The sequence below is a fragment of the Mytilus edulis genome, chromosome 6, assembly GCF_963676685.1.
Source record: "Mytilus edulis chromosome 6, xbMytEdul2.2, whole genome shotgun sequence".
NCBI lineage: Eukaryota > Metazoa > Mollusca > Bivalvia > Mytilida > Mytilidae > Mytilus > Mytilus edulis.
Genome location: NC_092349.1, coordinates 91,074,757 through 91,138,566, shown reverse-complemented (window position 1 = coordinate 91,138,566; position 63,810 = coordinate 91,074,757). Strand labels below are relative to the sequence as shown.

The 63,810-nt window shown below is 32.9% G+C and overlaps 2 protein-coding genes across 2 annotated transcripts; one reads left to right on the top strand and one right to left on the bottom strand.

The window, feature by feature from the left end:
* Positions 1-3,781: 3,781 nt before the first annotated feature.
* LOC139528883 (uncharacterized) lies at positions 3,782-39,395 on the bottom strand. The gene is made up of 7 exons (XM_071325118.1): positions 38,838-39,395; positions 16,673-16,758; positions 15,758-16,075; positions 10,593-10,708; positions 10,117-10,291; positions 6,319-6,441; positions 3,782-3,879 (listed from the first exon to the last, which is right to left on the bottom strand). Exons 1-7 carry the CDS (start codon positions 39,392-39,394, stop codon positions 3,839-3,841), a joined length of 1,416 nt encoding a protein of 471 aa, XP_071181219.1. The 5' UTR covers position 39,395; the 3' UTR covers positions 3,782-3,838.
* LOC139528881 (uncharacterized) lies at positions 13,864-15,090 on the top strand. The gene is made up of 2 exons (XM_071325116.1): positions 13,864-14,000; positions 14,283-15,090. The coding sequence occupies exons 1-2, from the start codon at positions 13,874-13,876 to the stop codon at positions 14,975-14,977; spliced, it is 822 nt and encodes a 273-aa protein (XP_071181217.1). The 5' UTR covers positions 13,864-13,873; the 3' UTR covers positions 14,978-15,090.
* Positions 39,396-63,810: the final 24,415 nt, after the last annotated feature.

Genomic DNA, 63,810 nt, shown 5'->3' with positions numbered 1-63,810 from the left:
TTGATTTTGTGAGCATAAATACACATTTAAATTAAATTAGTGATAAAATAGAATGATCATCAGTTAAATCTTACATGTAAATAGCATACGAATAAACGAATACATCGAGTCCTAAAAGAGGGGCAACGCCATGGCTAACAAAGAAAAGGACAAATAATAGTACACAAGACACCTCATAGATAACTATAGACTAAGCAACACGAACCTCATCAAAAACTAGGGGTGATCATAGGTACTCCGGAAGGGTAGACATATCCTGCTCCACATTTGGCACCCGCCGTGTTGCTCATGTTATTACAACACGGTAAATAGTCTAATTCGGTAGGTCATATTCGTGAAAAGAGAAAAGGATTGTAGTAACGACATTAGAAACATATCCAAAACATATCCAAAAGCATCTATAACCGGTTATTCCATAACGTTTTTGTGTTAACTTAACATTTTTTTAATAAATGCAACACCAAAAAACTCAAGATGTCTTTCTTTAATTCAAAACTTAATAAAAATATAAACATATTAGCAATAAAAGAGGGACGAAAGATACCAAAGGGACAGTCAAACTCATAAATCTAAAACAAACTGACAACGCCATGGCTAAAAAACGACGTATCATCATGATGAAATTAGGCACACTATTGCCAAACGCAAGTTTAAAGTACTCAATCTTACCTTGATTGTTTAAAATCAATAATAAGATAGAAAACTTAAAAACACATTTGCAATGAAATCAAGATTAAAAAAACAAATATTCTAAATTTTCACAATATTTACGTTACAACTTTATGATCCCGGCCCGTTGCACATTTTGACATATATCTCTTCAGTGATGTTTGGAACCGAAATATTTAAAAAATCGAATCTAGAAACAATTACAAACGTTCAAGAAATAATCAAACTAAAAAAGCATAATGGTACTCATTTAATTGCATCAGATGCAGTTATCAGTTCTGATAGATATTTCAGAATCTAATTAGTTCTCGTTTATTTGGGTATTTTTCCGATTAGTTATTGATTTGTCATATTGACCACTTTTTTTTTAAAATTGTTATTGTTATGGATCATCTGTCTTTTTTTAATTATATCTGTTAACTATTCATTTTCTATTAGTTCTGTATTTCAATAGTGATAGTTCATTTAGTTCTTTTAGTCTTATTATCTAATTTGTCCATATATTTTCAGTTTTTAAATAAGTGAAGTACTTAAGGGACCTAATCAATATCTATATCAACTTTGTGTTGAAATATATTTGTGAGGGTCTATTAGATAAATTGCTATTTTCCTTAGATCTGAATCAAATCATCAGTGTTTCTTTCCTCATCAAGAAATGTACCAATTTCAGACGGTAAATGGTCTCTGAAAAAGAGAAATATAAGTTTGAAAGCTGAATATTACACTTAAGTTTTCTTATTTCATTATAATGGTGCAATTAAAAGTTGAGCTTATTAGCTTAACTAAGACTTTGCATGTCAATTCTTCATTCGATGTTTGAAGCAGATTGCAAGGAATGAAAAGTACGAAGAATATCGAACTCCGAGGAAAATTCTAAATGGGAAGTCCATGATTTAATGACAAATCAAAAAGCTCAAACACATCAGACATATAGAAAACAACTACCATATTTCTTACTTGGTACAGGCATTGTCTTATGTAGAAAATGGTGGATAAAACCTGGTGTTATAGCTAGCAAAACATCACACTTTTTTTTAAATCTGTGTCGTTTAGTCATTTTTAAACGTTCCGTCAAAACCATATCAATGTTCAGACATTACAATAAACAAATTCGTCATGAATGCATGATACGCCCGTCGTCTTGTGTGCAATAATCATAAATAGTTTCTGATATACAGGGTGACATGTCAAAACCCACCTTTTTTTTAACAAAAAACTCAATAACTCTAAAATAGAATTTTGATTCATCACCAAAAAGGATACAGATCTTTAGATTTATATAACTAAGAAGAGTTTTAAGTTTTAAGCAATAATCATCAATTGGTTTTGAGATACAGCGCGACATATGAAACCCCTTCCCCCCTTTTTTTTTTATACTAAAAACTCAATATTTCTAAAATCATTTTTTTAATTCAAACCAAAAAATATATAGATCTTTTAATTAATATAACTAAGAAGTGTGTAAAGTTAGAAGCAGTAATCATCAATCATTTTTGAGATACGGCGCGAGATGTTAAAACCCCATCCCTTTTTTTTTTTAAATACTCAAAAATAAAATGTTGAATCATTACCAAAAATCACACAGACCTTAAGATTAATATAAGTAAAAAGTGTGTAAAGTTTTAAGGAACTATCATAAATCGTTTTTGAGATACAGCGCAAAATGGGAAAAAAAAGAACACACTGTTCTAGTTACAAAGTCCTGTAAGTCAAAAAGTTTTAATCTTATTTTCACCAAAAAGTATACAGTTTCACAAAATTTGGATGCGTCTTTCTCAAGTTACGGTGCGACATGTTTACGCCAGACAGACAGACGGACGGTCATACGGACGCCGGGCATTTGTATACCATAATATGTCCCGTCGAAATTTTGACGGGCGTATAAAAACGACAGGTTTTTAGATAACAATGTAAGTTTAAGGATGACTTTTCTTTTTTAAGATGTTGCGACCGCAGTGGAAGTTAAACATGACTAATATTATATATTCTGATTTCGCGCCGTTTGTAAAGTACATTTTGATTGGATAATGTCATCAATGGTCAGGGAATCAATTCTCGATTGATGCTTTGCAACCGTACGCAAAAGCACAGACTACATATAACAGATTTAAAATGCATTTTTTAATGTTGATTTCTGCCAATTTTATTAGAATGGAAATATCAATATTGAATTTTAAGGTCCGACGGCGTCAATTGATGATTTGATATCCGATAATTGGGATTTTAGTGTAATTTCGTCTATCTGTGTCAATATTGAGGAAAAGATAAAGGTGTGAAGCAGTCCTTCTAGTTTCAGTTATATCCATAAGTTCAATGGGTAATATGAGTCATAAGTACTGACTGAAATGCAAGATACTTTTTCATTTTGTCTTTCAGAATGTTCTAAGTGCATTCTGCTTCATACGAGTGCAAAGCAAATTGTACCAGTAGGGGTGCAAAATTAGTACCCATTGAAATATCGACCGTCTGTTTTAATAGCAATTCTCCTAATTCAACACCTAATTGTCGATCAAAATGTTTTTTAATACATCATCTTTAGTATATTTTCAGTATGGTTCTTTACAAAATTAGAATCTTATAACCCAAAACAAGAAATTTGTATCAACGATTCCCATTTATATAGACAAAAACTCTTTTTAATAAGATGGTTAAGTCGATCCTTCAACTGAGCATGGGGAATAGTAGTGTATAGCGTAGAATTATAAAAAGTTTTAATGTTGCTGCAAAATTGCAGATTGTTAGTTGATCTTTAGAATGTTTAAGAGTCCACATCTGTTTTTTTACCACTGGTTATATATAACTCATAACAATATTTTTGAATGCCATCTTTTATTGTAGAAAGAATAGTTGTCGGCACTTAGAAAGATGTTTAGTTAAACGTCTTCATGATCCTGCTATGATAGTTGTATATTGACGATGCACATTAGCAATCCTGCAGTTTTGATTTCACATCTTTAGCACTATTTACAATTTTATAAAATTTGGTCCACATAATCTCCCTGCAAAATGAAACAAAATGTTGTTTTAAAAAATAGGGGTTTTAGGTTAGCAACGTCATTACCTCCCCAGTAACTGTATCGTATGCCCTTAAAATTGGAGCTCATCAACACGGATTTTTATAATAGACAATTCTTTATGCAATACATTTAAATAAACAATGTTTTAACATTTACCTATGATTTTCAGTTGTTCTTCCACCAGATGAGGGTACTGAAATAAAACCAAAAAAAAATGTTATGGTTATGAAATATTTCTACAAAGACTACAATTTTGCTTAATTCCACGTAACGAAAAAACATTATTTTTTTTTTTTGCAGCTTTGATATCATTGTATGTTTCAACCTTTAACTGGAGTTAGAAACTAGGAATACTTATTATTACAATTTATAATGTTATAAATCAATTTGTTTTATGTGTTTGACATGAGTATTTTTTCTCCGTGACCTGTTTTTTTGTTTGTAAAATACAACCATAAATATGATAAAACACCTTATTTTCTATATTAAATGAAAATTCTTACGCATCAAAATTCGCACATTTGAATAAAGATCTAGACCAATTGTTTTCTGGTGTTTCAAAATGCAAGATGGAGGAAGACACCCTACCTACCTGAAGATATTGTTTAAGTGACATTTGCTGTAATAAATGTTTGTATCTCCCCCATGGACTGGTATCTCTTTACTTGTCCTGGTTTGGTTTTATTCATGTACGCTCAAAGTTTATATTATGTCTTAGAATTATGGAGCAGTGAAATTGGTCTGATATTATTATAAACTATGTAAACAATACTGTGCAATTAAAGATTTCTAGCTATTGCTGATACTGTGCAATTAAAAATGTCTTGCTACTGCACAATACTTAATATAATAATTTTGGATCCTCATTTGGACCAACTTGAAAACTGGGCCCATAATAAAAAATCGAAGTACATGTTTAGATTCAGCATATCAAAGAAGCCCAAGAATTCAATTGTTGTTAAAATCAAACTTAGTTTAATTTTGGACCCTTTGGACTTTAAGGTAGACCAATTTAAAAATAAACTCATCATAGTTACCAGGACTTTAATTAAGTATATACGCCAAACGCGCGTTTCGTCTACAAAAGACCCATCAGTGACGCTCGAATCCAAAAAAGTAAAAAAGAAAAACGAAAGGCCAAATAAAGTACGAAGTTGAAGAGCATTGAGAACCAAAATTCCTAAAAGTTTTGCCAAATACAGCTAAGGTAATCTATGCCTGAGGTAGAAAAGCCTTAGTATTTCAAAAAAATCCAAAATTTGTAAACAGTAAATTTATATATAAAACCATATCAATGACAATTCATGTCAGCACAAATAGTGCTGACTACTGGGCTTGTGATACCCTCGGGGAAATCAATCTCCACCATCAGTGGCATCGACCCAGTGGTTGTAAATAAACTGGACCAACAATTAAGAATCTACATACACAGTAGAGAACCCCAATTATTCAATTTTTGATGAAATCAAACAAAGTTTAATTTTGGACCCTTTGGTCCCCTTATTCCTAAACTTTTGGGACCAAAACTTCCAAATTCAATCCCATCTTCCTTTAATGGTCATAAACCTTGTGTTTAAATTTCATAGAATTCTATTTACTTATACTAAAGTTATGGTGCGTAAACCAAGAAAAATGATTATTTGGGCTCCTTTTTTTGCCCCTAATTCCTAAACTGTTGTGACTTCAACTCTTAAAAACGATCCCAACCTTCCTTTTGTGGTCATAAACCTTGTGTTAACATTTCATAGATTTCCATTTACTTATAATTATACTAAAGTTATAGTGCGAAAACCAAATGTCTGCGGTCGTATAAAAACAGAATATTTTTGTTTGATTCAATTTTTTCCAACTTTGCCACATAAGTAAAGGCAACTCAAATGTAAGAGCAGATAACTCAGTTAAAACAAGTGAAACTGCGAGCTACTGCTCACTGATGATACCCCCGCCGCAAGTGGATAATATTAATTGTGTAAAAATATCCAAGTGTTCGGTAAACAGGAAGTTGTCGAGTGATGAATCTGAAAACGCATCACAAGGTATAGCTGACTTATATTAACCCTTAAACCAAATTTCAGAAATCCTTGTATTATAGTTCATGAGAAAAATGTGACGAAAAATATTCATGGGACGGACGGACTGACTGACAGACTGACGGACTGACGGACTGATGAACTGATGGACTGACGGACTGATGGAAGGACGTTCAAGTAAGTGGAAAACAATTGAAAAGGGGCACTATGTAGATCGTGATCCGATTTGTGTTTTTTCTTATCGGAAATTGTAATAATAGAGCTAACTATATTTCATCTCAAAACTCTTTTGGTGTAGTTTTCGTTATATGGCAGAACTTTAGGTTTTCAATGCATAATCTATACGAAATCTGTCAATTTTGCACAACCTGTAGCGTGGAAAAAAGCCCTGTGTCCCATTGTTATTTAAAAAATAAAAACATGAAATAAACTACATTTTGGTAAATTATTAACAAATTCTATGGATTATAATTTAGACACTCAATCTACCTTAATCCGAGTGCAGAGGTGTCGCCCTATGACTAAATGCAATTAACGCCACACGATGCACTAGATTTTCATTTCAACTATATAAAGGTCAACATTTAATAGTAACAACTTACAACATGACTCTAGGCTTCCTTTCAATTTCTTTTTCAACAAAAAAATGCCCACAACTGCGACCGTGACTACTAATAACGATCCAATGATAACTGCTACAATATTTGCCTTGGACTCAGATGAAACTTCAAATAAATAATTATCCGTTACAGTTTAAACTATAGGAATATTTTTAACAAATCATATTTTTTTATCGAATGTTTGAACATCGACTGAAGGATATCTATAAGTGAAAAGGTTTATACATAAAACATACTTAAAAAAGAAAGAAGAATGGTTAGTTTTGTTCGTCATAATTGTTGTTTTTTGTGTGAATTTTATTTGATTTTGCATTAACATCAAATAAAATTCACAACTCACAATCTTAACTTTGAAAATTTAAAATCCCTTTATTGAAGATAAGCAGTATGATATATATTTTCACAGAAGCTTTAAATGGGTTGTAACCTACAGAATAACTTGTCTGGCTGGTTATTGGTTTTTTTTTATGAAACTGTTCTAGAAATATGTATATCTGTAATGCCATTTTCCCGTTTTTTAAAGTCATTTTCCAATCAGAAAATAAAGTTCACAAAACAAATATTCATAGGATATGTTCAACAGGTTTCAACATGCAACACATCCTATTAACATCTACACCCCAACGTTCGAGTAATTTTATAGATCAAACACTAAAGACACTTTTTCGTTTGATACTAGTCTACGTTATATAAAAGATGATATGGAATTCCTAACCCACAAACAAAGACAGTTCCCTAAAATTTGTTTATTGTCGATTTATAAAACTTATAAAACTTGTATGTATGTGATTGTACCAAGTCAGGAGTCTGTTTTAAATTTAGTGATTGTCGTTTGTTTATGTCTTACATATTTGTAGTTCGTTTATGTATTTTTTGTACAAACATTAGGCCGTTAGTTTTCTCGTTTGAACTGTTTTGTCATTTTTGAAGGCCGAACGGTGACCTATAGTTGTTATTTTCTGTGTCAATTAGTATCGTGTGGATAGTTGTCTCCTTTATTGGCAATCATACCACATCTTTTTTATAATGACAAATGAATAATGTAAGACAGAAATAAGATGTTGGATTAAGGAGAAACGGAATGTATAAGAGAGCAGAAATGAGAAAAAAAGAACAACATTGAACCACTAAACTAGTTCTTGAAGATATAAAAAAAGAAGATGTGGTATGATCGCCAATGAGACAACTATCCACAAAAGACCAAAATTACACAAACATTAACAACTATGGGTCACCGTACGGCCTGCGACAACGAGCAAAGCCCATACCGCATAGTTAGCTATAAAAGGCCCCGATAAGACAATGTAAAACAATTCAAACGAGAAAACTAACGGCCTTATTTATGTTAAAAAATGAACGAAATACAAATATGTAACACATAAACAAACGACAATCACTGAATTACAGGCTCCTGACTTGGGACAGGCACAAACATAAATAATGTGGCGGGGTTAAACATGTTAGCGGCATCCCAACCCTCCCCTAACATGTGACAGTGGTTTAACAGTACAACATAAGAACGAACTATAAAAATCAGTTGAAAAAGGCTTAACTCATCAAATAGACAAAAAATACAAGTGAACGTGGCCGGGTACTTATACATTCCGACACAAAAAGACACAATGAACAGATCTGAGAGTACTCGCAATTATCTGACAGCTAGTTCAAAGCCACAAACAACTAATAAAAAATCATGCCTCTAAGACTAAACAATCAATCCGTACACATCCAACAATGGATTTAGTGTAAAGACGTCATAAACAGCCAGAGAAAAACATGACCTTGTGCAATGCCAAGTTACAGGTATTGACAGATTGTAGATCCATGAAAATGTATATGTATATAACATACTAGTAATATTTAGTTAGCTTTTAATCTACTGATAACAACATCAATATTTATACCAATAAAATAGGTAACCTTTTAGAATAAGTTTATTTAAAGGAGCAGCAAGTTTACATGGATCATTTCTAAATTTCAGGGCACGGTTAACAACATTTCCGTAAAAATGAGGATGTGCTATCCCGTTTGAAATACGTTTTCTACAGGTACAACCAAACTTCAAAACTTAATCTTTATATCTATGAAAAAATTTAGTAAAGTTTTTAAGTAATTTATGATAACGATATCCCTGGTTGAATAATTTACCAGTAATAGATAGGTTGCGTTCGTTAAAATCAAAAACTCATATTGACCCTCTTTTGGAATATTTGCCATAGATGTTAGAAGGTGTGGTATGAGCAATTTGTAAAAGTAAACTATGAAGGTCCCCGCAAGGCTTTCAATACAAAGCCCTTGAGTCACACCGAATGGCAAGCTATAAAGGACTCCAATAATGACAAGTGTATAACAATTCAAACAGGAAAACCAACGGTCTTATACAAAAACGAGAACCGAATAACGCGTATGAACCATATTAACACACGACAACCACTGATCATCAAGTTCAATGTTTACTTTCCACGTTCAAGTAAGTGGAAAACAATTGAAAAGGGGCACTATGTAGATGCTATATGCCTTTAGACCAACTAAACAATTGCTACTAGTTGGCGTCTGTCGTCGTTTGGCGTCACCTGTAGTAGTAAGTTGGCAAGGTAAACTCATTAAAAATGTATTTGTACTAACTAGTCCTTCAATGGCAATATTGTGTTTTCCCAATTTCTTGTATTTTATATATTTTACACATTATAAAGGAAACTGCAAACTGCAACAATGAGAATAATCGGCAGTAAAAGAACCACAAAAATGCAAGAAAGACTTTAACATTTGGGCCACTCTTTCAGAAGTAATTGCTTTTACATGTCATTTTTTAAATACATTTTTGGTATTTGTTTGGTCGTTATCTCCAAAAGTTAAAAAGATAGGTAAAAACTGTAAACAGAGATATTACCTTCAATATTAAAAAAAAATTACCAGAATCATTGTCATGATGTACATTATATATCAAATATTAAGTCAATATCTTCAACCTATCTTCAATGACATGGTACCAGTCTTGTATTACAACTCCAGTTTCCGATGGATGAAAACAAAAAAGTCAATTTGTTTCTGAATTTTTTTCTGTACTCAATTTTTTCTTTTCGATTATAGGTTTATGCTGAATTGAAACATATATATAGATTTTAAAAAATCTTGCATATTTTTAGGGATATCAATCCAGGAAACTGGAAGGATATCATGTTTACTGGAAGTGGTATGGCCTAGTAAAAACAGCAAACAGAAAGTAGAAAAAAGAAAAAAGATTTGAGGGTTACGTAACTTTTTATTCTTCGTACATGACCCACTTTTGTTTCGATTAAATCACAATTTCACATTAGTATGAACATGATTTTTTTTTCTATGTAACATTTTTTATTTTTTTTATTTTCAAAGATCAGCTGTTTAGCATGTAAGCCTATGGAACAATCAATCACAAGACTGCAACCGCATACTGCAAAAACATTCAACTCATTTTTTTCAGTCTTTTTATGGTTTTTGTCATCTTATCAACCGAGTGTTGTAACATGTTAACGAAATTAAGATTGTAAGTCTTAAACTTATCCCCGAAATTGAAAATAAAACGGGAATTAACAACTTTTTATCGGTATTTGCAGATCTTAATACTGATATAATTGGCCAAACTCGCCATACACCTTTCTAAACAGATTCGTGCGAATAATATGTGTGAATTATTTAAAACAATTAAAACAAAAAGAGCCAAAAACAAATAGCGTACTTCTTTTAATACAACAATTATATTACCAGGAGAACATTTGAAACTTATGTTATAAATCTAATCACCTGAGCAAACATCAACCAGTTGAATGATATGGAGCTCGTAGTCACCATAACGGCATGTCACATTTACAAATCCTCTGCAAATGTCTGTGCTGTATGTCACTTCAATATTTGTATTAAAGAATATGGAAGAGCCGTTCGTACTATTTATTCTCATGCCTTCAGAAAGATTATTTCCCTAAAAAAATCATTTCCAGACTTTATAAATATAGTGAGAATGAACATAAAAAGTAAATGACACACCAGTTAGACAATAAACAAGACAATTATCAATGCATAGCTGACTTGTATTTCACGCGTCAATAGGAAAAAGTGTTATTGATGAAACGACATCATATGCAAGATATTTGTAATAATGCTTTTAGTTTCATCCATTCAACCATTAGGCTACTTCGTGTTCAAATAAAATGTTAAAATTGATTAGATATTTTGCATTTGACAAAAGCTATTGTACAATAAATTTATGAAATATTAAATACCTCGAATATCCCAGAGCATAACGGTTCAGGATAACCATTTTCAATCTTGACTGTCCCAGATAATGTTCTTTCAATTAAGCTGAAATTATACTTCATATCTTTTTCCTTAGGTCTTGCTGTAATGCATATGTATATTTGTATATTTGTCTGTTAACAAAATTTAAATGCAAAACTGATCTTTACTAGTATAACTACTGTTACAAGACAAAAAGATGTTTAATTCGATTTAATTTAGAGTTTTTGTGTTTTAACATTTGTTTAACGCCACTTTTAAGCACTGTTTTGGGGCTATTTCGTGATGGCCAGATTTTATTGGTGGATAAAGCCGGAATGCCAGGAGAAAAACCAGCAACCTTCGATAGGAAATCTGACAATCGAGTCAATTAAGATTGTAGTCGAGTGCACCTGCACAAGCTGAGTTCGAACTTTAATGATTATGTACCCTTCTGTTGATTCAAGGCTAAACATGGAAATGTTATAGAAAATCCACAGCCTTTATCCTTGTACTATCATATTTGGCAATTTGATGACTGATAGATATAGGAAAATTGCATGCAGTGCTGGCATTGATTTCCTAAAAACAAGTTTATTGATGTAGTTATTGGTTAAAACAAATAAAAATATGGACCAAATCAAGTACACCTTTTAGGGTGCGCTCGACTGTAGTGACTCAGAGGTATTTTGGATAAATGATATCGGATATGTTCCTTACGTCGTAACTACAATCCCCTTCCCTTTCATGAATGTGACCTACCGAATTAGACTATTTACCGGATTTGATATCACACAAGCAACACGACGGGTGCCACATGTGGAGCAGGATCTGCCTACCCTTCCGGAGCACCTGAGATCACCCCTATATTTTGGTGGGGTTCGTGTTGTTTATTGTTTGGTTTTTCTATGTTGTGTCATGTGTATTATTGTTTGTCTGTTTGTCTTTTCATTTTTAGCCATGGCGTTGTCAGTTTGTTTTAGATTTATGAGTTTGACTGTCCCTTTTGGTATCTTTCGTCCCTCTTTTATTCATTATATCTGTAGTTTTGATACAATTGATGTTTGAAAAATTCGTACAAAAATGGCTATAAAAGGGCTCATAAGCCTTAAGCCTCAGTGTTTACTGGCTAGTAATCACCACAGTCACTACTTAGACTCACAAACAAAACTAACACCTCTACATTCGTAATGTGCCAGTCCCGTTGTCGTTTTTCGCGTTAGTCAATTTTATATATTGGTAAATTGTTTTAATATTAAATTAAATTTTCCCCAATTGAATTGTTTCTTAATTTTTCAAGTTGAGGCTTTTATAACTATACGATTTCATTGTTGAAAGCCTTTTGGTTGCCTTCAGTTAGTTACATTTACTACATTTTAATTCTATAAAATATCTTATCGAGATGAAAACGTATCGCTTTGATTATCTATTCCGTGTTCCAATGAGAACATCTAGCATAATTTGTCATGTTTTATGTGGGTTGAAGCAAATTAATCTGCATTAAAGTAAGAAAACTTCTGATATATATATATATATATATATATATATATATCAGTCTAAAGATTTGCACAACGGTACTGATATAAGATGTTATAATACGAAAATGTTGTTATTAAATCGTGTTGACAAATATTTCGGCTCAACAAATGGCATTCTTCAAGTGTCACAAGTTTTAACAATATTGTAAACGATTTAATAACAACATTTTTGTATTATAACATCTTTTATTAATTAACTGGAGCTTATTTGACTAAATACGAGTAAAACTGCCAAATCGATAATTTTGTCCTATAAGGCCAATACGGATTTTTCCGTATTGGCCCGGGTTTAGCAAGCCCAATATTAGCATATTCGATTAGCTCTAGACTAATCGGTTGAAATCCCGATAACTCTAGAGAACTACGGCTAGTGTCGTCTGACAGGAGAAAATGACAACAAAACGATGGAGCAATAGCTCTATAAAAAATATAGATGATGCGATGGATGCGTTAGTTGAAGACTATTTTCACTACGACGATTTATCTAATAGGGAGGCAGAGTACATCAAGAGAAATCTCGCGGATGTCAATGGGGAAGGAAATTTGATTCTGGAAGAAGTTGTTTCAGCGAATTTCAACTTCCCAAATGAAATTCTGCAGGACATTGAAAATGCACAGAATCATGAGATTGACGAATCAGACAAAGAAAATAGCTCGAGTAGCAAGAGGTTTCGCTCTGTCACTGATGAAGACACTGACTCTTTTCTAGCTTTAAGTGTTAACAAGAACACAAAAACTAAAACAAAGAGTGACTTGAAAGTGATGCTGGATTTTTTCATATCTGTTGGAGAAATGCGTGATTCAGTGGAAATACCTGCCAAAGACTTGGACAGTCTGTTATCAAGATTTTTTCTTGGAGTCCTGAAGAAAAATGGTGACGAATATGAGCCTGACTCTTTATCCTCTATGTTCAACAGCTTGGATAGACATTTGAAGGACTCAAAAAGTATTATAAGGTACGATTATTTTCATGTAGATTATTTGATATCTGTGAGACATGTAACTCCCTTGTCTTGATATAGCATGATAGCCTTTGCATTATTCTGTCAAGCATTATGACTCGAATATTCAGTGCCAATATTTTAATTTTAGCCTTGTGTCATTTTTTTTTGGTAAAAACTATATATATCATCTGGGTCAATGTGGTTTTGATGATCTTAAGCTTGTGTACAATGAATATTCCTTGGTTTCTCTTTGCTATAAGTATAAAACATGTACATACAAAAATTACATGTCAGATATTATGCATATCTTTTCTTTAATGTTTCAGTATTAAAAAGGATCCTGAGTTCAACCACACAAGACGGGTATTAGAAGCGAAGCGAAAGGCATTAAAGTCATTGGGCAAGGGCAGTAAGCCAAACAGAGCTGAACCTTTGACGACTGAGGAAATCCAAATCTTGAGGGAGAAAGGCGTTATTGGAACACGTAAGTTTAAAAAAAATGTTGTATTCCAGCGTGTCAGTCAGTAACTTTTAATTAAACATTTTTCTAATCTTGTGGCAAACAAATTATTTTATTTCCTTGTCGCCCTCTATCCATCCCTGATTATTAAATGGTTGTTCTAATAAAAAATGTTTAAAATACACATAAGGTCTTGAACAATGAGAGTGTCTCCAGAGGTCTTTTGCATTTTGATACAGTATTTGTCCTTTAAATACTATTTTAAGTTGGATATTTACATTAAGATACATGTATTTTAGTTAAGTTCTTTTTTTTTCTTTTTCCAGAAAACCCTGATGCATAACTGAATGCTGTGTTTTTTAAATAATGCAACATACTTTGGTCTACGAGGTCGACAAGACCATGTTAACATGACATGGGGAGATGTCAAGTTAAAAGCTACATCTGATGGAAAGGAGTATTTGGAATTTAATGGTGAGATTATGTTATGATTTCCATCATTTAAATAGTTGATATTTTAAATCTTTTAGAAATCACAGAATATATACTTCTGTGGATAATGGATGTACATGTACAACAGTCCTGACAAAAGTTGGTAATTTGTGCTTTTAAGGATATTAACCATTGTTTTATATTTATCAAAACAAATCTTATTTACTATGCAATACATGTTTTTTGTTATATAAAAGTGAAAGTTTTGTACAGACAGGAAGGATAATTCTTCTTTAAATATTGACATAAGCATACTTTTTTCAGAAAGAAGCACCAAAACCCGTAGTGGAGCAAAAAGCAGGGATTTCCGGGATATTACGCCAAAGATTTTCGGGGAAGGAGGAAGTAATTGCCCTATTCATGTTTACAAGGAATACAAACGGCATAGACCTCAAGACACATTAACTGATGAACATAGATTTTATTTGAGGCCTTTAGATAATAAACATGAGGAAATATGGTACACTCGCCAAACCATAGGCAAAGATAAATTAGGTAAAATGGTAAAAAATATGGCAGAAAAAGGAGATCTTCAAGGAAGAAAGGTTAATCATTCGGGACGTAAAACTTTTGCTACCACACTACTTCAAAATGGTAGACCTGCCAATGAAGTTGCTCAATTAGGAGGCTGGAAAGGCATTAGTACCTTAACTCATTATTCAGTACCGTCTATTGAACAACAGCAACAAGCTTCTCACACAATATCTAAGGTCATGTTGCCGAACTCAGATTTACAGACGACATCAGATTCAGAGGAACCTTGTGAACTTTCAAACTCAAATACATTAGTTCATAATAATTTAAATGCAAATGTATCAAATACAAATAATCAAACTGCTAACAAACATGACAACCCAATGGCCATGTTTGCAGGTGCAACTATAACAGGTGGTGTTTTCAATATTAACATATACTCAGGGGAAAGAAAGAATACTATAAACTGCAGCCAAGAGCTTTAATCTGAAAACTAGATAAAAACATGTTTTTTACTTGTTGTGTTTATTTACTGTTGATTATTTAATAAAATTGTTACTATTTTATTGTTTTGATTAAAATCCTCAATTTTCATTGATACATATTCAAATCACTACTATTGAAGTCCTGAATGTCAGATTTTCACACTATTTTCAATCTTCATATTGGCCCGGCTAGAGTTCATATTGGACTGGTTAATTAATAAAGGTATCATTGCGTAACAATTTTCATATTGGCTTAGTTATAGGTCCTCGGGCAGCCATATTGGCCTTCGGCTTCGCCTCAGGCCAATATGGTACCCTCGGACCTATAACTAAGCCAATATGAAAATTGTTACGCAATAATACCATAATATCAGTACCGTTGTGCAAATCTTTAGACTGATATAATTTTTTCCTTATCTGCATAGTATCGCCTATTCTAGACAATCCGGTACATAGTAAATTTGCTGGTTGGTCGTTTTTATAGACTTATATATATATATATATATATATATGAAATGTGTGTTAGTATAGTTTATAAGGTAGACAAATCCAACAGAATGGAACGGCCATCAAACACATGTTTTTCATCCAAATCCTGCAAAGAGTTTGTTGACATTTTAAGTACAGGAAGAGGCTTGTTACAATGCATTTGACCTCACCCCATACGTGCTCTTTTAAAATGGCTGTTAATATTTCCAACCAAACGTTCCGGTTTGTTGAATGCATAGAATCATCTGATGAAAAAAGGATGTGAAATCAAACTTTATCAAAGTTACTTACAAATGAAGTCTTTGTCGTTTAGCAGAAGGTTGTCTGCATACGAATGGAATCCAAAATCGCATCTGTAGACTCGATTTACATCAGCTGAATTTAACCGTTTTATTGTCAAATTGTATATCATTTCTGTTGCATCATATTTAACAGTTATTCCATATTTTTCATCATCTGTTGGTATTTGGTCGGAGGCTATTGTTTCTCCATTGGGTATTCTAATCCATGACATTGGCGCTGAAGTTTCCTCTGTCTTGATTGTGCATTCAAGGTCAATATTTCCACCAAAATATGCAGGCTTAGTCATTAATTTCCAATAAACCACTTCTGTGTAACATTAATTTATTATTGAACATTGCATATGATAACATGGACACCGACACATGTACAAATTATTCTCCAATGGTAATATTTTGACGAAGAGTTTTTTCAAGCGACTTTTTTTTTAATTAAAAGAAGATAATATAGTATACATGCCTTCATATAAGAACAACTGAGATGTGTAGAATAACAGTTAAACACTGAACAATGCTTCAAATGTAGTCAAAAAGTTGACACAAAATCGGTAAGGACGAAACTGTTTACACGAGAATGAACGTACATAGTCGTTTTATTACCAATTTTGTTAATGACAGAATCAAATCATTATAAAAAGAGCATCTGGAAAAAAAAGATCGAACAATCGAATGAGTTACACCAGAATTTACATTGTTGTTTTCAACGCGATGTTGAGCAAATAAAGCTTTTTGCCAGAAGTTTTGAACAAAAGCAAATCCAAGAATCGTGTAATATTGCGGGTATAAATATCGGCAAAATCTAACATATCTAACACAATTTGTCATGCAAATTGTATCAGGTTTTAAGAAAGAGATGCGCCGTGACAAAAATCTCTTTAATTATAGTCTGAATTTTTAAAATACTTACGATTTGTATCTGAGTTGTTTCCTTGTGCTGTTTGTGATAGAACGATGACAATGATCAAGATAACTGTGGTAGAATTAAATATTGACCTGCAAAAATTATTTTTGAGATATTGAGATCAGACGTGGCACGGTACTTGTCTATCCCAAATTCATGTATTTGGTTTTCATGTTATATTTGTTATTCTCGTGGTGTTTTGTCTGATGCTTGGTCCGTTTATGTGTGTGTTACGTTTCGGTGTTATGTCGTTGTTCTCCTCTTATATTTAATGCGTTTCCCTTCGTTTTAGTTTGTTACCCCGATTTTGTTTTTTTTTCCTGGATTTATGAGTTTTGAACAGCGGTATACTACTGTTGCCTTTATTTATACGAATAGAACAAAAAATGAATATAATTATTATAATTAATTGCATTTTTACAGAGTTTTAAAAGTATATTGTTAAGGAGACTCGAAGGTACAAAAATTTCAGAAAACAAATAAAAATATTTGTTATCATTACAAATTTTATTTCTTACTTTATTAGCTGTTATTTTATTATATGGTACAAAAAACATCCGAAAAAATAATTTCGTTTTGTCCCCAGATGACTTTAATAAACAGCTGCGCCATGAGCGCATGATACGCCCGACGTCTTATGTGGAAGTCTTATGCAATAATCATAAATAGTTTATGAGAAAGTTTTAAGCAATAACCATATATTGTTTTAGAGACACGGCGGGACATGTGAAAACCCCCACCCTGTTTTTTTTACAAAAACTAAATATTACCAAAATAAAATTTTTAATCAAAACCAAAAAGTATACAGATCTTTAGATTAATATATCAAAGAAGTGTGTAAAGTTTTAAGCAATAATCATAACTTATTTTTGAGATACGACGCGACATGTAAAAAACCCTCCCCTGTTTTACAAAATACTCAATAACTCAAAAATAAAATTTTGAATAATCACCAAAAAGTATACAGATCTTTAGATTAATAGAAAAAAGAAGTGTGTAAAGTTTTAAGCAATAATCATAAATTGTTTTTGAGATATGGCGCGACATGTAAAAAAAACCTCCCCCTTTTTTACAAAATACTCAATAACTCAAAAATGAAATTTTGAATCATCACCAAAAAGTATACAGATATTGAGATTAATATAACTAAGAAGTGTTTAAAGTTTTAAGCAATAATCATAAATAGTTTTTGAGATATGGCGCGACATGTAAAAAAAAACCTCCCCCTTTTTTACAAAATACTCAATAACACAAAAATGAAATTTTGAATCATCACCAAAAAGTATACAGATATTGAGATTAATATAACTAAGAAGTGTTTAAAGTTTTAAGTCTTAATCAAGAATCGTTTTTGAGATACAGTGCGACATGTGAAAAAAACACACCCCTGTTTTAGTTATAAAGTGCCGTAACTCAAAAAGTTTAAATTTTATTTTCACCAAAAAGTATACAGATCATTTGACCATCATAAGAAACAACTATTTTAAGTTTCATGAAATTTGGATGAGTCGTTCTCAAGTGACGGTGCGACATGTTTACGCCGGACAGACGGACAGACGGACAGACGGACGGACAGACAGACAGACAGACGGACGGACACCGGACATTTGTATACCATAATACGTCCCGTCAAAATTTTGACGGGCGTATAAAAATGTATGTGTCATTGAAAAAGCTCGAAATTATCTCCCTTTGGTCCAAACATGCCAACTTGTATCATTTAAATTGAAATATCTTTTTTAACTCATCGGTGACCTATATTTTTTATAATTTTTTTTAAATAAGCTGTTTTTAAACTAAACTATTGTAGAATTTGACCGATTTCTGTAATTCAGTTCTTTTTCATTATTTCGATATAACCTGTTTCTCTTATAAATTGAACAGAAAAAAAGGTACTTAAAATTACAGCTTTATTCGGAAGTGACCCTATAGTTGGCTCCTCCCAAAAGTATTACGTCGTTCGTTCATCTGTAAACTTCTCACATTTCAAAAATAATACTGATAAACACTTGTAAATAAGAACAAAAAAACAAACACAATATAAATTTCAAAAAATACGAAAGATAGTGAGTTGTACAAGTTATTATCTTTTTATCCACAAAATGTGTACAGGTTATTACTTGTACAATTATATTTATACAAGTAACAACCTGTATGATGGCATCATACGAGAAATTACTTGTATGAAAATTTTGTACAAGTTATAACCTGTACAAAATAATAAAATGTACACGACATATATATATATATATATATTCAAGAGTCTATCTAAAAATGAGGGTAAATTATATATGGCCTTCCAAATACCGTTTCGATCCCTAACATCACTGAAGAGACATTTATTGTCGAAATCTGGATCTGGTGTACAAAAAAAATATTGACACCTTATGGTTGTGGCATAACATCGTGGGCACAAGTAATTTTGTTTCTGTTTAGTATTAAATTTATATTAAGATCCATTTTGTTACATCTTGTGATCAATTTTATTTGGCAATGGCAGTCATCACTGAAGAGACATGTATTGTCGAAATGCGCATTTGGTGCAAGAAAATTGGTACCGTTAATGTTTTTATACGTGTACATGTAAAACAAATTTCGTTGTAGAAGGATCTAAAAACAGCACAAACAACATTTTCCAAAAGACCAAAAAAGTGAAAAAGTATATTTAAACAAAACGCATTTGACTAACAGGTCGAACAACTGATGTTCTTAAACCCTGCTGACTGCCATTGGCGATTCCCAAATAAAATTGATCACAAGATGTAACAAAATGGATCTTAATATAAATTTAATACTAAACAGAAAAACGATAAACTTGTGACCAAGATGTCATGCCACAAACACAAGGTGTCAATATTTTTTTTGTACACCAGATCTAGATTTCAACAATATATGTCTCTTCAGTGATGTTAGGGATCGAAACGGTATTTGGAAGGCCATATAATTTACCCTCAATTTCAGATCGACTCTTAAAATTTTAAGAGTCAATATAGGATGAACGGATCGTGTAACCCGGAAGGAAAATATGATACAAGCCCAAACAAAAAAATATAAACGAGTCTAAATAAAAAACTACGTTCAAACCTATGATTGCGTTGGATAACTAGATGCTCTAAAGAGCCTGTGTCGCTCACCTTGGTCTATGTGACTATTAAACAAAGGAAGCAGATGGATTCATCACAAAATTGTATTTTGGTGATGGTGATGTGTTTGTACATTTTACTTTACTGAACATCATTGCTCCTTACAATTATCTCTATCTTTAATGAACTTGGCCCAGTAGTTTCAGTGGAAAATGTTAGTAAAAATTTACAAATTTTATAAAAATTGTTGAAAATTGACTATAAAGGACAATAACTCCTTAGGGGGTCAATTGACCATTTCGGTCATGTTGACTTATTTGTTAATCTTACTTTGCTGAACATTATTGCTGTTTACAGTTTATCTCTATCTATAATAATATTCAAGATAATCAGCAACCATATGCTCCGCAGGGCGTAGCTTTATACGACCGCAGAGGTTGAACCCTGAACGGTTGGGGCAAGTATGGACACAACATTCAAGCTGGATTCAGCTCTAAATTTGGATTGTGATTAAATAGTTGACACAGCATAGGTTTCTGACACAGAATGAATGTGTTCTAATGAACTTAAAATTTTTGTTTTCTCTTAGAGCAATTCACTATGCTGTTGAATATTAATCCTCTCAAAACAAGAATGTGTCCTCAGTACACGAATGCCCCACTCGCACTATCATTTTCCATGTTCAGTGGACCGTGAAATTGGGGTAAAAACTCTAATTTGGCATTAAAATTAGAAAGATCATATCATAGGGGACATGTGTACTAAGTTTGAAGTCGATTAGACTTAAACTTCATCAAAAACTACCTTGACCAAAAACTTTAACCTGAAGCGGGACAAACGGACGGACGAACGGACGGACGAACGAACAGACGGACGGACGGACAGACGGACGCATAGACCAGAAAACATAATGCCCCTCTACTATCGTAGGTGGGGCATAAAAATGTTTGAAGAAATTTTCTTTTTTATTTATGAAATTTCAAATGAGAAAAATTGAACCCAATTTTTTTAATCACATCCCCCTTTCCCTTATTCCAAAACTAATCTCAATTAAAATTTCTAATGGAGTTTGCAACAATAACTACTCATTTAAATACATCATAAAATATTAAGATGTAAAAAAAACTGCTTGTTATCACTGAATGTTATTTATTATAATTTATCAGTTGGTAGTAAAAAGTGAATATACATTGTATATTGTATATAACAAAGATTTAAGTTGATTCTGGACAAAGAAAGATAACTCCAATTAAAAAAAAATCTTGCTATTGCACAATATTTTGCAATTAGATATTTCTTGCTTACTATTCTGGACAAAGAAAGATAACTCTAATTAAAAAAAAAATTGCTATTTCACAATATTGTGCAATTAGATATTTCTTGCCATTGCGCAATACTGTGCAATTGAAAAGACTTGCTATTGCACAACACTTAATATAATAATTTTAGATCCTGATTTGGACCAACTTGAAAACTGGGCCCATAATAAAAAATCTAAGTACATTTTTGGATTCAGCATATCAAAGAACCCCAAGATTTCAATTTTTGTTGAAATCAGACTAAGTTTAATTTTGGACCCTTTGGACTTTAGTGTAGACCAATTTGAAAACAGGACCAAAAATGAAGAATCTACATACACAGTTAGATTTGGTATATCAAAGAACCCCATTTATTCAATTTTTGATGAAATCAAACAAAGTTTAATTTTGGACCCTGATTTGGACCAACTTGAAAACTGGGCCAATAATCAAGAATCTAAGTACATTTTTAGATTCAGCATATCAAAGAACCTAACTGATTCATTTTTTGTCAAAATCAAACTAAGTTTAATTTTGGACCCTTTGGACCTTAATGTAGACCAATTTGAAAACGGGATCAAAAGTTAAGAATCTACATACACAGTCATGACAGTTAGATTCGGCATATCAAAGAACCCCAATTATTCAATTTTGATGAAATCAAACAAAGTTTAATTTTGGACCCTTTGGGCCCCTTATTCTGTTGGGACCAAAACTCCCAAAATCAATACCAACCTTCCTTTTATGGTCATAAACCTTGTGTTTAAATTTCATAGATTTCTATTTACTTATACTAACGTTATGGTGCGAAAACCAAGAAAAATGCTTATTTGGGTCCCTTTCTGGCCCCTAATTCCTAAACTGTTGGGACCTAAACTCCCAAAATCAATACCGACCTTCCTTTTGTAGTCATTAACATTGTGTTTAAATTTCATTGATTTCTATTTACTTAAACTAAAGTTATTGTGCGAAAACCAAGAATAATGCTTATTTGGGCCCTTTTTTGGCCCCTAATTCCTAAACTTTTGAAACCTAAACTCCCAAAATCAATCCCAACCGTTCTTTTGTGGTCATAAACCTTGTGTCAAAATTTCATAGATTTCTATTTACTTAAACTAAAGTTATAGTGCGAAAACCAAGAAAATGCTTATTTGGGCCCTTTTTGGCCCCTAATTCCTAAAATGTTGGGACCAAAACTCCCAAAATCAATACCAACCTTCCTTTTGTGGTCATAAACCTTGTGTTAAAATTTCATAGATTTCCATTCACTTTTACTAAAGTTAGAGTGCGAAAACTAAAAGTATTCGGACGCCGGACGACGACGACGACGACGACGACGCCGACGCCAACGTGATAGCAATATACGACGAAAAAATTTTCAAATTTTGCGGTCGTATAAAAAACTGCAAAATTTCCATAAAATTACCAATTCAGGGGAAGCAATCCAACAACGGGTTGTCCGATTGGTCTGAAAATTTTAAGGCAGATAGATCTTGACCTGATAAACAATTTTACCCCATGTCAGATTTGCTCTAAATGCTTTGGTTTTTTTATTTATAAGCCAAAAACTGCATTTTACCCCTATGTTCTATTTTTAGCCATGGCGGCCATCTTGGTAGGTTGGCCGGGTCACCGGACACATTTTTTTAACTAAATACCCAAATGATGATTGTGGCCAAGTTTGGTTTAATTTGGCCCAGTAGTTTCAGAGGAGAAGGTTTTTGTAAAAGTTAACGACGACGACGGACGACGACGACGGACGACGGACGCAAAGTGATGGGAAAAGCTCACTTGGCCCTTCGGGCCAGGTGAGCTAAAACCCGCAATTTTCATACGTATGCATGTAAAACAAATTTCGTTGTAGAAGGGTCTAAAAACAGCACAAACAACATTTTCCAAAAGACCAAAAAAGTGAACCAGATGCTCCGCAGGGCGCAGCTTTATACGACCGCAGAGGTTGAACCCTGAACGGTTGGGGCAAGTATGGACACAACATTCAAGCGGGATTCAGCTCTAAATTTTGATTGTGATTAAATAGTTGACACAGCATAGGTTTCGGACACAGAATGAATGTGGTCTAATGAACTTAAAATATTTTTTTTGCCTTTGAGCAATTCACTATGCTGTTGAAAGAAATTTTCTTTTTATTTATGAAATCTGAAATGAGAAAAATTTACCCCCCCCCCCCCCCCATTTTTTTCACATCCCCCTTTCCCTTTTTCCAAAACTGATCTCAATTCAAATTTCTTATGGAGTTTGCAACAATAACTACTCATTTAAATACATCATAAAATATTAAAATGTAACAAAAGGTGCTTGTTATCACTGAATGGTAAAGATTGTTTTAATTTATCAGTTGGTAGTAAAAGTGAATATACATTGTATATTGTATAAAACAATGATTTAAGTTGATTTAACTACTATTATGGACAAAGAAAGATAACTCCAATCAATTGAAAATTTCTTGCTATTGCACAATATTGTCAATTAGATATTTCTTGCTATTGCGCAATACTGTGCAATGGAAAATATATTTGCTATTCCACAATACTGTACAATTGAAGATTTCTTGCTATTGCACAATACTGAGCAATTGAAAATTTCTTGCTATTACACAATACTGTGCAATTGAAAATTTCTTGCTATTGCTGAATACTGTGCAATTGAAAAATTTCTTTCTATTGCACAATACTTAATATAATAATTTTGGATCCTGATTTGAACCAACTTGAAAACTGGGCCAATAAACAAAATCTAAGTACATTTTTAGATTCAGCATATCGAAGAACCCCAAGGATTTAATTTTTGTTAAAATCAAACTTAGTTTAATTTTGGACCCTTTGGACTTTTTCATTGATTTCTATTTACTAATACTAAAGTTATTGTGCGAAAACCAAGAATAATGCTTATTTGGGCCCTTTTTGGCCCCTAATTCCTAAACTGTTTGAACTAAAACTCCCAAAATCAATCCCAACCTTCCTTTAGTGGTCATAAACCTTGTGTCAAAATTTCATAGATTGATTTCTATTTACTTAAACTAAAGTTATAGTGCGAAAACCAAGAAAATGCTTATTTGGGCCCTTTTTGGCCCCTAATTCCTAAAATGTTGGGACCAAAACTCCCAAAATCAATCCCAACCTTCCTTATGTGGTCATAAACCTTGTGTTAAAATTTCTCACTTTTACAAAAGTTAGAGTGCGAAAAGTATTCGGACGACGCCGGACGACGACGCAGGACGACGACGACGCCAACGTGATAGCAATATACGACGAAAAATTAAAATTTTTGCGGTCGTATAAAAAGTATATTTAAACAAAACGCATTTGACTAACAGGTCGAACAACTGATGTTCTTAAACCCTGCTGACTGCCATTGGCGATTGCCAAATAAAATTGATCACGAGATGTAACAAAATGGATCTTAATATAAATTTAATACTAAACAGAAAAACGATAAATTTGTGACATATACAAGGTATAATTTGCAGTTGTCACTACACACAGGCCGACATATACATATATTTATTTACAGTGATTGTTTGCTTCTAAAAATAGATTAGCATCCTGCAATTATACTGAAGAGATGAGTAGATGATTATTTCTGTACACTAAAAATAAATACTTCGTGAATTGTATCAGAGATCCTTGTTCAATTCCTACAAGCAGAAAACACCTCCCGAAACGAAAGCTTATTTTAATAAGCTAGAGTTGAGGAGGGGATAGGTTCTCTGCACAATGCTAGGCGGTGTTGTAGAAGTTAGAAAAAAAGTACAGGTTCCAGCCCCGGCGCCGGGGAGGAAGTTACGAATCAAATCTACTCCAACATCGTTAGGTTGATTTTCTAGGCACTTTATACATATTCTAAGGCCTGGTATTTCTTAATCATAAGAAATCCGATGGACAAGGTATAATTTGCAGTTGTCACTACACACAGGCAGACATATACATATATTTATTTACAGTAATTGTATGCTTTTAAAAATAGATTAGCATCCTGCAATTATACTGAAGAGATGCGTAGATGATCATTTCTGTACACTAAAAATAAATACTTCGTGTATTGTATCAGAGATCCTTGTTTAATTCCTACAAGCAGGAAACACCTCCCGAAACGAAAGCATATTATAATAAGCTAGAGTTAGAGGAGGGGATAAGGTCCCTGCACAATGCTAGGCGGTGTTGTCGTAGAAGTTAGAAAAAAAGTACAGGTTCCAGCCCCGGCGCCGTGGAGGAAGTTACGAATCAAATCTACTCTAACATCGTTATGTTGATTTTCTAGGCACTTTATATATATATATATATATATATATATATATATATATATATATATATATATATATATATATATATACTAGAACACACCCGTGATATCACGGGTCCGTGACTGAATTAAAGTATATAACTATGCGCAAGCCTTATTTTAGTATTAGTATTGTTATCTGATAAAGTCATGCCGATTATAAGATACACAGTTTTTCTCTGCTTTCAAGTCTTTCTGTTTGAACCCGTCGAACTGAAACAATAATATTTATTATTTGGAAAACAAAAGGTCCTGGAATGGAGTATTTTTTAATCAACAGCATTGTCCTATATAAGTTATAAATAAAGTAGAATTCTTTGCTTCGCTGTTTTACGTCATGCCCACTAACAAATTGAAAACTGTACCTCTAGTCCAGATTTTTAGTATTCGTATTGTTATCTTAGAAAGTCTTACTAATTAAGATACTACAATAGGTAACAATTTGACAATTTAGTAGTGTCAACCCTGTGGTTACGACCCGTGTATATTGCATATTAATCCTGAATACAACGTTTGGTGGTGCGCCTGTCAGATGCGGAACGTACAGATAAGGTAATAGGTAACAGGTGAATATACTATTGGTATCGGTAGCGGACTCGACCCGGAACTTCTTAATTATTGGCAATATTAATTACGTGGAAAACAAAAGGGCCTGGAGTGGTGTAATTTTTAATCTACACCTTTGTACTATATAAGTTATATATAAAGTTGAATTCTGTGATTCGTCGTTTTTACGTGATGACGGCTGACAAATTGGACCTCGTAATTTTAGTATTATAGATATATATATACAACTCGTCTAAACATCAACCCAACAATGTTAGATCTGTAAATTTGCTTTCGCAAATTTTTGGTTCTTCCCTCGCCGGGATTCGAACCCATGCTACTGTGATATCGTGACACCAAATCGCCTGCACTGCAGCCGTCCCGCTAGACCACACGACCACCTGGGCTCTCATAAAAGAGCTTTCGGTGGGCATGTGTTACCTTTCCACGTCAGTTTTAATCTAGCGGCGTACTACAGTACATGATATATAAGGCATGCAGATGTTATTGTTACAGATCAGCTAAATTATCTATAGTAAAGGATCCTACAAATTAATGTAATATACAGTCACAGAAAATAATTATATTATATATATATACAATAATTCATTATACAAACAGAAATATCCAGCCTTAGAATAGACTTATGAGACACTTGTAAACACATCAAACAACTACACATTTATTTAAAAATATAGTGGGGATTTACTTATATATATGCATCAAATTCAAGAATAATTAAAAACCAATTGTTCAGAGAACAATTGAAGGTCTTTCCACCAATAAGGATCTATTTTGATATGAAAATATTAAAATTCAGTTGAAAATGTCAGTTCCTATGGCTTAATGATGTATAAATATGAATTTTGAGCAAAGGTCAAAATCTAGAACGTCAAATTTACTGATGACCTTGACCTATATTTCAAGGTCATAAACCAGGGACCCCAAATAAAAAGACCCTAGGTCTGTAATATGTATAGTTAATGAGTTATATCACTTTACGTTTAATTCTTAATATAGGAGGGGCAAAAACTCCCATTTTATGTCTACACACCCTTTTAACCAAAATATATAAGTTACGACATGTCGCAACTAACAATTTAGTAAAAATAATTTGTCGGTATCTTATAAGGTTAATGAAAATTAATGAAAATAGGCCATAATCAAAATTTAGAATATGACCTTGACCTTTGACCTTTACCTAATTTTCATTTTTTTGGACCAATGATCTCAAAACAAAAGACCCTAGGTCTCTATCACTTAGGGTTTTCCAGTTTAAAATACATTTCAAAATTTCAAATACAAAAGGGGAACTAACTCTCATATGGAGTCTCTATACGGCTTCGGTCAAAATAAAACAGAACATCCTGAGGATGTAACGAGCAATTTGGTAAAATAAATTTGTCGTAATCTTTTATGGTTGCGAAGGAGTAGTGGCCACAAGAAAAACAGTGTTTGGGGAGATAACTCTTACAACGTAAAGTATTTGGTTACGCAGTGGTCAGTTTTAAAAGTGCATACGCTTTACGATATCATATTCCAAATATCTAAGCGACATCTTTTGAAATATCAATACTACGCAAGAAAAGAATTAGGCGGAAGAATAAAAAAAAAAATAATAATAATTAAAAACCAATTGTTCAGAGAACAATTGAAGGTCTTTCCACTAGTAAAGAGCTATTTTGATATTGAAATATGAAAAATCAGTTTAAAATGTTAGTTCCTATGGCTTTATGATGTATTTATATGAATTTAAAGCAAAGGTCAAAATCTAGAACGTCCTTTTAACCTATGACCTTAACCTCTATTTCAAGGTCACAAACCAAGGACCTTAAATTATAAGACCCAAGGTCTTTAATATGTTTGGTTAATGAGTAATACCACTTTACGCGTAATTCTAAATGTAAGATGGACAAAAACTCCCATTTATTGTATGCGCACCCTTTCAACCAAAATATACAAGTAAGGACATGTCGCAACTAACAATTTAGGAAAAAATATTTGTCGATATATCATACGGTATTTGAAAATAAGTGAAAATAAGCCAAAATCAAATTTTAGAATATGACCTTGACCTTTGACCTTGACCTTATTTTCATTTTTTTGGACCAAGGATCTCAAATCAAGAGACCCTAGGTCTCTATCACTTATGGTTTACCAGTTAGAAATGCATATCACCTATATCAAATACATAAGGGGGAATAACTCTCATATGAAGTCTCTGGATAGCTTCGGTCAAAATTAAAATCCTAATCCTGAAGATGTAACGAGCAATTTGGTAAAATAATTTTGTCGTAATCTTTTACGGTTGCGAAGGAGTAGTGGCCACAAGAAAAACAGTGATTGGGGAGATAACTCTTACAACGTAAAGTATTTTGTTACGCAGTTGTAAATTTTTAAAGCGTATAAACTATACGATATCATATTCCAAATATCTAAGCGACAACTTATTAAACAACAATACTACGCAAGAAAAAAATTAGGCGGAAGAAAAAAAAAAATAATAATAATAATAATAATTAAAAACCAATTGTTCAGAGAACAATTGTAGGTCTTTCCACTAGAAAAGATCTTTTTTGATATTGAAATATTAAAAATCAGTTTAAAATGTTAGTTCCTATGGCTGTATGATGTATTTATATGAATTTAAAGCAAAGGTCAAAATCTAGAACGTCATATTAACCTATGACCTTGACCTCAATTTCAAGTTCACAAACCAAGGACCTTAAATCAAAAGACCCAAGGTCTTTAATATGTTTGGTTTATTAGTAATATCACTTTACGCGTAATTCTAAATGTAAGATGGGCAAAAACTCCTATTTATTGTCTGCGCACCCTTTCAATCAAAATATACAAGTAAGGACATGTCGCAACTAACAATTTATGAAAAATTATTTGTCGATATGTCATAAGGTATTTGAAAATAAATGAAAATAAGCCAAAATCAAAATTTAGAATATGACCTTGACCTTTGACCTTGACCTCATTTTTATTATTTTCGACCAAGGACCCCAAATCTAAAGACCCTATGTCTTTATCACTTATGGTTTACCATTTAGAAATGCATATCACTTAATTTAAGGGAAAAGGGGGAATAACTCTCATATGGAGTCTCCGTAAAGCTTCGGTCCAAATGAATATCCTAATCCTGAAGATGTAACGAGCAATTTGGTAAAATAAATTTGTCGTAATCTTTAACGGTTGCGAAGGAGTAGTGGCCACAAGAAAAACAGTGTTTGGGGAGATAACTCTTACAACGTAAAGTATTTTGTTACACAGTTGTAAATTTTTAAAGCGTATAAACTATACGATACCATATTCCAAATATCTAAGCGACATCTTTTGAAACATCAATAATACGCAAGAAAAAAAATTAGGCGGAAGAAAAAAAAAAAAAAAAATAATAATAATAATAATAATTAAAAACCAATTGTTCAGAGAACAATTGAAGGTCTTTCCACTAGTAAAGATCTATTTTGATATTGAAATATGAAAAAAACAGTTTAAAATGTCAGCTCCTATGACTTTATAATGAATAAATATGAATTTAAAGCAAAGGTCAAAATCTAGAACGTCCAATTAACCTTCGACCTTGACCTCAATTTCAAGGTCACCAACCATGGACCTCAAATAAAAAACCCTAGGTCTTTAATATGTATGGTTAATGAGTTATATCACTTAAGCCTTGATTTTAAATATAAGATGGGCGAAAACTCTCATTTATTGTTTACGCACCCTTCCAACCAAAATTTATAAGTTACAACATGTCGCAACTCACAATTTAGTAAAAATAATTTGTCAATATCTTTCACGGTTGTTGAAAATAAGAGAAAATAAGCCAAAATCAAAATTTAGAATATGACCTTGACCTTTGACCTTGACCTTATTTTCATTTTTTTGGACGAAGGAACTTAAATCCAAAGACCCTAGGCCTATATCACTGATGGTTTACCAGTTAGAAACGCATATCACTTATATCAAATGCATAAGGGGAAATAACTCTCATATGGAGTCTCCGGATAGCTTCGGTCCAAATGAATATCCTAATCCTGAAAAAGTAACGAGCAATTTGGTAAAATAAATTTGTCGTAATCTTTTACGGTTGCGAAGGAGTAGTGGCCACAAGAAAAACAGTGTTTGGGGAGATAACTCTTACAAAATAAAGTATTTTGTTACGCAGTTGTAAATTTTTAAAGCGTATAAACTATACGACATCATATTTCAAATATCTAAGCGACATCTTTTGAAACATCAATACTACACAAGAATAAAATTTAGGCGGAAGAAAAAAAAAAAAAATAATAATCAGAACAAATTCAATAGGTCTTTCCACGGAAAGGTGGAAAGACCTAATAATCAGAACAAATTCAATAGGTCTTTCCACGGAAAGGTGGAAAGACCTAATAATAATCAGAACAAAAACAATAAGTCTTTCCACAGAAAAGTGGAAAGACTTAATAATCAGAAGAAATCCAATAGGTCTTTCCACGGAAAGGTGGAAAGACCTAATTACTGGTTTATAACATTAAGTAAACTGCTTTTAAAATATTTACTAATAAAAGTTTCAATTAATATTAGATAGACGATATTGATAAAAGTATTACAGGTTAAAATTATTAGCAATGATTAAAAGAAAAAAGGTTTTGCCAAACAATCGGATAAACTACTTTAAATAAAAGCAAATAGAAAACAATATATTTCTAGGGAAACCTAAATATTTTTAATGTGAAAATATTAAATAAATGTATCTAGATAAAAGATCTGTACTAAAAAGTAATAATAGTAACAATAATAAAAAGACCTGAAAATATAACTATGAAAAAATATATGTAAAAGTCATATGAAACCTCAAATTAAGAAAAATGATGCATATGTGTTTTATAACAAAACGGATAGTTTTCATTATTAAACTTATGTACATGTACATATACTTTTTTTCTGAAGAACATTCTTTAATTCGTCCACATTTAGAAGTTTATTTTTGTTTTAATTGCTTGCTTCCAGGAAGCAATTCGCCGACATATTTTCCGTATGCAGAGCGATTTTAACGTGAACCCGTTCTCGTATAAATCCGGTGATCTCAATACACATGGATCTTCAACTGAAATAAACTATATTCCGATTGTACATGTTAAACACGTTCTCAATATCCATGCTTTTTTATGATTGTTTACTATAAGGTGATAATCGGTCAACCTCGGAGTCAAAACACGGCATTTAATGAGCTGCCATATTTGATAAATCATAACAGACAGAGAAAAAAAATATTTGCGTAAAAAATGATAAAATCGTGCACAGAAGACTAAGTTAATAATATATACATGCATTGGTTCAAGAATTGGATAAACATTATTTTTCACCAGTCACTCTTTTCATATGACTTTAACATTAAAATAAATGTCTTTCTTCTCTGATAAAATAAAAAAAAGTGCGTATGATAATGAGGATTGTATTTCTTTACATTTCATAAGACTGATAAATTGACTGTCAATATCAAGAGTGTCAAAGTTATCTATAAAGTTTTTGGCTCGAGAAATAAATTATATCATAAGTCGTCATACATGATGCATAATAAATGGTATGATTGCCAATGAGACAACTCTCCACAAGAGACCACCATAACACAGAAATTAACAACTATAGGTCACCTTACGGTCTTCAACAATGAGTTGCAAAGCCCATACCGCATAGTCAGCTATAAAAGGCCCCGAAATGTTCTGTTCTGTACAGGTATTCACCTCCGTTTAAACGGAGCACTCCACTTATCGGATGAGCAATTTAATTTACACACCGAGATTGCGGATATCTTTATATTTACATTAAAAATATGTACGACTAAAAGAAATATTTTAAAAGTCTTAAAATATTACGACGATAATAAGTTAAAAATATTATGTACACATTACAATTGCGGTAATAAGAATCAACACGATATCACGGTAAAAATGTATGCAGCTAATGTTCACCACTTGTATCACAATAAAAATGTACACAGCACAAGTTGCAAATACAATATCACGATAAGAAATGTACACAGAACTATTGCGGCAATAGCGTTCACCACTATATTATGATAAAAATGTTATTTACAGCTTATTTAATAAAACTATAATGACAATGTAAAACAATTCAAACGAGAAAACTAACGGCCTTATCTATGAAGTTCATAAGAAAATGTTTTTCGTTTCCTATGACGTCATTCGCACAGTATTCACAACGTCTTTCATTAACCTGTATTTACGGTAGTGCGTATCGGCTGTCTCGATGGCGAACGGAGCGATCCACTTCGGAACAGGGAAACAACTCGTCGGACCGATCTCGGCAACTGAAGCTTTAAATATTTGTCTGAGTGAATTGAAAATATATTCAAGTAACTATGATTACTCTAAGAGACTATACAATTGAATGTGACAGTTTTAAACCTGTTTTATTTACATTGTTTTGTATTGTACATGTCTTGTCGGTTCTGGACAAAGGTTATATACAAGCACACATGAAAAACGTTATTAAAATAAAATTTTGGCATGAATTAACTGCCTGAACAATTGTGTTTTTGAATGGTTTGATTGTTCGCCAATCTGTTTTACTTGTAAAGATTAAAGCAGAGTTATCTCCACATCGTTTCATATCCATATCTAATGTTACTGGGTTGTATTTGGTACATGTACATCGTAGTTTGTGTTAATTAGGTCTTTCCACCTTTCCGTGTGGAAAGACCTATTGAATTTCTTCTGATAATATTTTTTTTCTTTTTTTCTTCCGACTAATTTTTTTCTTGCGGTGTAAAAATGTTTCAAAAGATGTCGCTTAGTTTTTTTTTTGTATATGATATCATATAGTCTATACGCTTTTGAAACTGACCCTGTTTAACCGAACACTTTTTTTTGTTAAAGTTATCTCCCCAAACACTATTTTTTTTCTTATCAGATCTCATCCGCAACCGTAAAGGAAAGTGACAAATTTATTTTTTTAAATTGCTCCTTATATCCTCAGGATGTTGACCGAAGCTTTACGAAAACCCCATATGACAGCTATTTCCCCTCTGTATTGAAATTAGTGAAATAAATTTGTAACTGGAAAGCCATCAGTGATAGAGGCCTAAGATCTTTTGATTTGAGGTCCTTGGTCCAAACAAAAATGAAAATGAGGTCAAGGTCAAAGATCAAGGTCATGTTATTTTTTTGATTTTGGCTTGTTATCTCTTATTTTCAGAAATCATACAAGATATCGACAAAATATTTTCAGACAATTGTTACTTGCGACATGTCGTATTACGTAAATTTTTCTTAAAAGGGTACGGAACATTTAATGCAAGTTTTCTCCCCTTTTATATCTAATGTTAGTTGTATGATAATATAACTCATTTACAATATAAAGTAGAGGCCTAGAGTCTTTTGATGTGAGGTCTTTGGTTGATGACCCTGAAATTGATCTCAAGCTTGCAGGACAGCTTTAAAAGATGATAGATACACAGAGCGTCATGGCCAAGTACTTAGAAAAATAGCAGCAGTCTTGGACACAAAGAGAAGGGAGAAGACTAAGATTAAGAAGGGGCCAAAGTTAATCAACTTCATCAAAGGAGGCGGAAAGTCATCAAAAAACACAAACAGCAAAGCCAGCCGTATGCTAACAACAGCAAACGACTGTGAGATGCAAGCCGACATTGGGGGAAAGAACACCTTCCCACGAGAGATTATAACAACAACCCTCCTACTAGACATTATGCTGTGGTCCAGAATCAGCAGACAGGTCACTCTTGTAGAGCTAACAGTGCCATGGGAAACAAGACTGGAAGAAGCCCACAAGAGAAAGCTTGACAGGAATTGGAAACAGACAACCAAGAAAAGAATTTGAGGATATAGTATTTCCCAGTGGAGGTAGAGGTAGAGCCTTTGTTTCGCGAACATTGTAGAGAGCCTTGGGATCCCTAGGACTAACTGGGCCAGTAAGAAGAATCTTGGTGGGAAAAGTTGGGAAACAGGCAGCGGAAACCTCTGGTTCAATATGGAGAAAGAGAGAAGAGCAGTGGAAGAGCTGTCTGGTTCCTGGCTGGGTTTGATCAACCCAGATCGGCGCACCCCTGGAGATTATCGTGGACAAGGCCGAAACAGTCGAGGAGAGGGGTTCCACCTGATGATGGAACCAGCTGAGCAGTGGAAACACTGTATTTAACATGTTTAAGGTATTTAAAAAAAAAATTGTCTGTCATATTATAAGAAAAATATATTTTGAAGACTGAGATCTTGAAAAATGAGAAGGTTAAGAATGTTTTTACTTTTTCTTTGTATTTTCTATATGTACAGTCAGGGGCATAACTTGAACAAGTAACTTTTAAAATTACCTATACAAGTAATGTTATTTAAGTATTTTTTCTAAAAATTATTTTTATAGGTGTCCAATTATACCGATTTTACTAGCTTTGACAAATTGTTATAGACATCTGGTTATTTTCCCCATGAAATATAAAATCTAATCCTTCTGAAACACAAATTGCCCTTCTGACGCACTACATATCGACTCTTCTGGGTCAAACATTGGTCTCTTGAGACAATCAAAGTACCGTTGTCCTTGAAAATCTTGAAGGTAGACAGATATAAATAGATAGAAACCTATGATTTAATTAAGACTTGAAGTTATTTATAATTTGTAACCCAAAACAATTACATTTGTTCCTTAAATAAGTGTTATTACTGATTATTTTAAAGATGTATAAAATAACCTATTCAAGTAATATTTTTGTCGTTATTCTTAAAGTAACCCTTTACCTCTATACTCCTCTCAAATTTAATAAGTTCTTAATTTTATGATATAAAATGATGTAAACATTCATGAAAACTACATTAAGTCCATGCTTCTATTGAAATTTAAAATAACTCTATTGATTAATTTTATAATTTTTAAAACAAAAATTACCTATATAAGTAACTAAGAAAAATAACTTGTTTATGTAACGCCCCTGACTGATGTACGTAGTTTATTGCGTTTGGATTATTTTTGTCATTAAAACTTTCGCCAACAAATTCGTCTTTGTCTACAATATCTACGCGCTCATAAATTATTCTCATCGCAGTTTTTGTCGTAGTGTTATCATCGTTCACTATGTCCGTAGCATCAATCTTTTGCATCATTTTGCTAACTTGGTAGTACCATCCCTTACGCCTATTCCAGTCCATGCTGATATCTTACGGGTAACACGGACATCGTGTCGCTTCTTTTTCCGTCCACAATAAATTGATTGTTATGACTCTGTATCCTATAGGTACCCTGCATAGTCGCATTTGTCATTCTTGCTTTTGATTATTCAGTTTGGGGTATTTCGGAGACACACGACAAGAATGGCGTCCGGATGTTGTTTCCGTCATCGGAAGGTCATTTAAGTCATAGACAAGTCTTCCGTTAAGGGCTGTTTTAAATTTCGTACTTGGTTACAGGACAATTATTTTCACGTTTTTCTGTATCCTTTGATCATAAGTATACTATAAACAAAATGCATTTTCTATTAGACAATCAATTTCAAGTTTATCCACAACGGTCACTGATATATACATACATATGGTTAGGTTAGGGTTAGGGTATTAAGATCCATTTTGTTACATCTCGTGATCAATTTTATTTGGCAATCGCAAATGGCAGTGAGCAGTGTTTATGAACATCAGTTGTTTGACCTGTTAGTCAAATGCGTTTTGTTTAAATATACTTTTTAACTTTTTTGGTCTGTTGGAAAATGTTGTTTGTGCTGTATTTAGACCCTTCTACAACGAAATTTGTTTTACATGCACACGTTTACAAATTGCGGTTTTTATCCAACGCAATCATAGGTTTGAACGTAGTTTTCAATTTAGACTCGTATTTGCGAAGCAAATTTACAGATCTAGCATTGTTGGGTTGATGTTTAGACGAGTTGTATTTACATAATGAACACAGCCATGTATCACCATCATTGCTGGTGATCCGATGGATAAATCTGTTGTAGAGTTGTCACTGACTCAGACGTACTTATAAATATAATCATTTTCTGTGACTGTATCTTGCTTTTGTTTGTAGGATCCTTTACTATAGATAATTGAGCTGATCTGTAACGATAACATCTCCATGCCTTATATATCATATACTGTAGTACGACGCTAGATTAAAACTGACGAGGAAAGGTAACACACGGCCACCGAAAGCTTTATTATTGTGAGCCCAGGTGGTCGTGTGGTCTAGCGGGACGGCTGCAGTGCAGGCGATTTGGTGTCACGATATCACAGTAGCATGGGTTCGAATCCAGGCGAGGGAAGAACCAAAAATTTGCGAAACCAAATTTACAGATCTAACATTGTTGGGTTGATGTTTAGACGAGTGGTATATATATATATATATATATATATATATATATGTATGTTAGACTCAGATCGACATCCGGCCTCTAATCGACGTCCGTTCCTCAAATCGACGTCTGTTTCTCAAATCAACGTCCAAATCGGACGTCACATTCTCAAATCGACGTCAAATATGTTGATACTCTTATTTACGTCCAATGAGACGGCATTGCTTGCCAAAACTACGCCTGATTGAGTGTTGTCGTCTTAAATCAATGTCCAATATCAATAAATAATAAATTATTGGTCACAGATACGGCTTTTAGTTTTTTCGTTTGAATTGTTTTACACTGTCATTTCGGAGCATTTTATAGTTGACTATGCGATATGGGCTTTGCGCATTGTTGAAGGCCGTATGGTGACCTATAGTTGTGGAGAGTTGTCTCAGTGGCAACCATACCACATCATCAATTTTAAATCAATTGTTTACACTTATACATGTACATAATTTATTTTTCAATCCGAAATAGGTATTATGCATATTAAAGTTTATCTTGATAAATAGTAATCAAAGGTACCAGGATTATAGGATTATAAGAAAACCAAACGACATCTAGGAGCTTTATTCAGTCTTCATCAATAGACAAAATAAAGAAGCACAGCCAAGTGTTTTGAGAGTATTATAATTCGGGTTTTTATTTTAACAAATTTCTGTGTTTTACACCAGGAGTGAAAATGTAAACGCAAGATAATTGACATTATGTTTTTATGTTATGCTTTTACAACACTGTTCTAGGTTAAGTGCTCACACACATGTGTAACCCCCGACATATTCTGTATGGGCCTGCAGTACATTGGTTTTCGATGGTTTATATCTGTCATATTTGTTTTTCGGAATTGTTTTTAATATATACCGTGAATTTTCTTATTTGAACTGTTTACGTTATTTATGTCTTGGCCTTTTATAGCCTTTGATGTATGAGTTTTTATCATTGTTGAAAGCCGTATTGTTTATAATTGCTCACATCCATTTTATTTGAACTGTGGTGTATAGTTGTCCCTTTGAAAATCATACCAATCTTTGTAAAATAGAAATCACAACCTGTTTACATACTTAGTCTAGTATAATAATTTTAAAAAAACCACACATTTCTTATTTATTCCGTATTTTACTTATAACTGGACTTTTCTGCTAGATCTTATTTGTCTCACTCTCAGATAATATTATATGTTTAAAGGACTTAGGACCAGGGTTTCCGCTGGCGGTCGCCATTTTCGCAATTTGCGAAAAAATAATAAATGTGGCGATAAAAATTCGTCATTTGCGAAAACAATAATAAAGTGGCGAAAAATATATTGTTTTGGAGAAAGAGGTGGCGAAAAAAATAATTGACCCAGGGGAAACCCTGCTTAGGACTAAATGTTTCAGCTGCTTTCGGTTCAGTTTAGTTTTGTATTCTGTGTCCAAAACGGACGTTGATTAGAGAAGCTCAAAATCGGACGTCGATTAGAAAATGCCAAAAAAAAAAATGGACGTCGATTAGACAGGCATAAAATTGGCCGTCGATTTGGAATGTTATTTTATTGTGACGTAACATTTGGATCGAACGGACGTCGATTAGAGACTGGACGTCGATCTAAGTCTTACATGAATAATTGAGAGAGAGATATTCTCTGTATAATATATCACGGTGACTGTCGTGGATAGTAAACTAGTAATTGGTAGTAAATAGCCAATATACTTTATTTCTAGTATACATTTGTATGTATATTCATAGTATAGAGAAAGACAGAAAACAAAACATAACGAACTTTGGAAAAAAGGAGGTGGGCTAAAGATTTGTCCAGTCACCACGGTTCCGGCAGGCCAAGACTGTTGATACCTACCTAAAATTCTTTAGTGATAAAATCTTCTTGGCAAATTCATTCTTCAACAATTTATATACTTCATCACGCACTAAATGCCCGCGATGGTTCGGGTGTGTTCTAGTTAAATAGTCCATAGACGTTAAAAATACGAAAATGTATTATGTCAGGTCATGGAGGTTAACTATAATTTATATCCAGTTAAGCAATTGAATACTTTATTTAATTCACTCATTACAAATACCACATTTAAAATTCTTTACGCCAGACGTCAGTCCCATAAAAAAACACATAAAAACTCATCGATGACGCTCGAATACAAATAGAAGTATTACCAACAAAATTCAGTATGTTGTTAGATAAAAATGTAAATGTGTGTATCTAATGAAAAGCACACAGCTCATAGACAAACATTATTCTAGAAAATATTATGATAAACTATGAGATGGCATCGGTAATACTTTGAGACACCATTTTCTATAACATGACAATGGTTGGCGAAAATAATTGCCTTTTTTGTAAGCAACTTTATATCATACTTTTTACGTTGTTTTATTGTTTTTGCTGCTATACTTTTACCATTCCTTGTGAACAAATGAAAAGCAGCAACAAAAAATAATATTGCGTATGGCTTTTTCTTTCTGTAATATAAGAATCGACTTCTATTGCAACTCAATCTGGACAAACATGCTCTCATTATGCCGTTTTACTGAAAACATATTTGAAGTTCATATGTTTACATATATGTAAATGTGGTATTATAAATTTGTGTACTCACAAGAAAATCGTTGGGTGATTTTTCACTGTCGCTTTTGCACATTGAATCTCTTTCAATATGACTTTCAATTGATATTCATCTTTTTCTGTATCTTGCAACGCACTGTTGATACGAAGTACCGGTATTGCTACTTTCGTGAATGGGTTGTTTTTTTCGTCTTCGAAATCAGCTAATACAAGAAACAGCTTCGTTCGGGTATAAGAGTTGATGTTTTCAATCAATAGGTTTAGTTGGTTAATGTCACCTTCAGTCATGTTATGATCAACTGTGTAGAAAATTGCTAAACGTTCATGGTAAATGCGTATCTGTCTTTCGATCATTCTATACGTTTCTTTCTCATTTGCAGTGTTTAATAATCCAGGTGTGTCCACAACAGATATGCGATTCCCAAATCGATTTGCACTCTTTGAGCGTGAACAGCTGATACATGAATGTTCACCATCATCGTTTTGTAACCTTTGATTGCCTAACATTGCGTTGGTGGTTTTGCTCTTCCCACGATCTGTTCCTCCAACCATTACTATTTGCAGACCATTATCATCACATGCAATAGCCATGTGATCTTTAACAAGAAAAACAATGCATGAAATTAGTCTAATGACAAACAACAGGCATAGATAATTGAAACACAATATATACTCAAAAACATTTTCAAAGAACACACGTTGTTCGATCAAAATTGGAGGAACATAGGTAAGGTTTTAGGATATTTTTTTGTCAAACTTACAATTAATTACACGGAAAAGACTATCTATCAAAATTCACGTAGAAAAAATCCAGTGTATATGCTGGGATTCGAACTCAAGACCTTTAGCATATCAAGCCACAACACATACCACTACACCAGGACGACTGGATACGAACTAATAGTAATTTTACATACTAAAAGGAAGCAAGATCTTTTTATAAGTAGGGCGAGTTGTCAGACCTTTATTCAGTGGGGTTTAAACCTTTTTCGTTCATAAGTGAGTTTTCAGACTGATTGTTCAATTTGATTTAACACTTTTTCAAAAGTGGGGCGAGTCGGTAAACAAGAGTGGGGCGATTTTTTTAAAAAGTGGCGATATAGTGTGGGCCGATTGGCAAGTGGGGCGAGTTGTCATTATTTGATATCTACTCATCGTGTTTGGGGGTCATAAAGGGTATACATCATTTAATAATAAATAAAGTATATTGTAATGGTTGTGTTGCGTTCTAAACTAGATTTTATGAATTGTAAATGGTTTTTCGTCTATTCTAAAAGAGCTGGGATGTAAAATACTAAGTTATCCCACTCGGACTTTGTATCAGTGTTAGAGCACCCTCTGGCTTCCGGCCATCGGGGTGATCTTACACTGACACACCGCGTCCTTATGGGATAACTATTAATGCGATACACAGGCACAATTAGCTCACGTGAATTCCACATGAATCCCACATGACATTCACGCGCAGATTTAACGTGAAATTCACATCAAACGAGTTTATACATAAAACTCATGTGAAAATTATCATGTGAATTTCACATGAATTGCGAATCACATGAATCTCGTGTCAATTTTTTCACTTGAACTTATAAGATACGTGAAGTAAGGCAGCAACCATTTGATTTTCTGGGGGGGGGGGGGGGGGGGGGGCTATGGTTTTTTTTTCTGGACAAACTTTTTTTTCACCTGCGGCGAAAAACAATCTATTTTTTTCGCGACAAGTCGAAAACAATTTTTTTCTTTCAATTTTAGCATTACATATAGTGGCAGCTGAGGGTGAAACAAACAATATATTTTACAAACAGATAAGATATAAAAAAAAAAAGAAAATTTTTAAAAATTTTGTAAAATTGAATAAGCAATCACTCTGCGTCTTTGTTTGAATTGATCACAGGGAAAAATTTCAGGATGCGCTTTACTTCTTATTACGGTATTATGCTCACTTTATAATACGAAATGTTTTTTGAATACATCATTTGTACATTTCTTACATTTTTTATAATTTTAAAAACTTGGAAAATTCTTCCAAAATTTACGGCTCTTTATCCATGTTATCCTGCGCATCCTGAAATTTTCCCCTGTGATCAATTCAAACAAAGACGCAGAGTGATTGCTTATTCAATTTTACAAAATTTTAAAAACATTTTTTTTTTTTTTATATCTTATCTGTTTGTAAAATATATTTTTTTGTGGAAAATTGATACAAACGCATTGGATTGAGTACCCACACATCTTTTATCGAGCGTTGGAGGTCCCCTCCCCAAACAAACAATTAAAAAAGATATGTATTCATTTTAAAAACATGCTGTTCCGCATGAATATAACTACAATGCAAAAGTTTTATTTTTCGACATCATTAATTACTATGAGAAGGGTTAGCAATTATTGCTTTAACTAATTCATGAAACACAATCTTGTTTATTTGACTAATGTCCGATAAACTGAACAAGGTCAGGGGTTTTATTTACCTATTTTTATCAATACAGAAACGAAAGTACTTATTTTTATTTTATTGCATTTTAATCTGCTATGTTACATAAAATCGATTACTTTTATAAAAATAAACGTGTTCATGCATTTATAAATGTATATTGTAAGTTGAGTTTAAATAAACATATTATGTTCTTAGTGTTCATCATAACAAATTGACAACAATGGCTGTGTTTTTCGAATCTCCAAGAATCATCCGCATACTAGGCCTTTCAAAGTGCGTAGTAGACAGGAACTTGTGCACAAACAATGCAATTTACAAAACTGTACTATTATAGTACGTATATAATACTCGACTTAAAGCAAACAGGTAAAAGTATACATACAGTATTTAAGATTAAAATCCCATGTCGACAAAAATAAATAGTTTCGTGTTCATAGTGCGGATTAATCGCGCCATATATATTCATGCCTCCAGGGTATCTTGTAATTATTATTATGTAAAGAGGTAAGGTCTATTAAAAAATATGCACATAGAGATTTACACGGCCTTATTAAATAAATGTTTCAGAACATTTACTGAAATCTTACAAGAATGATAATCCTTCACTTGTCGTCATGATAAGTTCTCGCTAACGCTCCTACATTTCAAGAAAAAAGGGATTATCATTATTTTACTATATACCAAACATAAATTCCTAGTCCTCCAAATTAATTTCATTTTATTGTTCACACATGCTAGTAATAAGTGTACCTTATAACTACATTAATGTATGTTCTCTATAACTATGTAATTACATGTAGTTTTATGAGAAATAAAGTATTCGTATATATTCGTTGTAGACCGGGATGCCGACGATCCTTTAAGTTAGTTAAGGGATCACGAAAAAAAATTAACGGTCCATAATATAAGCGGAACAGTTTGAAGAGTAAGCGTTATTTCCATCCTTTTTTTAATCCGGGTAGCTATTTTTCTCTAGACAATTTTGGATGTAAATAGTGTGAAAGCGTTGATCTTGATATTATTATTTATGCATTATTTGAAGATTTAACCACGGGATACTGTGTATTTCATCATAGACTTACGGGATAGAACATTCTGTTTAAAATGTTAGTTTTAGATCGGAAAACAGAAAGATAATATTCTTATCAAAAGAATTTAATTCAATCGGAATCAAAGAAATATATATATATAAAAAATATATAATACTTTATTTATGTTTCTGAAGAAACTAACAATGATTGTAATCAAAATATTTTCAGAGTTTCAATTAAGAAATAAGTATCTTATATGACAAGATACTCTGCTTTGGTATTTTTAAATATTCATTTGTAAAGGAAACATAAAAATTAAATCCAAATAAATTCTTGCATCCTACAAAAATGTTTATAAACAATAATCATTATATTTCTACGTTAATTATTTCATACCATTTTAGTATTTAGCCGGGTTTTATGAGTAATTATTATTTATTTTTTTGTATTATAATATATCCATAAAACGGAAAGTAAAATAAATTTATTAAATATTTAAATTTTAAACGGTCGTGAACAAAAATACTTGTGTGTTTTCAATTCATAAAGCATGATTTTAAATCCTTGCAGCTCACAACAACCGCAAAAATAATTTACAATAATCACAATAAAATTTAATTACAACCATAATGTTAATTATTTTCGGCACGGGACGTTTGCGCTTTTTCATAGGACATTTGCGCTTTTTTTTGTGGACACTTGCGCTTCAAAACATAGGACATTTGCGCTTTTTAAAAATGGACATTTGCGCTTTTTACATAGGACATTTGCGCTTTTTTTTATATATATATCTATAACTTCCCAGCCTCCTCTTTTATCCGGGCTTGGGACCGGTAGGTTTGACCTGGCAGAGTTAAAGTCATCTTTATGGTTAAAAGTTTAAAATTCATAGCACCTTCATATGTCATAGCACATTGTTGATATATGTTTAAAGTGTATGTACAGAAATAAAATTTTGCTCTTGTTAACTGTCCTGATTGGTACTTATCCCACATCTCAAATAAATGAGCGAGTTTCTCATTTTCAACGGTACATCTCCTTAAAAGGTCTCCAATTTTTAGGGTTTGGTCGAAACGATATAAAAATCCATCAAGACATATTCATTTTTTTTCTTTACTAGTCACTATAACTTTAAAATCCATGTTCACTGTGTAAATGTGAACTAACTAATGACAAATATAAGTTAAATTTATTTATGTAATGATTTACTTCTCATTAAGATTACAGGTAGTCGACTATAGGTAAAAAGCGCAAATGTCTGGTGAATTTAATACAGGTGAATCAAAATTAAAAGCGCAAATGTCCATAGTATTTGAAGCGCAAATGTCCTATCGTTTTACAGGTAAAAAAGCGCAAACGTCCTGTGCCCATTATTTTATACTGTTTTAGTATGGATTTAGAAGTCTTTGCTTATATTTTGCATAGTAATATATTCACATAGTGGAATGTTAGAATTTAAAAGTAGATTCATTCGATAAATAAAATGTCCATCCGTAAATACTTGACGTTCGTGTTTATTGATATTATATATATTCAAAAGAATTTAAAAAAAAAAATTACTGACCGGAACGTTAGTTTATTATAAAATTTGAATTCAATTTTTGTTTGTTTGTTTTAATAGTTTAACCTTATAGCATCTACATATTTGTACTATGGTACGGTTTTGAAAATTGTATTCATTGTGTTGACCAACTATCCTACACGTCTTGATTCATTCACATTATAGATCACATTTCAAAAGCACACTATCGGTTTGCGTTCTCACAAATTCCGGATAAAATGTCAATGAATCCTGAGTCAAAACATTTAGTGTAGGCCGTTTGACATTCGAATTCAACTATTAGATTAAGATATGTGATGACGCAAATGTGTATTCTTTTCCTGAGCTTTCTATTTACTATTTCGTGCGCTAAAATACTACTTGCATGCAATACTTTTAAATTCACTCGTGAAAGCTTATTTTCGTTTTTGTTATCTAAATTCAGGACACGGCAGAAAGAGCTTTACATATGACTTTCAAGCACGATCATTACTAACGGTATTCTAACCTCGAGTTGTTTCTCTTTTGTTTCTTTTTTGAGTCACTGTCCTATTATAAACTTTGACCTTTTCGAAAAGCTAAGGATTGTCTATACCCAAGGAATAGATTCCTTAACTTTGTAATGTATTTAGCCTTTTAACTTTTTTCATTCGAGCGTCACTGATGCTTTTTTTGTAGACTTAACTCGTGTCTGGCGTACATCATTTTAATTCTGGTATCTTTTTAAATCTACATACCTTTTTATATATTTTTTTTTTAAAGTGTGCACAGGTTTATAAACTTCTGAATTAAGAAACTCTTCGGCAAAACTAAGTTTCCCTGTAGAATGTTTGAATTGATTTAAGTAAAATCAGGAAATCCTTAAAGTTTGAGATGTTTTATGAGACCAAAATAAGTCTCTTCATAAGAGGTCCCAATCAATTGCATGCCACAGGTTTCACCGCATACAACATCTAACATGAGTAAAGACAGCTTCAAATACGAGGCGGATATGATAGATAAAATAAATGCATCCTGAATTCCAAATTATAAAGCAAACTGAGTGCATAAAATATTGCGATAGGTTTGTGCAATTTGCATAAGTCATCTGGTTAGTAGGATTGCCAAAGGGTTATAATCGGGAAAAAAAATATGTGCATTCCCAAGTGATAAATATAATAGTCGAGCTTTAAAATAGCTATTCAAATAGAAGCTGTAAATATATACTTTCAACTGGCTTCTTCTTTTCACAGTCAATTATTTCAATTCAAAAGCAAACACAACTTCAGCAACAATCTTTTGGTGACCCGGTTGTCAGCGGTCTTAGGTTCATGTATTGCTTTTCTTTTTTTAAAGAAAGCAACTTGTTTTTTACATAAGGGACGACATCAAAAGTTCAATGTAGGATAAAAAACTTAATTCACATAGTTTTTTCACTGACCCCCCTACCCCCCTCTTAACTTAAATTGGGAAAAATTGATTTACCAATAGGGATATATGTAAAAATCGATTTTAGATATGCAAAACTTGCAGAATTTTAACCCCCCCCCCCCCACCCCCAAACTATTTGATTTAAGTTTTTTATCCTACATCGATCTTTTGATGTCGTCCCTAAATCAGCTATGTTTTTTGTTAATTCAAATAACCCAAAAAAATACCAAGTATAAAAATGAAGATGTGGTATGATTGCCAATTAGACAACTATCCACAAAAGACCAAAATGACACAGACATTAACAACTATAGGTCACCGTACGGCCTTCAACAATAAGCAAAGCTCATACCGCATAGTCAGCTATAAAAGGCCCCGATAAGACAATGTAAAACAATTCAAACGAGAAAACTAACGGCCTTATTTATTTTAAAAAAAAATGAACGAAAAACAAATATGTAATACACAAACAAACGACAACCACTGAATTACAAGCTCCTGACTTGCCATTAGCAAAATTATAGACAAGAATATAAAAATGGGGACATGTCTGCTTATGAAATGTTTTCGTTTTTGCGACTTTTCATATCAGACCTTGAGCTTTATTAAAATATGAATAAACAACATTCGCATTGTTCTTCTCCAGCATGTCCAGAAGGCCTCTGATAGCAAATTTCTTTACTCGCGATACTCTACTAGACATTATTCATAACAACACAATTCTTTCTTTTTTTATTTTATATATTCTTATATACATTAGTCAATTACATAGCTCTAGAGCTATCATATTTTTTTAATTAGAAGGCGGATAGAAAGGTTATATCCAACGCATCGGAGCAACATTCTTATATCATGGGATATCAAAATCTTTGTCGACGTTACTTCGTTCCCCGTTTTCAGCTCACCTGGCCCAAAGGGCCAAGTGAGCTTTTCTCATCACTTGGCGTCCGTCGTCCGTCGTTAACTTTTACAAAAATCTTCTCCTCTGAAACTACTGGGCCAAATTAAACCAAACTTGGCCACAATCATCATTATGGGTATCTAGTTTAACAATTGTGTCCGGTGACCCAGTCAACCAACCAAGATGGCCGCCATGGCTAAACATAGAACATAGGGGTAAAATGCAGTTTTTAGCTTATAACTCAGCATTTAAAGCAAATTTGACATGGGGTTAAATTGTTTGTCAGGTCAAGATCTATCTGCCCTGAAAATGTCAGATGAATCGGACAACCCGTTGTTGGGTTGCTGATCCTGAATTGGCAATTTTAAGGAAATTTTGCTGTTTTTTGTTATTATCTTGAATGATATTATAGATAGAGATAAACAGTGAACAGCCATTATGTTCAGCAAAGTAAGATTTACAAATAAGTCAACACGACTGAAATTGTCAGTTGACCCCTGCAGGAGTTATTGCTCTTTATAGTCAATTTTTAACCATTTTTCGTAAATCTTGGTAATCTTTTACAAAAATCTTCTCCTCTGAAACTGGGCCAAATTAAACCAAACTTGGCCACAATCAACATTGGGGTATCTAGTTTAAAATGTTTGTCCGGTGACCCGGTCAACCAACCAAGATGGCCGCCATGGCTAAAAATAGATAATAGGGGTAAATTGCAGTTTTTGGCTTATAAATAAAAAATTAAAGCATTTAGAGAAAATCTGAAATGGGGGTTCAATTGTTTATCAGGTCAATATCTATCTGCCCTGAAAATTTGAGATGAATCGAACAACCAGTTGTTGGGTTGCTGCCTCTGAATTGGTAATTTTAAGGAAATTTTGCTGTTTTTGGTTATAATCTTGAATAATATTATAGATAGAGATAAATAGTGAACAGCAATAATGTTCAGCAAAGTAAGATTTACAAATAAGTCAACACGACAGATATGGTCATTTGACCCCTTTAGGAGTAATTGCCCTTTATAGTAAATTTTTTAAATTTTTCATAAATTTTTGTAGATTTTTAGAAAATATTTTCCACTGTAATTACTGGGCCAAGTTCATTATAGATAGAGATAATTGTAGCAACAAGAATGTTCGGTAAATTAAGATCTATAAACACATCACCATCATCAAAACACAATTTTGTTATGAATTTATCTGTGTCCATTGTTTAATGTGCACATAGACCAAGGTGAGCGACACAGGCTCTTGAGAGCCTCTAGTTTACCTGTCTCTTCCTAATTTTTACTTTACAACAATGCATTTATACATGCATGGATATTTCATTGTTATTCTACTTGTTTGGATTGGATTTACTATTCTTTTTCCGCAGAATATTCTAACGAAAATTGTACAGTTGTACAGTGTCCGGTTATGTACGATGTGGTAAAACTACCAACAGTCATGGACGTCAAGTTGGTTACCTATTCCCTATTCCCTATTCCCTATTCGTTACCTATTACCTATTCCCTATTCGTTACCTATTCCCTATTCCCTATTCGTTACCTATTCCCTATTCCCTATTCGTTACCTATTCATTACCTATTCCCTATTCCCTATTCCCTATTCGTTACCTATTCGTTACCTATTCCCTTTTCCCTATTCGTTACCTATTTGTTACCTATTCCCTATTCCCCATTCGTTACCTATTCGTTACCTATTCCCTATTCCCTATCGTTACCTATTCGTTACTTATTCCCTATTCCCTATCGTTACCTATTCGTTACCTATTCCCTATTCCCTATCGTTACCTATTCGTTACTTATTCCCTATTCCCTATCGTTACCTATTCGTTACTTATTCCCTATTCCTTATTCGTTACTTATTCGATTTTTAATATCCTTCCCCCTTTTTAATTAAGTCTCCCAAACAAAGTTTGGAGACTTATTGTTTTTGCTCAGTTCTTATTATTTTTATGTCACCCGATCGACAATGTCGGGTGACATATTGCTTTTCCTCAGTCTGTTTCTTTTTCCCTATTATTATTTTTCTTCCACCTAATTTTGTCCGCCCGCTTTCTCGGAACCAAAGGAACCAATCTAAATGATAGTTCACTATAACAAGGAACCCTGACTTTCGAGTTGCAGTGCAACTTTGGAACTAACAAATTGCTGCCGTTACCATGGAAACAGAACAAATGTGAAAAATCAGTTTTTGGTTTTAATGAATTATTTGAATATGCTTAAACTCAGAATCATTATATTTTGATACAATGTAGGTGCCCACTATATACTGGTTTTAGAGGATTTTGGCAATCATTGGAACTACTATGTTGCCATGGAAACTACACCAAAATTTTCAAAAATATCAAAATGCTCTAAAATTAACGAAACTTTACAGTAACGATGAGCAACATTGGTAGATGTGGAATTTGGCGTTAGAATTTCAAAAATGTCTGCCGTTACCATGGAAACAATGCAAAACAGGTCAAAATGGTTCAAAAACCTTAAAGTGGCATTTACTTTCTTAAAATGGTAGGTCAAATTGATCGAAACTTTGATGGTATGGTCCCTCCCATGTACCAATGTGGTATATGCCATTAACTTTTGGGAATGGTCTCTGTTGCCATAGGAACTATCAAAAGTGTCAAAAATTTCAAAAATTTCAAAATGCTCAAAATTTTATGACACTTTATATAAATGTAGACTGGAAAGTCTGGATGAGACTTTTGATGATGGAATTTCTAAAAAGGCCACCGTTGCCATGGAAACTGCAAAAATGTAAAAAATTTCAAAATGCTTTAAACTTAATGAAACTTGATATTTTGATTAACTGGCATGTATAGATGAGACTTATGACTTTGAAAATTTCAAAATGGCTGCCGTTGCCATGGAAACGACAGAAATGAAATTTGTTTTAAAATGATCTAAATGAACTACAAAAATTACAGAAAGATGTATAGTCATGTATATTTGTGCATTCAATTTTAAACATTTTTTAAATGGCTGCCGCTTAGTGGCAATAGGGGGAAGGGTGACATCCGCTATTGCTTGCAATGGCAATTCTAGTTATTATGTCACCCGATCGACAATGTCGGGTGACATATTGCTTTTCCTCTGTTTCTTTTTCCCTATTATTATTATTTTTCTTCCACCTAATTTTGTCCAGCAGTTTTTTTGGAGCCAAAGGAACCAATCTGAATGATGGTTCACTATAACAAGGAACCCTGACTTTCGAGTTGCAGTGCAACTTTGGAACCAAAAAATGGCTGCCGTTACCATGGAAACGGAGCAAATGTGAAAAAATCCACTTTTTGGTTTTGGTGAATTATTCGGAGATGCTTTAACTTAGAATCATTATATTTTAATACAATGTAGGTGCCCACTATATACTGCTTTGGGGTGATTTTGGCAATCATTGGAACTGCTATGTTGCCATGGATACTACACCAAAAATTTCAAAAATATGTAAATGCTCCAAATTTTATAAAACTTCACAGTAACGATGAGCAACATTGGTATAGGTGGAATTTGGCGTTGGAATTTCGAAAATGTCTGCCGTTACCATGGAAACAATGCAAAACAGGTCAAAATGGTCCAAAAACACCTAAAAGTGGCATTTACTTTCTTAAAATGGTAGGTCAAATTGATTGAAACTTCGATGGTATGGTCCCTCCCATGTACCAATGTGGTTTATGCAATTAAATTTTGGGAATGGTCTCTGTTGCCATAGGAACCATCACAAATGTCAAAGATTTCAAAAATTTCAAAATGCTCCAAAATTGATGAAACTTAATATGATTTTAGACTGGCAATTCTGGATGAGACTTTTGACGATGGAATTTCCAAAATGGCCACTGTTGCCATGGAAACTGCAAAAAAGTCAAACATTTATAAAATGCTTTGAACTTTATGAAACTTGATATTATTGTTAACTAGCAAGTAAAGATGAGACTTTTCACTTTGAAATTTTCAAAATGGCTGCCGTTGCCATGGAAACAGCAAAAATGTGAAAATTTCTAAAATGCTCTGAATGTACTGAAAATTTACAGAAAAATGTATTGCCATACATATATGTGCATTCACTGTTAAACAATTTTGAAATGGCTGCCGCTTAGTGGCAATAGGGGGAAGGGTGACATCCGCTATTGCTTGCAATAGCAATTCTAGTTATTCTTCTGAATCTTCTTCCTCTTCTTCTTCCGCCACTTTAAAAATGAACTTGTCCGCAGCATTTCTCCAAAACTACTTGTCAGATTTACTTAGGATTTCATAAAATGTTAGACTAATATGTCTAGGTGAGCCATCAATCGTTCATTTGTGCTTTGGGGTCTATTAAGGGGTATTTGGGGGGGCAGAAAGAAGGGAGGGGTTTACTATAGAACCCTATGGGATTTTATTTTCTAAAATTTTCAAATGAATATAACTTGAAAACTGTAAGTGATAGATACATGCAGTCTTCAGAAATGATTAAAGGACAATAAAACAAATCACATGAAATATAGGGGAGTCCCTGGGGGTCATCCCTACCCCCTTCAATTCGAGAATATGCTTTTAACTTGTAAACGGTCCAGATCCCCCCCCCCCCCTAAACCATATATATTCTTGTATGGGACAATAAAACTAATCAAATGAAATTAAATAAACGTTCCTGGGAGTCACCCCCACCCCGTTCAATTTGAGAATGTACTATTATCTTGTAAACGGTCCAGATCCCCACCCCTAAACCATATATATTCTTGAATAGGACGATAAAACAAATCAAATTAAATTAAATGGAAGTCCCCGGGGTCATCCCCACCCTGTTCAATTTTAGAATGTGCTATTATCTTGTAAACGGTCCAGATCCCCACCCCTAAACAATATATATTCTTGTAGGGGACAATAAAACTAATCAAATGAAATTAAATGGAAGTTCCTGGGAGTCACCCCCACCCCGTTAAATTTGAGAATGTACTATTATCTTGTAAATGGTCCAGATCCCCACCCCTAAACCATATATGTTCTTGTAGGGGACAATAAAACAAATAAAATGAGATAAAAGGGAAGTCCTGAGGGGGTCATCCCACCCCCTCTTGTTTGAAAACTTGTAAATGGTCAACATCCCCACCCCTAAACCATATATATTCTTGTAGGGGACAATAAAACAAATAAAATGAAATGTAGGTAAAGTCCCTGGGGGTCACCACCACCCCCTCCTGTTTGAATACTTGTAAATGGTGGAGATCCCCACCAGTAAGCCATATATATTCTTGTATGGGACAAAAAATCAAATCAAATGAACATGGGACCATATGAATTGCGAGTTATGGGAGCTTTGTTGAGGAGACTTCGTAACAGCATCCTGTTACAATTACTTCTTGTTGTTTATACTCTTATATCTGGTAATAGTTTTAAATTTGTTGAGGTAAAATGATCTTTTTATGACCTATTTATATGTGTTTGTGCTCAACCGATCCTTTTACTTTATGTTCGATACTCATTTGTTCCTTATTTGATTTTTATACGTTCTACCTTTTAACTGCTTTATGTCCGTATGTTTGAAGATGGATCTTGGTTCGAAGGGATGAAATCACCGTGTTAGCGCTTGCATAAAAAAAAGATGTGGTATGATTGCCAATGAGACAACAACCCACAATAGACCAAAATGACACAGAAACTATCAACTATAGGTCAATGTACTGCCTTCAACAATGAGCATAGCCCAAACCGTGTAGTCACCTATAAAAGGCCCAGATATGACAATTTCAAACAATTCAAACAACAAAACTAACGGCCGTATTTCATATACAAAAAAATAAACGGAAAGCAAATATGTAACACAAAAACAAACGATAACTACTTAAATGCAGGCTCTTGTCTAGGGACATACTAACATAATGTGGTGGGGTTAAACATGTTAGCAGGGTGTACATCGTTTCGGAGCATGCTATTACCTTGTTTAATTCGTTCCATCACTCGCTTATAATTCGCTTATAATACGTGTATCATACGTTGCTCCTTTTAAAACATGATTTTAAATTGTTTTGTTGTCTCTGGTGGTAGATTTGGGTTCTTAGAGGTGTTATAACCCTATAAGCGCATATGTACCCGTTCCAGCGCTCGGATAATACCCTGTTAAATATTCGTTACTTATTCGCTTTTAATACGTTGTACGTTGCACCTTTTAGGAAAGGATTTTCAATTGTGTTCATATCTCTGGTGGTAATAATGTGTTCTTATAGATGAAATATCCCTATTAGCGCGTATGTACCCGTTCCAGCGCTCGGATAATACCCTGTTACTTATTCGTTCCTTATTCGCTTTTAATGCGCGGGGTAAGTATACGTTGCACCTTGAAATAAATCGTTTTTTAATTGTGTTCATGTCTCTGGTGGTAACAATGTGTTCTTAGAGACGAAATGACCCTATTAGAGCGCATGTACCCGTTCCAGCGCTCGGTTAATACAGTGTTACCTATTCGTTACCTATTCACTTATAATACGTTTGTTGTACGTTGCACCTTTTAGAAAAGGATTTTCACTTGTGATCATGTCTCTGGTGGTAACAATGTGTAATTAGAGATGAAATGACAGTATTAGCGTGCATGTACGCGTTCCAGCGCTCGGTTAATACCCTGTTACCTATTCGTTACCTATTCGTTACTTATTCGCTTTTAATACGTTTGTTGTACGTTGCACCTTTAAGAAACGGATTTTCATTTGTGTTCATATCTCTTGTGGTAATAATGTGTTTTTATAGATGAAATACCCCTATTAGCGCATATTACCCGTTCCAGCGCTCGGATAATACCCGGTTGCTTATTCGTTCCTTATTCGCTTTTAATGCGCAGGGTATACGTTGCACCTTGAAATAAATCGTTTTTATACGACCGCAAAATTTGAAAAAAATTTCGTCGTATATTGCTATCACGTTGGCGTCGTCGTCTGCGTCGTCGTCGTCGTCGTCCGAATACTTTTAGTTTTCGCACTCTAACTTTATTTAAGTGAATAGAAATCTATGAAATTTTAACACAAGGTTTATGACCACAAAAGGAAGGTTGGGATTGATTTTGTGAGTTTTGGTCTTAACATGTTAGGAATTAGGGGCCAAAAAGGGCCCAAATAAGCATTTTCTTGGTTTTCGCACTATAACTTTAGTTTAAGTTAATAGAAATCTATGAAATTTTAACACAAGGTTTATGACCACAAAAGAAAGGTTGGGATTGATTTTGGGAGTTTTGGTTCCAACAGTTTAGGAACAAGGGGCCAAAAAAGGGCCCAAATAAGCATTATTCTTGGTTTTCGCACAATAACTTTAGTTTAAGTAAATAGAAATCAATGAAATTTAAACACAATGTTTATGACCACAAAAGGAAGGTTGGTATTGATTTTGGGAGTTTAGGTCCCAACAGTTTAGGAATAAGGGGCCAAAAAGGGACCCAAATAAGCATTTTTCTTGGTTTTCGCACCATAACTTTAGTATAAGTAAATAGAAATCTATGAAATTTAAACACAAGGTTTATGATCATAAAAGGAAGGTTGGTATTGATTTTGGGAGTTTTGGTCCCAACAGTTTAGGAATAAAGGGCCCAAAGGGTCCAAATTAAACTTTGTTTGATTTCATCAAAAATTGAATAATTGGGGTTCTTTGATATGCCGAATCTAACTGTGTATGTAGATTCTTAATTTTTGGTCCCGTTTTCAAATTGGTCTACATTAAGGTCCAAAGGGTCCAAAATTAAACTTAGTTTGATTTTATCAAAAATTGAATCCTTGGGGTTCTTTGATATGCTGAATCTAAAAATGTACTTAGATTTTTTATTATTGGCCCAGTTTTCAAGTTGGTCCAAATCGGGGTCCAAAATTAAACTTTGTTTGATTTCATCAAAAATTGAATAATTTGGGTTCTTCGATATGCCAAATCTAACTGTGTATGTAGATTCTTAATTTTTGGTCCCGTTTTAAAATTGGTCTACATTAAAGTCCAAAGGGTCCAAAATTAAACTAAGTTTGATTTTAACAAAAATTGAATTCTTGGGCCTCTTTGATATGCTGAATCTAAACATGTAATTAGATTTTTGATTATGGGCCCAGTTTTCAAGTTGGTCCAAATCAGGATCCAAGATTATTATATTAAGTATTGTGCAAAAGCAAGAAATTTTCAATTGCACAGTATTCAGCAATAGCAGGAAATCTTCAATTGCACAGTATTGTGCAATAGCAAGAAATCTTCAATTGCACAGTATTGTGCAATAGCAAATATTTTCAATTGCACAGTATTGCACAATAGCAAGAAATATCTAATTGCACAATATTGTGCAATAGCAAGAAATTCCAATTGGATTTTAATTGGAGTTATCTTTCTTTGTCCAGAATAGTAGTTGAATCAACTTAAATCATTGTTTTATACAATATACAATGTATATTCACTTTTACTACCAACTGATAGATTAAAACAATCTTTACCATTCAGTAATAACAAGCACTTTTTTTACATTTTAATATTTTATGATGTATTTAAATGAGTAGTTATTGTTGCAAACTTCATTCGAAATTTGTATTGAGATCAGTTTTGAAATAAGGGAAAGGGGGATGTGAAACAAAAATTGGGGGGTCAATTTTTTTCTTTTCAGATTTCATAAATAAAAAGAAAATTTCTTCAAACATTTTTTTGAGAGGATTAATATTCAACAGCATAGTGAATTGCTCAAAGGCAAAAAAAATATTTTAAGTTCATTAGACCACATTCGTTCTGTGTCAGAAACCTATGCTGTGTCAACTATTTAATCACAATCCAAATTTAGAGCTGAATCCAGCTTGAATGTTGTGTCCATACTTGCCCCAACCGTTCAGGGTTCAACCTCTGCGGTCGTATAAAGCTGCGCCCTGCGGAGCATCTGGTTTAATTGTGTTTCTAGTGGTAACAATGTCTTCTTAGAGATGAAATGACCCTATTAGCGTGCGTGTACCCGTTCCAGCGCTCGGTTAATACCCTGTTACTTATTCGTTACCTATTCACTTATAATACGTTTGTTGTACGTTGCACCTTTTAGAAAAGGATTTTCAATTGTGTCCATGTCTCTGGTGGTAACAATATCTTCTCAGAGATAAAATGACTCTATTAGCGTGCATGTACCCGTTTCAGCGCGCGGATAATATCCTGTTACTTATTCGTTCCTTATTCGCTTTTAATGCGCGGGGTAAGTATACGTTGCACCTTGAAATAAATCGTTTTTTAATTGTGTTCATGTCTCTGGTGGTAACAATATGTTCTTAGAGACGAAATGACCCTATTAGAGCGCATGTACCCGTTCCAGCGCTCGGTTAATACCCTGTTACCTATTTGTTACCTATTCACTTATAATACGATTGTTGTACGTTGCATCTTTTAGAAAAGGATTTTCAATTGTGTCCATGTCTCTGGTGGTAACAATGTGTTTTAAGAGATGAAATGACCCTATTAGCGCGCATGTACCCGTTCCAGCGCTCGGTTAATACCCTGTTACCTATTCGTTACCTATTCGTTACCTACTCACTTGTAATACGTTTGTTGTACGTTAAACCTTTAACCTTTAAACCTTTAACAAAAGGATTTTCAATTGTGTCCATGATAAAATAAGTTCCCATAAAATCAAACAGCTACAGGTCGTCATATGGAATTAAACTATTAGCAAATAAAAAACGCACCCACTAATAAGATATACATACAATGTCTTTACTCTGACTGTTGCATTTTGAACAAACGAGAGAAAAATCCAGCGCAATGTAAAACAAAATAGTTTCATATATTATTATCATGATCTTGAACTTGTCAAAAAGAAGGATGTATGTTAAAAGATCCAAGTAGACAGCTATGTCACTCATAAATCTTAAAGACCTCCTTGCTTTCGATAAGACGACAATAATTGTTTTCTTTTTGTCTAGGGGGGGGGGGTATTTTTTCTATAGTAATTGTTACAGTAATCTAACAATATTTGTTTCGCATTTAGTATCATTTTTCTACCTACTAACGTGAATTTTCTGACATAAAAATAAATATACGACAGAACTGTTCATTAAAAGTATGTAATCAAATGCCAAACTATATATATATATGTGTGAAAATTTACTTTCTGAAGATACAACAAAAAAATATAAAGTATCTTTTTTTTCTGTTTAAGATCTTAATAAATCTCATTGAAATTAACTAGATATTCTGTATACAATATTATGTATGCTTCACAATATATCAAAATGAACTACCCAGATCCCCTCCTTTCAAAAAATGTCAATATCCGATGCATTTGAATTAAGCAAAAACAAATTTATGTAAATTTAATACACGCATGCAATCAGGGCTAGCATTTTGAACATATATTTTAATGGTACCTAACTGTCAGAACATGATTATGATTATTAAGGGTATATTAATTGTGTCTTACTGTCGCCTGGTGAGATTAATAGTTTGAGGTAAAACTTTATGATACCATATGGCCTAGGTGTTGATTGACTTTTATTTTTATGATTCAAGATCAGTGCCTCAGATATGGTAATAAAATATCACCAGTACCTTCTTGGATATACAGACGATCTGCTAAGTGAACATCACAGCATGAATCTGTCCATGATTGCGTGAACATTCTATGGAAGAAGCGATTCGTTAAAAACTTTTCTTATATCAACGAGCGATATTGTCTTATATCAACGAGTTGCATTGTGGGAAATTTCAGACGAATGGTAGCATTTGTACGAAGAAAGGCAGATTTCTCGGTATAAAGTAATGACTCTTTTCTTAAAACAGGGTGACATTTAACACGACATACGTCTGGTGTATAATTTCCATGAATAATTTATTCTATGTAATAACAAGCAAGGTGTATTTAAACGAGAAAATTGAATTGTTGAATAAATGAAACATAATGCACGCTTTATCATTTGTAGATGTAAACATTCTATAAATATCATGCAGCAAATTCAGTGGAATGCAATTGAGATGAATTCAATTGTTTGCTAAGCCAAAATCACCTATAAGTCAAAGATACTGCTATATTTTATTATATCAATGCGATATTTGTCTTATATCATAGCAATGATTTTTTATTATAAAAAATTTATGAATGCGATACTTTTCTAATATAACTGCTATAGTTTTCTAATATAAAATGAATACGATGATACGTCACAATGCATGTCAAGAAAACTGCAAACATAATTCACAAACTTAGATCATGACCGGTTTAATGTTTTAGGATCAACATCACTAAAATTTCGTAACTGTAACAAAATTAACGCTTACATGAACTTATCATTTCGAAAATGTTGCTTGACCCTATTAATAGTTGAAAGTGCTAACAACCTGTTCAAGTCTATTGTTTTCGATCACATGGTTTAACCGACTAACTAACATGTTTATCCCCGCCACATTATTTATGTATGTGCCTGTCCCAAGTCAGGAGCCTGTAATTCAGTGGTTTTCGTTTGTTTATGTGTTACTTATTTGTTTTTCGTTCATTTTTGTTTTATATAAATAAGGCCTTTAGTTTTCTCGTTTGAATTGTTTTACATTGTTTGATCGGGCCTTTTATAGCTGACTACGCGGCATGGGCTTTGCTCATTGTTGAAGGCCGTACGATAACCTATAGTTGTTAATGTCTGTGTTATTTTGGTCTCTTGTGGACATTTGTCTCATTGGCAATCATACCACATCTTCTTTTTTATAATTCTATTTGAAGTGATGATGCAATGGCGGAATTTAAATACGGTTGCAAATACGTCTACCGACCTTTCAGATTCTAATATACTGGTCATACTGCTATATAGCCTATCCACCTTGGTAATATCGAAATAGACAAAAAATAGAATTACTTAAAAGAGACATTCATTCAAACAATCCAATCCAATACAGTTCCTAATTACAATGAATATTCAAATGGTAAAATAAATAATCAAAACAAATTAAAATGTACAAATGCTGATGTCCCGAACTTTGAAGATACCAACTGAGTAGCCTCAGACTATAAATTGGACAACGTCAGATACAACGAAAATCAAAAATCTTGTCAATCAGAAAATGTATTTATTATTAACATAGAAAAAAAAATATTGAGAAGGAAAACAGTTCTTTTTGGATATCAAAGACTTTTCCCGTTGGTAAATCGATATCTCTATGAACATAATCAACTCGCCGCGTGGACGCTCTTTTTCATCGCGATGACCGTGAGGACATTCCGACGTATTGTTCAACAGAGATTTGACTTTCGTTTTTGACTAGTAACCGATCGTATAAATATGCGAATATTTCTTCGTGCAAAATTACAATCCGTATCACTTGTTATGGATTAATTTCTTCAATGAGTACTAAAAAAAATGTTTAGAACACAATTAAATAAGATGTAACTTGATGTCTTTTGACGTTAGAAATGTGTATATATCTTTTCTATATTTATAAATTTAGATTGTTCAGTTGGAGGACTGGAAAGCAGTTATTTATAAGGGAAATTTTAAAGATTTATAGATATAAATAGATGGTGCATGAGTTCGAATGAGACAACTTTCCATCAAAGTAATAATTTGTTTAAAGTAAACCATTATAGATCAAAGTAGGACCTTAAACACGGTGCCTTGGTTCACAGCTAACACCACGCTATATAGGAACAAAAACATTACTAGTATTAAACCATTCAAACAGGAAAACCAACGGGCTAATTTGTTATAAAAGGAGATTCAAAAGTACAGGTCAGATTTTGTCGAATCAATCTGAACGAGGACAGTATGATTCATCTTTGTCACAAGTTAGTTTCATTGTTATCAATAAAGAAAGTCTTCCATGCGTGCGTTGCGAGCATATCGGATATATATTATTTCGGTGCGTTCATTATGAAATTTGATAAATGTTATATATGTGAACAATCATTTTGATACTTAGCTATTTGATTACGACATGTACTATATATACCATGGTTTTTACGAGTTAACATATTTAAACAAACGAATCCGAAGGATGAGTTTGTTTAAATATGTTAATGAGTAAGACACATGGTATATAAAATTTGTAATATAAATAAAATGATTGACAGCTTCAAGACCTTCAACTAATATTGGAAATTGATCACGTTACAGTTTTATCCAATGAAATGGAAGCTCGCGCAAGTCACTTTTGCGCTTCGTGTATGATCGTCTGTGTATTTCATGTAATAGAACCCCTGAATTTGCAGAAAGTAAAGAAAATGTCGGATTTTCCCGATTTTTTTTTAGTTTTGCGCCCAGTGTATGATTGTAGGCGCAGGTAATTTCATAATGTCATCAGACTGAGGTTTACAAACAAAAATGTCGGATTATAGCGACAAGGATTAAATAATTATTCTAATGACGGTAAGAATTGTTTTGTTCTTTTTCAATGTATCATACAAATTAATCATATTTTACAGAATTTTCATCTAATTGAAAAATGCTTTTCTTCCGTTATTATATTAGATTATTTATTAAAACACAATTTTAATAATAAAACAATATTTTAACAGTGGCGGATCCAGGGCCGTAGATAGTGTACGTCCCCTAATCATGTTTTTTTTTCACAGATATTTGTAGCCGATATTTATTCCTTGCGATAAACATTTGTTTCGCAATATGTCGCTTACATATTTGGTATATGATATCGAACAATTTATGCGCTTTTGAAATTTACCCTGCGTAACCGAATACTTTTCTTTGTAGGAGTTATCTCCCCAAACACTGTTTTCCTTGTGTCCACAACTCCTTCGCAACCGTAAAAGATTACGACAAATTTATTTTATAAAATTGCTCGTTATATCCTTCGCATGATTTGTCCAATTTCGACCGAAGCAATATGAACGCTCCATATGAGAGTTATTTCCCTTTTTGTATTTGAAATTTTGAAATGTATTTTAAACTGGAACACCATAAGTGATAGAGACCTAGGATCTTTTGATTTGAGGTCCTTGGTCCAAAAAAAATAAAATTAGGACAAGGTCAAAGGTCAAGGTCATATTCTAATTTTTGAATTTGTCTTATTTTCACTCATTTTCATTAACCTTATAAGATATCGACAAATTATTTTGTATAAATTGTGGTAACTAAATAATTTTAGTTGAAAGGGTGCGTAAACAATGAATGGGAGTTTTAGCCCCTATCATATCTTAAATTATGTTTAAAGTGATATAACTTATTAACCATACATATTAGAGACTAGGGTCTTTTGATTTGAAATCCTCAGTTTGTGACCTTGAAATTGAGGTCAAGGTCATAGGTTAATTTGACGTTCTAGATTTTGACCTTTGCTTTAAATTCATATCTATACATCATAAAGCCATATGAACTGACATTTTAAACTGATTTTTTATATTTTAATATCAAAATAGATGTTAACTGGTGGAAAGACCTTCAATTGTTCTCTGAACAATTGGGTTTTAATTTGATTAGTTTTGCTTCCAAAAGCTATTGAGAAATTTGTAAGTTGTTACCAAAAACAATTTGAATTTAAGCAATGGTCTTAAAACTGCTGATTTACATACAATACTACTAAGAAGTAAAATCACAAAAATACTGAACTCCGAGGAACATTCAAAACAGAAAATGCCTTATCAAATGGTAAAATCAAATGATAAAACACAAGAAACGAATGGATAACAACTGTCATATTTCTGACTCGGTACTGTCATTTTCAAATTTTAAAAATGGTGGATTGAACCTGGTTTTATAGCGCTTAACCTCTCACGTGTATGACAGTCTCGTCAAATTCTGTCATATTTACAACGATGCGTGAACAAGACAGACATAATAGGTACAATAGTCAAAATATGGGTACAACAGTCTAATATTATTACTAATAAGTACTAATATTGATATAACAAAAACACCGCTATGATATTTTAAAAGTATCGCATTGATATAAGAACTAATAGCCTTTGTTTATTTATGTATACAAGAAAAACACAGCACTCAGGGGTGCAATCTCCGGCGCAGAGCTCACATCCGTTCCGTACTTACTTCGTATCACTACACTAAATATCATTGTATTGTAGTGTACCAAGTATACGGAAAGGAAACGAGCGCTGTACGGAGATTGACACTTCAAATTTTACACGGACATAAACTTTAGCTTTTAACTAACTTCTAAATGTATATTTAAGAAATAATTCCTTCATGTCATGCTCTATGCTCATTTTAACATGGGTAGGCATTATATTTGGCGATATTTTACACTGAGCGTTAGCGAGGTGTAAAATGTGGTCAAATATAATGCCTACCCATGTTAAAATGAGCTTAGAGCATGACATGAAGGAATTATTTCGATTCTAATAGGACAAATACAGTATTTTTATAGGTCGAAGCGTGTGAAATTACCGTAAAAACGTTTGGCTGTTCCCGTTTCCTCCTCAAGGAGTCTGTGCATTGCAATTCATATTTGATAAGGTTAAAAACTACAAGCAGGGTAAATATATGTTGTTTCATAAAAATATATAATAAAAGTTTAAGTTAGCTGCTTAAATGTATATATTTTAAAGGATAACGATGGAAATAAAGTTAATATAAACAGTAAGTTCGTGCGCATTTGTCAAACATATTTTGTGCTTATTAGAACACGGCTTTGTTTACAAAGCGTAATAAGGACGTCATATTAGAATTAGACTCAATTGTTGTTTATATTTGAACAACAAGTTTTAAAGTTAGTATTTTCTTAATTTTTCGTGGCCGAAAACAACATTTTCCGCATGGAACGTCTGCATATTTACAATTGATATTAGACAATATCGCTATGTGATATAAGAAAAGTTTTTATCGATACGCTTCTTCCAAATATATGTTCCAGACCGTATGAGTATTTGGACCGTACGCGTACGGTCTGGACCGTATGCGTATTTTTTCAAAATACTCATACGGTCGGACCGTACGCGTACGGTCTGACTAATATCAAGAAGTTGGTCAAGTTTATTAGATACAAATGCATATAACAGATCAACATAACTTAACTCTCAAATTGCTATAAAAAAGTTCAATTGTAATTGAAATAAAAACTTTATATTTAAACTATATAAAAAATGCACGCTAATTAAATCTGTTAATCTCTAAACTCTTGTATTTAGCAAACGATCAGTAATACATTAATTGAATTATGATAACTGAAATTGAAGATATCGGAAGTAAACATAATTTGGGAGGACAATTGTTTTAGAATATTTAGCAACTTTACGAAAAATGCAGATGCAAAGGAACATGCATGAACTGCAAACATGTAAATGTAAAAAATATTACGTTACTTGTGGTAGCAAGTGTCACCTTGGGCGAGAGTACCAAAATAGGATTCAGATATACAATTGAACAAATATTTAATTTCAATTGTTCCTTTGTTCATTTTATCCATCTATATGTAATAATAAAAATTTGTAAAACTAAAAATTGAGATTGTGATAAACGTTTGTTTAAGTTTAACCAATATAACCCATAACATGTATGGTCAGCTCAAACTGGACCATACGCGTATACTCATACGGTCCGACCGTACGCGTATGGTCGGACCGTACGAGTATACGTATACGGTCCGGACCGTACGCGTACGGTCCAAATATTCATATGGTCTGGAACATATATATATATGTTTATTATCCTCCTTAAGGAGAGTATGAATATGCATGAACATAAATACAAATGTGGTATAATACAGAGTGTTAATAATAAGAATTTAAATAACGATTTGAATAAAATAAAAGAATAAATAAATATTTATATTAATGAATAATTAAATAGATCATCGAATAAATAGAATAGATAAGTAAATGTTCAGATGAATCGAAAAATGTCTTTTAAGATTTTTCAGTTGTAATAAATATCAAGTTAACTGTCATATTCCTTACATAACCTATAAATAAACTTTACACATGAGTGGGTGAAACTGTCTGCATCGGATTTTTCAAGAATGAAACATTTGTCACTATTACATGATAGTAGAGTAAGTGTTAAGTATATGTCTTCCATAGCATGGAGCGTTGCGCTAAATTCAATTGGTCCAATATTACTCAGATCTATCCAAAACAAGTCTCTTGTAGGCGCTACACTACAAAATTGTATTAAAATGTGCACAATTGCGTTGCCATAGAAAAAACCACACTTATGACATAACAGTAATTCAGCATCAGGTTCGCTTGGTCTAACCAGGGCGCACAGAGATATGATAAATTTTGCTTGAAAGTTCAAAGATGGATACTGGCGCAAGATGGTCCAAGCACGATGTGGTTCAATAGAGTTATGAATATGTTTAAAATATTCAAAGTCATTATCACTATCTAGGCGTTGTTTAAGAATGTTCTCTTCATACTCATATACGTTCTAGGTGTAAATAAGAAATCCAGTAATCTAGCTTGCTGTGACTTCTGAACTAGGGAGATACCCAATGTATTTTTATATTATATTAGCAATGTTGAAATATTATCATCGACTCGATAATTCTAAGAACATGTTATTATATGATGCATATTTATGAAGTAAAGAACTTCACAATAATAAAGTGAATACATGGTTTTCAAGTATAGACTGTATTTTAAAAAAGCTGGGCATACAAACATGTAATTTAAAAACCAGTATCTACTCTTTCACAAAATTTATCAAAGATAAGCTATATAAAAACTATCTCCATTTCTGGAAGGAAAATAGAAATAAAGTTTTACAATCAGATCAAGGTAAACTTACTACCTATTTTTCCTTTAAAACTCTATTTTGTTTTGAAAAATATTTGGATCT

Bases quoted from the DNA above. Each gene is read 5' to 3' on its own strand.
- LOC139528881 (XM_071325116.1), top strand. From the start codon at position 13,874: ATGCTGTGTTTTTTAAATAATGCAACATACTTTGGTCTACGAGGTCGA. The intron at 14,001-14,282 runs GTGAGATTATGT...TACTTTTTTCAG, and splicing joins GGAGTATTTGGAATTTAATG to AAAGAAGCACCAAAACCCGT.
- LOC139528883 (XM_071325118.1), bottom strand. From the start codon at position 39,394: ATGGCTATTGCATGTGATGATAATGGTCTGCAAATAGTAATGGTTGGA. The intron at 10,292-10,592 runs GTATTTAATATT...TGATTTTTTTAG, and splicing joins TATGCTCTGGGATATTCGAG to GGAAATAATCTTTCTGAAGG. The intron at 3,880-6,318 runs GTAAGTTGTTAC...GTTTTATTTCAG, and splicing joins AGGAAGCCTAGAGTCATGTT to TACCCTCATCTGGTGGAAGA.